This window comes from Marmota flaviventris, chromosome 9 (genome assembly GCF_047511675.1).
Source record: "Marmota flaviventris isolate mMarFla1 chromosome 9, mMarFla1.hap1, whole genome shotgun sequence".
Lineage (NCBI taxonomy): Eukaryota > Metazoa > Chordata > Mammalia > Rodentia > Sciuridae > Marmota > Marmota flaviventris.
Genome location: NC_092506.1, coordinates 99,204,430 through 99,276,518, shown reverse-complemented (window position 1 = coordinate 99,276,518; position 72,089 = coordinate 99,204,430). Strand labels below are relative to the sequence as shown.

Genomic DNA, 72,089 nt, shown 5'->3' with positions numbered 1-72,089 from the left:
GTGAAAAACTTTAAAGACAGAAGTATAGAAAGTTAAAAAGAAAAAAGATAAAGAAGATGTAGAAAGATAAAAAAGTGTAGGAAGACAAGAATTTTAAACCCACAAAATAGGAAAAAAATAAGCAACTAAGGGTAAATATACAAACCTTAGGGGGGAAAAAAACTAAAAGATAGAAATAAGAGAAAATGGTTGAAAAATGTCAAGTAAGGTATTACAGATAGAAAATGCAAAAAGCTAAGACAACTATTAGATACAGACATACTTATTAAAGCAAAAAGAGGGAATTGGAAAGGGGTATATATCCCCCAAAGATAAACTTAAAATAACGCTTTTTACTCTAAACTTTTTAAATTTGGATTCATCAGGACTTAGTGCTGCGGAAAGACATATGTATCCAAAAATGTACATAAGCCTAAAGTACTTTGGAAAGATATTCTAACAGGACAATGGAAAGGTCCTGACCCAGTGATTGTCTGGAGTCGGGGGTCTGTTTGTGTTTTTCCACAGGGAGAACAGCAGCCCATTTGGATTCCAGAGAGATTAACTAAAACAGTCTCTACAGATCGAAAAGAAGATGATTTGACTCAAATCCATAACAGCTGATATCCAGAACTCCAGCTTGGCCATTCTTACATCTGCGACAGTGATTAACCAGGATGCTTTTTTCAATAGCTATTTTATTATTGCATTTTTCCACATCATAAGGTTCTATTTTTATTTTTTGAGCTCATACAAACCTAGGTTAATGTTTTTCTGATCAGTTTTATTTTTTGACTGTGGAGTTTTTAAACATTGCAATGGAGATTTCACCTAGGTAAAGCTACAAGGCCTTTACTATTTTCTTATGTGTTGTACGTTTGTGTACACTCTTGTGTTTTGTGTTGTATGTCTGTATGTATGTATGTCCATATTTCTTATATGAGGAGCGCTCATGAAAAAATGGATCCGAATTATTATTATTTTTATTCACGTGATTTAAATGGTTTAATTTAAATTAGGTAAACAGCTGTTAAGGATTGTTTTTAAAGTAGGTTAACAGATCTGTTTGTTTACTTTCACCTTTCCTTTTCATTATATTTAATAATTCTTTTCAGGATAATGTCTCTTTAGCATCATTGCCAGAATTCCTATCTCCATCCCAGTGCCGGTGAAGAACTCAACAAGTAATGCTCAATCAAAGAGTCAACTTACTTTGGGAGGAAACGGATTTTGGGAGGAAATGGACATATTGATAGATTCCTCTGCTTTGAACTGCTTGCAGAACTTGCCTGGACTATGTAACTATCGTTTGGTGCAGCGAATTGTGGTAATGCTGGCATATCTTTGCTGATGGTGTCACCAGTGATGCAATTTTTTCCCAAGGAGCCGTCAATTGGCTTGGTGTCGTGGCATTTCTGTATCCTCCTCCCTTCTGCTAGTGATGGTCTAAAATTTGGGGGCCAATGGCTTATGCTGGACCGGTAGTCAGTGACGGGTATGATCCAATTGCAGTGGTATCAACCTAAGACAGGAGGCTGACGCCTAAAGGTCAGTTTTCCGATGACGGGTAAGAACCATATGTTGAATTGGACAACCTACCAGGCACGGTCCATAAGCCACATTAACCTCACTCCCCCACTGGCACCAAGGCCAAATTTGGGGGCCAACAGAGGTGAGGCAAAGAACCTCACCCCCCCACTGGTGCATAGACCTATCCACAAGTATGGCTGTATGCTGGACCGGTAGTCAGTGACAGGTATGATTCAATTGCAGTGGTATCTTATAAGACAGGAGGCTGACGCCTAAAGGTCAGTTTTCCGATGACGGGTAAGAACCATATGTTGAATTGGACAACCTACTAGGCACGGTCCTTAAGCCACATTGCTTGTTGTTTAATTAATCAGAAGGGGGGAGATGCTGGGAGCCATTAGCCAAGTAGGTATGACAATTTCCTTGCCAGCGTACCCCATGTTGCTGACATGTTGCAGCGAATTTGAATGTAGGTGACCTTGCTCAAGGACCAAGGCAGATTAGGGTGTTCCCGGTTTTAAGATAATCGTGTTTAGGGCATTCCCAGTTTAGGTTCCAGGTTTAAGGTTTAAGATTATTCCTGCTGGGAATAGGGCGTATCCTGCTGCCTGAGTTCCCCTTGAGTTCTCACGGGATTCAGACAGTATATTTTGGAGATAGAAGCCCAGTGGAGGTGGATTTGGGCAGAGAACGTGGATTTGGGCAGAGAACGTGGATTTCCCCAGAACGTGATTGTAGACGGCTGGTGTGAGTTCGGGAATAAAGAGTTGCTGTTTGAATCTACAAGCTGTGTGGTGGCTCGTGATTGTGTGCCCAGCCAGACTGCGGCATTTGTGCCCAGCCAGACTGTGGCAGTAATATTCAATACCTTGTGATGATGGATATTTTCCAGGATCTCAATATGGGTGTCATGCCTGGGATACCACAATTGCATATGGCACAGATGATGTCCATTCACTTCAATATGTATTCAAATGTCAAATTAATATATTTATAAACTATATTTACTAGATAGCACATATCTCTGAAATTTGTTTATTTAGGGAAATGATCTATTGAGTGTCTGGTAGCATACCAAGTATTGTGTTTGGCTCTAAGCTTCCAGTTAGCTGAGAAGATAATCTGCATTGGCCAATATGAATCCACCAGTTCAGCCAAGTAAATTATTTCTAATCCAAGTTTTCAATCACAAAGGAAACTAAAAATAGTCATGAAAATGTCCCCCCTTCTTTTTTAACATGTTCTTTTTCACATTTTTATTGGTGCATTATAAGTGTACACAATGATAAGATTTGTTGTTATATAGTCATACATGCCCACAATATAACCATATAAGTGAGCCAATATCACTACCCATCTTACCCCTCTTGATTAGAGTCAATAGGAAGTTATATGGGTAAAAGTTCTCCTTTGATGCATGAAAATTCAGAGCTATACAGTCACTGTAAAATAAATGTTTGGAGAATGAAGTCAAGTTTCCTTATTTCTGTTTCTTAAGACAGATGTAAGAAGATTTCCAAATGAAAACTCTTGTGAGGAAATTATTCTACAGTCCTAGGGGAGAAGAAGCATTCTAAGCAATGACCCCCAGATCTTGAAAAATTCTGACTCTTCTCTCCCTGTAGGAACTCTGACTGCTAGGCTCTAATCTGATTCTATAGCATTTGGCATTCACGCCTCTAGGGTAACACAGGTGAAAGCACACTGCACTGGAATTCAAGGAGGTGTATTTTTGTACCACTGCTGCCACTAAGTTCAAGACTTTGAATAAAATACTACAGTTTTTTGGGCCCCCATTTCAAAAAACTAAGAGGTTAGTCAAAGATTCATAATCTTAAAACCATGTTCTGTGTAGCTGCTCTGGGTGCCACAGGGCGTCCTTTGGACACAGCCTTGAAGGTCAGGAGTCAAGAGAGATACCTGGTGGACAGGATATAGATTTCAATCTCCACCACTTCAACTCAAGTATCAACCACTCTTACCTATGAGTACATTATACTTAGGGGGTGAGCTTCTGCTATGAAAAAAACTTCACTACTTAAAGCATGTTTGAAAGTCCTTCTGTACATAATCAGCAATGTTGGCTCCTATAATTTACACAGGAAGGTTAACATTTTAACCACTCTCATTAGCATTTTAATGGGTCTTCCCAAAAAGTGACCAAAAAGGAGTGACTGATATAAGAATATCAGTTGAAGAGGACAATCTAACTATCATAAAATAATATAGCACCTTATTCTTCCTTAATTTTATACCACAGAGTTCCAATTTACTCTTACTTTATCTGAGAAAAAGCAGATAAAATAAGACATCTTAAGCCTGTTTATCCACTTTCTTTTGGGAAGGGGATAATGCATTTTATATTCATTTGTCAATGAACCACAGTTTTCAGTTCAGTGCCCAGTGTACAGATCATCATAAATATTTATGGAAACCCTATCAGGTGTCAGATACTATTCTAGTTTGATATTATAGTGGTCAAGAAGTCACATCGAATATCTTCCATTAAAGACTTTACATTCTTTTAAGGGAAATATAATAAACAGAAAAACAAAGAAATATATAATCGTATAATAATTATTATGGAGTAATTCCAAAAACAATATGACAAAATAAAACATTTGGCAGTGTAATGTGATAGGATGCTATACAATGGTGATGGAGATGACAAGACAATTAGAGAAGTATTTGAAGTGTGATCAAAATTATGAACAGGCCAAGTGTGGTGGTACACACCTATAATCTCAGCCAAGTTCTTCTCTCAGGTAAGAGAAATAGAAGCAAGGGAGAAATTTTAGAAGAAAAGCATGGAAAAGAAAACATGAAGTGACAGCCTGTGTTCCTAACAAGCCTGGTTTTGAGTATGACATTGCTTGAAGATAAAGTGTTTTCCTGAGAACCAACCAGAAGTACCCAGAACTCCATGGGGAGCAAGCATGGAGAGTCACTCCTCTGCACTGCTGCTGCCTGGATGTCATCTGGAGATCTTCTCTCTGGGTGATGCTACCCCTGAAGCCACATCCGCCACCACTGCCACTGTCCCACTATAGCTGCTGCTAACCTGCTGTGGACTTCTGCTGATTCCCACCACTACCACTGCCACCACTGCCTAGAAGTAAACTGCCAAGAAGACTCCAGGTTTTGTTGCATGTGACTGCATCCATCTTAGAATACCAACCAGGGCCTGGGAATCTTGTTGCCAGCAAGTTTGCTGCCACCACCATCTTGGGGCACAGCTGCCTCTGTCTGGGGACTCTGTCCAGGATCTGGTGGTCCAATGTCATTGTGCCTATGGATTTGGCTGTACCTGGGGTCTTCTTGCTGGGAGTACTGGTGGCCTCCATCTTGCTGCTGCTTCTCAGAGTCTTTCATTTGTGTGAGCATATCCCTGGTGGTCTCTCTGCAAATTGAAGCAACATTGAGATCTTGGGATTGCAATGTGGCGGAGCCTGGGGTATCTGAAGCCCAGATCTATGGGTTAGTTACTGGATCTACAAGGGCCAATCCTATGAGAACTCAGAGAAAGGGATGAGAAACTTTCAAACACTGACAGACAGTTGTTCAATTTTCCAACAAGACTGATTTTATGTTTCTAGTATGTTTGAAACATGGTATTTTTTATGCATCAAGTTGTTGAGGATGGTGATATATGAATGGTGTTTTATAGTTTCATTGTATTCTTATATTTTTAATTTTTTTTCTTTGTATATATTCTTCCTCTCACTTATGGGTTTTCCTGGATTCTCTTTCTACCTTTTCTCCAACTATCAGCCAACCTGTCAGTTCGTCTTCCACTCTTCCTGTGGATTTTTGCTTCTGGCTCCTCTCTTCCTCCCTCATGAACATCATATCCTGCACTACTTCTGTTCTCTCATTGTCCATCATTTGAAATTGTAAACCCTTTTAGTGAATTTTCTCTTTATATTGTAGACAGTGATTGAACTCATCATTTCTGTTTATTGCAAGAAAGCAGTAGATGCCTTAGTGGGAGCTATTAGGTTTAAGACTTAATATTGTTTACATTTGGTGCTGTTGATATTGGTCTCCCCCTTAGAAGATAAGGTACTAGAAACCATCAGGAACAATAAGAGTCTACAGGGTAGAATCTGTACTGCCTCAGATCCATACCACTATGTAGGAAAATACACAAACAATATTAAAAAAACAAGGGAATGAAGCACCCCAAACAAACCAAGATGCTCCAATAACAGAATCCACTGACAACAAGTGGAAGAAATGTCTGGGAAACAGTTTAGAATGTACATACTTAAACTGATCTGGGAAGTAAAGGATGGTGTAAAGAATGAGATCAAAGAGAAATACAGGAAGTGGAAGATCACTTCAATAAAGAACTATAGATCCCAAAAATAAAAACAAGCAGAAATTCTCAAAATGAAGGAATCAATAAACCAAATTATAAATTCAATAAAAACATCACCAACAGACTTGGAAGACAGAACCTCAGCCAATGAAGACAAAATATATAATCCTGAAAACAAAGTTGACCAAGAAGAGATATGATAAGAAACCATGAAGAGAACTTCCAAGAATTATGGGATAACATGAAAAGACCAAAATTAAGAGTTATCAGGATAGATAAAGGAACGGTGATATGAACCAAAAGAATGTACAATCTCTTCCATGACATGATGTCAGAAAATTTCCAAAAACTAAAGAATGAAATGGAAAATCAAATACAAGAGGCGTTTAGGAACCCAAATGTATAAAATTACAGCAGACTCATAACAAGACATATTATAATGAGAATGACTAAAATACAGAATAAGTATAAAATAATATTAGATGTCATGAGAGAACAATAACCAAATTATGTGTAGGGGACCCAAATCAGATCTCAGCTGATTTCTCAACCCAGACCCTCAAAGCATGAGGTCCTGGAATAATGTATTTCAAGCTCTAAAAGAAAAAGGATGTCAACCAAGAATACTACACCCATCGAAATTAGTTTTCAGATTTGAAAATGAAATGAAAACCTTCTATGATAAACAAAAGAATTTACAACTAGAAAGCCTGCACTGCAGAACATTATCAACAAAATACTCCATGAGGATGAAGTGAAAAAAAAAGTGAAGACCAACAAAGGGAGGTACTATTAAAGGAATAGTCAATCAAAAGAAAAATTCAATCAAATTAAAAATTAGAAATATAAATGACAGGAAATACAAATCGCATCTCAATAATAACCTTAAATGTGAGTGACCTAAACTCATCAATCATACAAAATAAACTCCGGGATTGGATTAAAAAACCAGACCCAACAATATGCTGTCTCCAAGAGAATCACCTCATAGGCAAAGACATCCACAAACTGAAGGTGAAAGGATGGGAAAAACATATTACTCATATGGATTGCATAAACAAACAGGGGTTTTATCCTCATTTCAGATAAAGTGGACTTCAAGTCAAAGGTATTCAGAAGGGACAAAGAAGGACATTTTCATACTACTTAAGGGAATTATATATCACCAAGACATAACAATTGTAAATATGTATGCCCCATTCAATGTACATCAAACAAACCCTTCTCGATTTCAAGAATCGAATAGACCGTACCACAATAATACTGGGTGACTTTAACACACCTCTCTCACTACTAGACATATCTTCAAAACAAAAACTAAACAAAGAAACTATATAATTAAATAATACAATCAATAATTTAGATTTAATAGACATATATAGAATATTTCATCCATCAATGAGGGAATACACTGTATTCTCAGAAGGACATAGATAATTCTCTAAAATAGACTATATCTTATGCCACAAAGCAACTCTTAGTAAATACAAAAAATAATACCCTACATTCTATAAGATCATAATGAAATAAAATTAGAAATCAGTGATAAAGTAAAAATAGAAGCTGCTGTGATATATGGAGATAAAATAATACACTAATAAATGATGAATGGATAGTAGAAGAAATCAAGGATGAAATTTAAAAACAAGGAAATACCAATAAAACACATCAAAATCTCTGGGACACTATGAAGGTAGTAATAAGAGGAAAGTTTATTGCATTGATCTCATTTATTAAAAGAACAAAAAGACAATAAATAAATGACTTAGCATTACATTTCAAAGCCCTAGAAAAAGAAGAACAAATGAACACCAAAACAGTAGAAGACAGGAAATAATTAAAATCAGAGCTGAAAACAATGAAACTGAAACAAAAGAAACAAATCAAAAAATTGACAAAAATGTTGGATTTTTGAAAAAATAAATGAAATAGATAAACCCTAGCCACGGTAATGAAGAGAAAAAGAAAGAAAACTCAAATTATTAAAATACATGATGAAAAAGGAAATATCACAACAGACATGACTAAAATACAGAAGACAACTAAAAACTATTTTGAAATTTTTACTCCAAAAAAATAGAAAATATCAAAGACATCAACAAATTTATAAAGACATATTACCTACCCAAACTTAATCAGGAGGTCATACATGATTCAAATGGATCGATTTCAAGTGATGAAATAGAAAACACCATCAAAAGCCTACCAATTAAGAAAAGCCCAGGACCAGACAGAATTCGGCTGAATTCTACAAGATCTTCAAAGAATTGGAGAATTAAAACCAATACTTCTCAAAGTATTCCATGAAATAGAAAAGGAGGGAACCCTTCCAAACTCATTCTATGAGGCTAATATTACCCTGAGACCAAAAACAGACAAAGACACATCAAGGAAAGAAAACTTCAGACCAATATCCCTGACAAATATAGATGTAAAAATTATCAGTAAAATTCTGGCAAATCGAATACAAAAACATATTAAAATGAGTACACCACCATCAAGTAGGTTTTATCCCAGGGATGCAAGGTTGTCCAACATACAGAAACCAATAAATGTAATTTGTCACATCAATAGACTTAAGATAAGAATCATATCATCAGGACTGGGGTTGTGGCTCAGCAGTAGCATGCTTGCCTCACACATGTTAGGCACTGGGTTCTATCCTCAGCACCACATAAAAATAAATAAACAAAACAAAGGTATTGTGACCATCTACAAATAGAAAAATATTTTTAAAAAGAAATTATATTATCATTTCAATAGATGCAGAAAAAGCATTTGACAAAATACAGCACCTTTTCATGTTCAAACCCCTGGAAAAACTAGGAATAGTAGGAACATACCTCAACATTATGAAAGATACACATGCTAAATCCAAGGCCAGAATAATTCAAAATGGAGAAGAATTGAAAGAATTCCCTATAAAAACTAAAACAAGCCAAGGATGCCCTCTTTCAACACTTCCATTCAATGTAGACTTTGAAACTCTAGCCAAAGCAATCAGACAGATGAAAAAAATTAAAGGAATATAAATAGAAAAAGAAGAACTCAAAGTATCACTATTTGTGGATGAAATGATTCTATACCTAGAGGACCCAAAAAGTTCCACCAAAAAAAATATATAACTAATAAATGAATTCAGCAAAGTAGCAGATTATAAAATCAATACCCAGAAATAAAATGCATTCCTATACATCAGGAATGAATCCTCTGAAAGAGAAATTAGGAAAACAATCACAATAGCCTCAAAAAAATAAATAAAATTCTTGGAAACCAACTTAAAAAAGAGGTGAAAGACCTCTACAATGAAAACTATAGAACACTAAAGAAATAAATTAAAGAAGACTTAGAAGATGGAAAGATCTCCCGTGCTACTGGATAAGCAGAATTAATATTGTCAAAATGGCCAGACTACCAAAAGCACTATACAGATTTAACAAAATATTATTAAAATCCCAATGTCATTCTGCATAGAATTAGAAAAAGCAATCATGTAATTCATTAGAAATATAAAAGACCCAAAATAAACAAAGCAATCATTGCAAGAAAAGTGAAGCAGGAGGCTTCACAATACTAGAACTTAAACTGTACTAAAGAGCTATAGCAACAAAATCAGCATTGTATTGGCACCAATACAGACTTGTAGACCAATCGCCCAAAATAGAAGACAAATAGAAGACAAAACAGAGACAAAACCACACAAATAGAGTTATCTCATGCTAGACAAAGGTGCCAAAAACATACATTGGAGAAAAGATGGCCTATTCAACAAATGGTGCTGGCAAAGCTGGAAATCCATATTAGCAAAATGAAATTAAACCTCTATCTCTTACCCTGCACAAAAATCAACTCAAAGTGGATCAAAGACCTAGGCACTAGAATAGAGACTCTGTGCCTAATAGAAGAAAAAATAGGCCCAGATTTTTACCATGTCAGCCTAGGATCTGACTTCCTTACAAGACTCCTAAAGTGCAAGAACTATATTCAAGAATTAATAAATGGGATGGATTTAAATTAAAAGGCTTCTTCTCAGCAAAGGAAACAATAATGGGAGGAAAGAGCCTACAGATTGGGAGAAAATCTTTACCACATGCACCTTTGATAAAGCATTAATCTCTAGAATATATAAAGAACTCAAAAAACTTAACACCAAAAAAAACAAATAACCTAATTAATAAATTAGGAATTGAATAGACACTTCACAGAAGAAGAAATACAACCAATCAACATATGAAAAAGAGTTCAACATCTCTAGCAATTAGAGAAATGCAAATCAAAACTACTCTAAGATTTCATCTCACTCCAGTCAGAATGATAATCATCAAGAATACAGGCAATAATAAATATTGGTGAGGATGTGGGGGATAAGATACAATTATACATTGCTGGTGGCACTGCAAATTGGTGCAACCATTATTGAAAGCAGTATGGAGATTCCTCAGAAAACTGAGAATGGGACCACCATTTAAACTAGATATTCCACTCCTCAGTCTATACCCAAAGGACTTAAAATCAGCATACTACAGTGACACAGCCCTGTCAATGTTATAGCAGCACAATTCACAATAACCAAGCGAAGGAACCACCTAGGTGACCTTCAATAGGTGAATGGATAAAGAAAATATGAAATATATATTTGATAGAATATTACTCAGCTTTAAAGAAGAATGAAATATGGCATTTGCAGGTAAATGGATGGAGTTGGAGAATATCTTACTAAGCAAAATAAGCCAATCTCAAAAAAAATGCTGAATGTTTTCTCTGATATGAATATGATAATTCACAATAAGAGAGTAGGGCTAGGGAAGAAGAGAGTTACTTTACATTAGGTAGAGGGAAGTTAAGAGAGGGGAGAGGCTATAGGTATAGGAATGATAGTAGAATGAAACAGACATTATTACCTTATATACATATATGACTGCATGACCATTGTGATTCTATATGTACAATGAGAAAAATGATCAATTATACCCCATTTACGTATATCAAAGTGCATAAATGCATTCCACTGACATGCATAATAAGAACAAATAAAAAATTATTTTTAAAAAAAGAAAATAAAAAATAGAAATATTGAAACTGGGTGCAGTGGTTCACGTCTGTAGTCCCAGTAACTTGGGAGGCTGAGGCAGGAGGATCTCGAGTTCAAAGCCAGCCTCAGCAAAAGTTTTTATTTCAGTGAGTTCCTGTCTCTAATAAAATACAAAATAGGGCTGGGGGTATGGCTCAGTGGTCAAATATCCCTGCCCACCCCCACACCAAGAGGGGGAGAGAGGAGAAAATATGAAAGGAAACCAATTAGAACTGTGGAAATAAAAGATACAATTAAAAAAATTAAAAATTCATTTGAAAGCATCAACCACAGATTAGATTTCATAGAAAAGAGAACTTCAGGTCTTGAAGCCAAGATATGTGAATACACAGTTTACAATAAAGGGGAAAAAATAAAAGCCAATGATCAGAGCATACAAGAATGCTAGGATAGCATCCAGACAACAAAACTGAGAGTCAGTGGGCTAGAAGAGAACATGGAGATACAGTCTAAAGGCATTAAGAACATGTTCAATGAGATTGTAACAGCAAACATTTTCCCTATTATAAATAATGTAGACATCCTCATATAGGATGCACACAGGACGTCAAATAGACAAATTCAGAACAAAGCCTCTCTGAGACACATCATAATCAAAGGCCTAACATAGAAAATGAGGAAACATACTAAAATCTATGAGAGAAATACATCAGGTCACATTTAGAGGCAAACCAATAAAGCTGTTTTAGTCATCTTTTTTGCTGCTGTGACTAAAGGATATGACCAGCACCACTGTAGGGCAGGAAAGTTTATTTGAGGGTTTCAGAGGTCTTAGCCCAGAGAAGGCCAGCTCAATACCTTGGGGCTCAAGGTAAGGCAGAACATCATGGAGGAAGAGTGTGACAGAGAGAAGCAGCTCACATCACAGTGATCATAAAGCAGAGAGAGAAACTCCAGCTCTACATACAAAATGTATACCCCATAGCCACGCCCCCAATTAACAACTTCCTCCAGCCTCATCCATCTGCGTCTAGTTACCACTCAGTTAATCCCATCAGGAATTAATTCACTGATTGGGTTAAGACTCTCACAATCCAATCATTTCTCCTCTGAAACTTCTTGCATTGTCTCATACATGAAGTTTTGGGGGACATCTCATGTCCAAACCATACAATTCCACCTCTGGTCTCCAAAATCTCATTCTCATCTGACAATGCAAAATACATTTAGTCAATTCCCAAGAGTCCCCATAATCTCAACAGTTCTGAAATTGCTCAAAATTTAAAGTTCAAGTCCAAAGTCTTCTCAGAGACTCAAGGTAATCTCACATTGGGAGCTTCTGTAAAATTAAAAGCAATTTACAAATATCCAACATATAAAGGTATGGGGTAAACAAAAGCACACTTGGACTCCTAAACTTAAATCCTAAATTCAAAGAGAGCCAAGGATGAGATATCTCAAGCTCTAAAAGAAAACAACTACCAGTCGTTGCTGTATTCAGAAAAATATATATATATTTTTTTCAAAATCAATGGAGAAATAAGAAATTTCCATTCCAAGAAAAAAACTAAAAAAAATCATGACAACTAAGTCATCCCTACAAAGAAAGTTCATAGATAAGGTATAAAAGGAAGAACTCCAAAACTCCAAAATATGTGAAAATCACTTGAAAAGAAACCAATTAAATGAAAATCAAGACAGATATAAATATATCAAACAAGCCAAAACAGAAGAAAACAATAAACACATAGCCATAATAACACTGAATGCATATGGTCTCAACTCCCCAATTAAAAGACATAGATTAGCAGGAATTGATTAAAAAACAAGAACCAAATATATGTTGTTTGCAAGAAACTAATCACAAAGGAAAAGACATTGCCAGGCTGAAAGAAAAATGATGGAAAGAAAATATTCCATGCGAATAGAGTCTGAAAAGAAGGAGCATTTATTCTTATACTTGACAAAACAGACTTGAAGGAAAAAAATTAATCAGAAGAGACAACAAAGGCCATGACACACCAGGAAATGAAACAATCCAACAAGAAGGTATGAGGAGAGTAAATATATATGGCCCAAATGTTATTACACCTAACTACATAAAAAATAATACTTCTTGACATTAAATCACAATACATCACCATACAATAATACTGGGTGATTTCAACACACCCTTATCAACAATAGATCTTCAAAAAAACAACCAGAGATTCACCCTCACCAGCCTCTGTGGGGCCCAGGTGCACAGCAGGCCTGGCTCACTCCTACCCCATTGGGGCAGACACTCGCCAGAGCCTAGCCTCCAGTGTAGGACCACCCATTCTGACCAGTAGACTACCACAGAAACCAAGATCCAGACCAGACGGCCCACATCAGCCTACACAAGATCCAGGCTCTCAGTAGGCCAGGTTCCCCCCTGCCCCGCCAGAGCCTAGCCTTTGGTGCAGAACCGCCCCTTCTCACCAGCAGACTACCTCCACAGGAGGTCAAGCCCAGTGGCCCAGATTCACCCACACCCACCTGTGCTGGACCCAGGTGCACAGCAGGCAGGGAAGACACCTGACAGAGTGTCTTCCTGGGAAGACACCTGACAGAGCCTAACCTCTGGTGCAGGACCACCAAACTTTCAAACAGCAGACTACCATGGGAGGTTAAGCCCAGCTTCCCAGATTCACCCACTTCAACTTATGCAGGTCCCAGATCCAGTATGCAGTAGCATTCATTGAGGGACACTAGCAGGATCTGGAAGCCCAACATCAAGGTAAGGTACAGACAATCTATACAGCTACTAAAAGAATATATGGAAGAAACTTAATATCTCAGATTCACACTGCAAGAAAGGAAGACACATAGACAACATGAAAAAAACAAGGGAGGAAAGTGCCCCAACAAACCAGGACACTGTAATAACAGAACCCATGGACAGTGACATTGATGAAATGTCAGAGAAGGAATTCAGAAGGTTCATAATTAAAATAATCTGTGAATTAAAGAATGTCATAAATAAGCAAATACAAGCAAAAATTGATCACTCCAACAATGAGACAAGAGAGCAAATACAGGTAGCAAAAGATTACTTCAAGAGAGAGATATAAACTGTGAAAAATAACCAGTCAGAAATCCTTGAAATGAAAGATACAATAAATCAAATTTAAAACTCAATAGAAAGCATAACCAACAGACTAGGTCACTTGGAAGAAAGAATGTCAGATAATGAAGACAAAGTATACAATCTGGAAAATAAAGTTTATCACACAGTGAAGAAAGTTACAAACCACGAAGAGAACATACAAGAATTATGGGACAGCATCTAAAGACCAAATCTAAGAGTTATTGGGATAAAGGAAGGCACAGAGTTGCAAACCAAAGGAATGCACAATCTCTTCAATGAGATAATATCAGAAAATTCCCAAGCATGAAGAATGAATTGGAAAACCAAATACAACAGGCTTACAGGACACCAAATATACAAAATTACAACAGATTTACACCAACACATATCATGATGAAAATGCCTAGTGTACAGAATAAGTATAGAATCTTAAAATCCATAAGACAGAGGAATGAGATCATATATAGGGGGAGACCAATACATTTCTCAGCAGATTTTTCAACCCAGACACTCAAAGTCAGGAGATCCTGGAACAATATATTGAATCATGATGATATTCATAATTTAAACAGATGAGTTTCAAGTGATGAAATAGCAGATGCCATCAAAAGTCTATCAACCAAGAAAAGTCCAGGACCAGATAGATATGTAGCCGAGTTCTACAAGACCTTTAAAGAAAAATGAATACTAATATTCTGCAATTTATTTCGGAAATATAAAAAGAGGCAGCACTTCCAAATTCATTCTATGAGGCCAATATCACACTCATCCCAAAACCAGACAAAGACACATTAAAAAATACAACCTAAAACCAATATGTCAAATGAACATAGGTGCCAAAATTCTCAATAAACTTCTGGCAAATCAAATACAAAACATATCAGAAAGATCGTGGGATTCATCCCAGAAATACAAGTTTGGTTCAACATATGGAAATCGATAAATGTAATTCATCACATCAATAGACTCAAAGATAAGAATCATATGATCATCTCAATAGATGCAGAAAAAGCATTTGAAAAAAATACATCCCCTCTTTATGTTGTTCAAAACACTAGAAAAATTAGTGATAACAGGAACATATCTCAACATCATAAAAGTTATCTATGCTAAGCCAACATCATTCCAAATGGAGAGAAATGGAAGGCACTCCCTCTAAAACTGGAACAAGACAGGGAGGCCCTCTTTCACCACTTGCATTTAACATAGTCCTTGAAACACTGATCAGGGCAATTAGACAGACAAAAGAAATTAAAGGGATACACATTGGAAAAGAAGAACTCAAATTGGCACTATTTCTGATGATATGATTCTATACCTGGAAGACCCTAAGAGTTCCACCAGAAAACTTCTATAACTAGTAAATGAATTCATCAAAATAGCAGGATATGAAATCAACACCCATAAATTAAATGCATTTGTGTACATCAGTGACAAATCCTTAGAAGGGAAATGAGGAAAACTACCGCATTTTCTTTCTTTTATTTTTTTATTGATTTTTGTGAAAAATAAATGACAGCGGAATGCACTACAATTCTTATTACATATATACAGCACAATTTTTCATATCTCTGGTTGTATATAAAGTATGTTGACACCAATTTGTGTCTTCATACATGTACTTTGGATGATGATGTCTATCACATTCCACCATCCTTGCTAACCCAATGCCCCTCCCTTTCTCTCCTTCCCCTCATCCCTATCTAGAATTCATCTATTCCTTCCATATTCCCCCTCTCTACCCCACAATTAGTCAGCCTCCTTATATCAGAGAAAACATTTGGCATTTGTTTTTGGTGGATTGGCTAACTTCACTTAGCATTATCTTTTCCAGTACCATCCATTTACCTGCAATTGCCATGATTTTATTTTCTTTTATTGCTGAGTAAAATTCTACTGTGTATATATGCCACATTTTTTTATCCATTCATCCACTGAAGGGCATCTAGGTTGGTTCCACAGTTTAGCTTTGTGAGTTGTGCTGCTATAAACACTGATATGGCTGTGTCCCTGTAGTATGCTAATTTTAAGTCCTTTAGGTATAGTCCCAGGAGAGGATAGCTGGGTCAAATGGTGGTTCCATTCCAAGATTTCCAAGAAATCTCCATACTGCTTTCCATATTGGCTGCACCAATTTGCAGTTCCACCAGCAGTGTATGAATGTGCCTTTTCCTCACATCCTCACCAACACTTAGTGTTGTTTGTCTTCATAATAGCTGCCATTTTGACTGGAGTGAGATGATATCTTAGAGTAGTTTTGATTTACATTTCTGCTATTGCTAGAGATGATGAGCATTTTTTAATATATCTGTTCATTGATTTGTATATCCTCTTCTGAGAAGTGTCTGTTCAGGTCCTTGGTCCATTTGTTCATTGGGTTATTTGATTTTTCGGTGCTTAGTTTTTTGAGTTCTTTATAAAACCTAGAGAATAGTGCTTTATCTGATGTGTGAGGAATAAAGATTTGCTCCCAGGATGTAGGCTCTCTGTTCACCTCACAGATTGTTTCTTTTGCTGAGAAAAACTTTTTCTTTTGATTCCATCCCATTTATTGATTCTTGGTTTTAATTCTTGTGCTATAGGAGACTTATTAAGGAAGTTGGGGCCTAATCCCAGGAGATGAAGATTAGGGCCTACTTTTTCTTTTATTAGACACAGAGTCTCTGGATTAATTCCTAGGTCTTTTATCCATTTGAATTGAGTTTTGTGCATGATGAGAGATATGGGTTTAATTTCATTTTGTTGCATATGGATTTCCAGTTTTCCCAGCACCATTTTTTGAAGAGGCTATCTTTTCTCCAGCGCATGTTTTTGGCACCTTTGTCTAATATAAGATAATTATAATTTTGTGAGTTAGTCTCTGTGTCCTCTCTTCTGTACCATTGGTCTACCAGCCTGTTCTGGTGCCAATACCATGCTGTTTTTGTTACTATTGCTCTAGTTTTGTTTGTTACTAGTATAGTTTAAGGTCTGCTTCACTCTTCCTGCTAAGGATTGCTTTAGGTATTCTGGGTCTCTAATTTTTCCAGATGAATTTCATTATTGCTCTTTCTATTTCTATACATTGGTATTTTGTATTGGTATATACATTGTATTTTGTATTGGTATATACATTGGTATTTTGATCAGAATTGCATTAAATCTGTATAGTGCTTTTGGTAGTCTGGTTGTTTTGATAATATTAATTCTGCCTATCCAAGAGGAAGGTAGATCTTTCCATCTTCTAAGGTCTTCTTTGATTTCTCACTTTGGGGTTCTGTAATTTTCACTGTATACATCTTTCACCTCTTTCGTTAATTTCCAAGTATCTTTTTTTTTTCTGTGTGAATGGGGTAGTTTTCCTCATTTCCTTCTCAGAAGATTTGTCACTGCTATATACAAATGCCTTTGATTTAAGGCTGTTGGTTTTATATTCTGATCATTTGCTGAATTCATTTACTAGTTCTAGAAGTTTTCTGGTGGAGTTTTTTTTTTTTTTGGGGGGGGGGGGGAGTCTTCTAGGTATAGAATCATATCGTCAGCAAATAGAGCTAATTTAAGTTCTTCTTTTCCTATACATATCCCTTTAATTTCTTTCACCTGTCTAATTGCTCTGGCCAGTGTTTCAAGAACTATATTGAATAGAAGTGGTGGAAGAGGGCATCTTTGTCTATTTCCAGTTTTTAGAGGAAATGCCTTCATTTTTCTCCATTTAGAATGATGTTGGCCTGAGGCTTAGGGTAGATAGCCTTTGCAATGTTGAGATATGTTCCTGTTATTCCTAGATTTTCTAGTGTTTTGGACATAAAGGGTGCTGTATTTTGTTAAATGCTTTTTCTGTGTCTATTGAGATAATTATATGGTTCTTATCTTTAAGTCTATTGATGTGAGGAATTACATTTATTGATTTCCATATGTTGAACCAACCTTGCATACCTAGGATGAATCCCACTTTGTGGTGAGCCGCTTCTGCCGTTTCTGCAGACTATGGTCGCCATTACGAGATGGCGCTGGCTCCGCTGTGGTATGTGACAAACAACTCCTTATCTGAGAGAGTTGGCACATGATTTTTCACCACCCTGTGAGAAAGTTCCACGCGGCAGCTTTGCATTGGGGCTTGGGATGCTTTATTAAGGCTGGGAGGGCATCCGGGAAGGAGAGAAGAAGAAAGAATAATAAATATCAAGGGACCTGAATAAACTACTGAGAGAAGATTTCGGAGTTGCGTCTTCCTTGCGGGCAAGGGGTCGCGACACCACTTCATCATGGTGCAAGACTTTTTTGACATGTTTTTATATACAATATGCCAGAATTTTATTGAGAATTTTGTATCTATGTTCATTAGAGATATTGGTCTAAAGTTTTCTTTTTTAATGTATTTTTGCCTGGTTTTGGAATCAGTGATATTGGCCTTATAGAGTGAGTTTGGAAGTGCTGCCTCTTTTCCTATTTCCTAAAATAAATTGAAGAGTATTGGTATTAGTTCTTCTTTAAAGGTCTTGTAGAACTCATCTGTATATCCATCCAGTCTTGGGCTTTTATTGGTTGGTAGGCTTCTGATGGCTTCTTCTATTTCATCACTTGATTTTGGTCTGCTTAAATTGTGTATATCTTCCTGAGTCAATCTGGGCAAATCATATGATTTAAGAAATTTGTCAATGTCATGTTATCTATTTTATTGGAGTATAAGTTTTCAAAATGATTTCAAATTATCCTCTGTATTTCTGTAGAGTCTGTTGTGCTATTACCTTTTTCATCACATATGATGGTAATTTGAGTTCTCTCTCTCTCTTTCTCTTCATTAGCATGGCTAAGGGTCTGTCAATTTTATTTATTTTTTTCAATGAACCAACTTTGTGTTTTGTCAATTTTTTCAATTGTTTCTTTTGTTTCAATTTCATTGATTTCACCTCTAATTTTAATTATTTCTTGCTTTCCATTGCTTTTGCTGCTGATTTGTTCTTCTTTTTCTAGGGCTTTGAGATGTAGTGTGAGGTCATTTATTTGTTGACTTTTTCTTTTAAGGAAGGCACTCCATGCAATGAACTTTCCTCTTAGAACTGCTTTCAGAGTGTCTCAGAGATTTTGATTCATTGTATCTTATTCTCATTCACCTCTAAATTTTTTAAAATATCTTCCTTGATGTCTTTGGGACATCCAATAGCATATTATTTAGTCTCCAGGTGTTGTAGTGGATTTTGGTTCTTATTTTAGCTTTGATTTCTAATTTCATTCCGTTATGGTCTGATAGAATGCAGGGTAGTATCTCTACTTTTTTATATTTGCTAAGAGTTGCTTTGTGACCTAGTATATTGTCTATTTTAGAGAAGGATCCATGTGCTGCTGAGAAGAAAGTGTATCTGCATGATGCAGGTTGAAATATTCTATATATGTCAGTTACATCTAAGTTATTGATCATACTATTGAGTTCTATAGTTTCTTTATACAACTTTTGTTTGGAAGATCTATCCACTGGTGAGAGAGGTGTGTTAAAGTCACCCAAGATTATTGTGTTGTGGTCAATTTGACTTTTGAACTTTAGAGTTTGTTTAATGAACATAGCTGCACCATTGTTTGGGGCATATATATTTATGATTGTTATGTATTGTTGGTGCATGGTTCCCTTGAGTAGTATGCAATGTCCATCTTTATCCCTTTTGATTAACTTTGGCTTGAAGTCCACTGTATTTGATACAAGGATGTAAAACCCTTTGCTTCCACAGTCCTTGTGAGTCATATGATTTTCCCCAACCTTTCACTTTTAGTCTCTGTATGTCTTTTCCTATCAGATGAGTCTCCTGGAGGCAGCATATTGTTGGGTCTTTTTTTTTATTCCAATCTGCTAGCCTATGTATTTGATTGGTGAGTTTAAGCCATTAACATTCAGGGTTTTTATTGAGACATGCTTTGTATTTCCAATCATATTTGTTTATTTTTGTTATTTTACTTGAATTGGTTTTCTTCTTTGATTAGTTTTTAGTGTACTACCTCCCTCTGCTGATTTTAATTGCTGTTTTTTATTTCCTCTTCATTAACTATTTTCCCAATAATGTTTTATACTGCTGATTTTCTAGCCATAAATTCTTTTAACTTTTTTTTATCAAGGAAGATTTTTATTTCATCTTCAAATCAAAAGCTTAATTTTTCTGGATACAAGATTCTTGGTTGGCACCCATTATCTTTCAGAGCTTGATATATGTTGTTCCAGGATCTTCTAGATTTCAGGGTCTGTGTTGAAAAATCTGTTGTTATCCTAATTGGTCTTACCTTATATATAATCTGATTCATTTCTCTTGTGGCTTTTAAAATTCTCTCCTTATTCTGTTTGTTGTGCATTTTCATTATAATGTGCCTTGGTGTGGGTCTGTTGTGATTTTGCACATTTCGCTTCCTATAAGCTTCTTGAGTTTGGATTTCCAATTCATTCTTCATGTTTCAAAAGTTTTCTAATATTATTTCATTGAATAGATTGTTCATTCCTTTGGTTTGAACATCTATAGCTTCCTCTATCCAAATGACTCTTAAATTTGGCCTTTTTATGCTATCCTATATTTCTTGAATATTTTGCTCATGGTTTCTTAGCATTTTCACTGTGTGGTCTATGTTCTTTTCAAGATTATATATTGTATCTTCATTGTCTGATGTCCTATCTTCCAAGTGGTCTACTCTGTTGGTGATACTTTCATTTGAGCTTTTAATTTAGTTTGTTATTACTTTCATTTCAAGGATTTTTTGTTGTTGTTGTTGTTGTTTAGAACCTCTATCTCCCTGTTGAGGTGATCTTTTCTTCTTGGATTTTTTTATGTAGCTCCTTGTCAAAGTAATCTTTCACTGCTTGAATTTGTTCTCTATGTCTTCTTTGAGTTCACATAACATTTTAACCATATATATTCTGAAATCTTTCTTTGTAATTTTTCTGCTGTAGTTGCCAATGATCCTAATGATGTGATGTCTTGATTTGTTTGTGATACTTTCTTCCCTTGTCTTTTCATGTTGCTCGTGTCTTCCTTTCCAGCTCTATGGGTCTGGTATTTTATTGTTTTTACCCTATAGATTTATAGTGCTCTTGTAGGGCTCCAAAATCCCTCCTTTGTGGGGAAGGACAATGTTAACAGATCCCAATATCAACAATACATCACCTATGAACAATTTGTTTTTATTAAGATGTTTACAGTTTAGTCTCAATGTCCAAAAATGTTGGTTTCAATTATTAGTTAAAATATAATCAGTAGTTTCATAAAAAATGTTTACAGTTTCTGGCAGTGGACAATGAACTGGGGGTCAGGTGTAGAATGATATGCTGATGGGGAAAGATGTGAGGGTATAGAGTTAATATATCTTAGGAAATGTGAAAGAGAAATCTAATGAAGAGGGTTAGTATGAGGGGAATAGATAGGAAGTAACTTAGGGTAGACAAGTACACGAGAAGACAATAGAGTACATAAAACCAACACACATATGTATTTAGAAAACTACAGGATGTAAAAATAGTTAAATTTGGAAGGTGAAAGATGAGGAAGGAGAAGAGAAAGAAAGAAGAAAAGGACTTTTGCAACTCCTCTATATTATATTATTCAGATGACTCAGTCCTCAAAGTCCTATTTCATGCACAGTTCTTGGTTTCACATATGTTGGGGATGTGAGGGCCAGAGGATAGAAGGGTAGAAGAGAAAGAAGAAAAAAAATACTCGAAAGAAGAAATCAGGGTTTTTGCTAGTTTTAAAGATCCAATTCTTTCCTGCTTCTCTTCTCGTCCAGTAGGTGGGGTTGTCTGTTTTAAGCTGGTGTCTCTGCCCTCAGGATGGTGTAGGTAACCAGGGTGAGAAGGCTGGACCTGTGTAGAGCATCTGGGAGTGGGGAGTGCCATCTACCAGTCCCAGCAGAGAAATTGCACCTCACGGGTCTCTTTTTTTGGGACCGCTTGTCTGACTTGAGCCCTTGGTATCATCTCCCTCTCTTGCCTGAAGATTTCCCAGGTCCTGGTCTCTCTGTTATGCTCCAGACTTTAGCCCCTTCCCCTCTCTTACTTATCAGATCCCAAATGCAGGACCTATCACCCCCAGACTCACACCAGGTGGGCAGCACCCTTGTCGCACTGAACACCTGCCCAATTGGGAGCTGTTTTTGTGTTGGGTGGTCACTGTGCTGACTTATCACTGCCGGGGAGTGAGAGGCGCAGTTGGAAACCAGTACCTCAACCTATGGAGAGCTGATCTGAGAGCCACGCCCACCAAAACTGGCAAGAAAGGTTTTCCGAGATGGAGTCAGTCTGCTTCCAGCGCTGCGGTGTCTGGTGAGGTGTGGGACCTGGGCAATGGCTTTGCTCTGTGGATAGGTAGCAGCTGAGTGATCTGCGTGGGAGCTGAGCACAATCTGGAGTTGAGGTGCTGATAGATGATTCTGCTAAGCTATTTGAGAGCCGTGTGTGAGCTAGAACTGTGGGCTTTGGGTCCGTGGTCCAGAATTATACTCGGACCCTGAGGCTCTGAGTTCTGCACAGGGGGTCACAGCGCTGGTGATTTCTGTCTAAATCTGCTGTATAGGGGTCCTCTCACACTCTATGAGATGCTGTATTGTGACTTAGATGAGACCTGGGTCATAGAGCAACACAGGATGCTGCCTCTCTCTGGCCCATCTTGAAGGGGGAAGCCCAGGAGTATTTCTTTAAATAAGCTCTGTAGTGCCAGTTTAGTGTTAGACCAGGACGCAAGAAAAGACCACTGACTCCGATTAAAATCAAATTAAAGCAAGCTTATTATTTCGACCAGCTGGGCTGCCTCTCCCACCCCAAACCGCAGGAACAAGACAGCAGCCACAGCTTTCCTGCAGCCCAGCTTTATAGCACAGAAAGTTACACAAAGGGGGGGGGTGGTTTACAGATAACAGAACTCTGACGAGCATCACACAAATGGTAGTTTACATTTTTTTGCTGGCCCCAACATCAGAATTTATGAGGATCATTAGAGCCTCAGAGAGGGTCATTGTCTGGCCAGGGAAGGCCAATATTTATGAGGTGTCACTAAAGTTTCAGAGAGGGCTGCTATCTGGTCAGAGAGCCAGGCATGGGTGAGTTCAAGGCAGGGGCAGGCATTCCAAGCAGGTTCAGAATTTGCAGTAATTTATAGTAAAGCCGAAATTATCTTTTCATGGCTTTGTGGTGAGATGGCTCCCAATTTTAAGAAAAGATCAGGTTGGGTCTATCATTTAGTAGTCACAAATTCTTCTAGTTTCTGCTTATATTGGAAAGCTTTTTTTTTTCCTTCTTCTTCTTCTTTGATTTTTAAGGACTGCTTTGCTGGATACAGCCATTTGGGTTGACAGTTGCTTTCTTTAAAGACAGTGAACACATGATTCCAAGCCCTCCTGGCTTTTAGAGTTTATGCTCAGAAATCTGAAGTAATTCTTCTTGCCTTGCCTCTAAATGTGGCACTTTTTATGTAGGCTTTTTAAAGTGAACCTTATATTATTCTCTTGAGGATTTTAAAAGTCTATCCTTGCTCTGTATGTTAGGAATTTAATTATGACATGTAATGGAGAGGTTCTTTTTTAATCCTCCCTATTTGGTATTCTGAATGTGTCCTGTATCTGAATATCCATCTCATTCTCAAGGTTTGGAATTTTTTCTGTTATTATTTCCCTGAAGAGGTTATTCATTCCATCAGTTTACATCTCACAACCCTACTTTATTAAAATGATTCTTAAATTTCATCTCTTAATGTTGTCCCAGACTGCTTGAATATTCAGGTCATAGTTATTGGGAGTTTTTTGTTTTTGTTTTTGTTTTTAATACTGTCTAAAATGTTCAAGGTTGGCCATTTTGTCTTTCATCTCTGAAATTTTGATTTCAGCATGGCCTACTCAACTGAACATTTTGATTTATTGTTTTATTCATTTTCAGGATTTTTGTTTGGTTCTTCTTTATTACCTCTATCCCTTTATTGAATTTCTCATTCATTTCCTCTACTGATTTCCTTACTTCATTCAGTTGTTTTACTGTTATCTTGGAATTCATTGATCATATTTATAATCATTCTTTTAAATTCTTTATCAGATATTTCACACACTTCAATATCTTTAGAGTCAATTACTGGTGAATATTGTATTTTAGGAAGCATCATGTTACCTTGTTTTTTCATATTTCTTATATTCCTGTGTTGGGTTTTATGCATTTGTTGGGATTGATTTATTTTCCATTCTTATGTGTGAGTCTTTTTAGGGCACAGCCTTTACTTGCTAAAATGTCCTACACTAATCTATATTGAGATCCTCTTATAGGTGTGGTATGCACAAGCTTTTATCAACTCTTTATGTTTTTGTTGTAACCATGGATGTCTGTGAGTGGAACCTGAGGATGGATACCTGGGTGTTTCTACTTTTGGCTTCACCATTAATTTGGAGTTTTGGCTCATCTATTCTTTATGTTAAAGGATAGCTGAAGTTTGAATGTCATTAATTGGAGCAAGGTGCACTGTCTTTTGGATGAGTTTAGTTCAGCAGCCAAGCCTCTATCCCGTGAAACCGTAATGTCCCTAAAGTTTCCCAGAACCTCATAGAATAGAGGGGAAATAACAGTAACAACTGTTGCAAACAACATGCATCATTACTATAAATTTTCAGTTCTTAGTGTGAAATCTACAATATTAATTACCACAAGAAAACAGGAATGCTGAGGTCAGCAATTTCCCAAAGCAAAAACTCTAATAACTAAAAACTATATCTGGCATTAAAGAAAACAAGAGGTGTCAACTATGTCATCCACAACAGTAAGACCTGCAGTAGGATGAATGGTGGGGACAAGAGTTATATAAAGCAATTGGTTCTAAAAGATGGTTAAAATGCAGTTAATTAAGAGAAAAGAAAATGTGATAGGAAGGTAGACAGAGTTTACAATTCCAAAAAGTGAATATAGAGAAGGCAAAAGAGCTATAGCATGTGATAGTTATAAGGAAGGAGAAAAAATAGAAGAAAGAATGTAAAGTGTGAAAGAGAACAAGAGAATTTTGGCTGTGAGCAAGAGAAGAAAAGAGGGGGGGAAAGTGGAAAACAAGACCAAAATATACAAACCCCAAAACAACCTCAAACCTCAAAAGATAAGGCAAGGAAAAACAACTACATGTTTAAAATTATACATATGAGGAAAAAACAAACAACAACAAAATACACACACACATAAACACACACACACACACACACGTGTGTGTATTCAGAAAAGAATTAGCACAACAAAACACCAATAAGAAAATGAAAAATATTCTTAATGAAAAATGAAGGCATCATCTCCACTGAAATGAAATGATCAAAAGAGTCAACAAGAAGGGATGGTCACTGCCTATGCCCAACTATCTTTCTGTTTCTTCATAGGGGAGAGAGAGAACATGTAAAAGCTGGATGTTAACCCCATCCTCTTTTTGTGTTCCTCTCTGAGCTGCCAGTTAGAGTTGTCTAAGACTGAAGCTGAACAAAATAGGTCTCATCTTCTGTCCTCACCATTATAAGGTTGGATGGAATTGGAAGTATTGTCTGCTGGGAATTTTTTTCTGCAGAGACCATAACTATGTACTCCCAGGGTGATGCTGAGTTCTATGGGAAGGGGAGTTCTCAGCTAGGTCTTATTTCTAAAACAGGCCTAAGAGGCTTTGTTGGATGCTATCTGCTCTGGAGAGAATAGATCAACACACCCATAAGGATTAACAGTGGCCATTCTCTGTCAGTATCCTGGATCTCAGGGCATTCAAGAATTCTCCTTATAAGAGGCAATCTGCAAAATAATCTCTGCCCTTGAACAGAGTCTTGCCAAACTTAGTCCCTGAGTATATTCATACCTGCCTGTTCAGATTCTTAACCAACTTCAGGTAGTCACATGAGCACCAGACTCAAAGGAAAAGTAAGTTGGGCTCCCTTTTGTCTTACTGATATATACCCCTAGGCAATATCTTCTCTGTGTCTGTTTCACTCACATTCTGCTAGGTACACACCAGGCTGCATGGTAGGTGCTTGCCAAGACAGCATGGCATTTTTTGCTCTGAATGCCCACCTCAACAGGTGGAGCTACAGTGTAGCCAACTTAAGATGGCTCTGCCTCAGCTTTCCACAATCAGTTGAGAAACACAGGGCACTTTTCGGCACCATTTTAAAGTACAACCACCAAATCAGCTAAGTTCAGGCTACTTTTCTCATCTTAGATTTCTCTGTACCAAATATGTTCATCATATTACTTTCAGTTATCCCTTTCGTCTGTGGTGAACAAATGACTCTGCCATAACCAGGCTGACTCCAAAGTACTTTATTCTTTGTTCAATGAACCCAAATTTCTGATGCTCTAAGGCACTCTGATTGTCTGATATTGAATTTTAGGGAAACCCTCCCTTTCACCCAACTTGCTGAGAATACAGCACTTCTACTGCTTGAATTCTAAGCCATGGAGCAATTAGGAGTGCAGCCTTCCTCTTTTTATGTACTTCTTCTTTGGCTTCAGAATTTAGAACACTGCAAGGTGCAATGACACATAAAGACACTCCTCTGCCCCCAAAAAATAAACTAAAGAAATTGCAAACTATCATTCGTTAATGTCAGAGTTGGGTCTAGAACCAGGTGGGAAAATCCTAGTTCAGTTGGTTTATACTAAGCCAGGAGTACACCAGCGATAACTCAGAATCAACTAATAGATTGTGCCATCCTACCTAGGAAACCATTGTTACATGCCCCTCTATGTCCCTGGGTTCTGCTCCTATCAGAGAGGACTACAGTGTGGTAATATTATCCTGTCCTTGAAGACATAAGGCTTGGGATCTCCTAGTTAGCAAGAAAGTTGATCCTCTCAATACAAAAGGAAATGAGTAGGACCTGGGCTCCACTTTTCCAGGAGAATTCCCAACAGAGGGAGAGCTTTAAATCCTCACATCTATTAAAAGATTCAATTCCTTAGGACCTAAATTTCCTCAATTACAAAATCAAGGGTCTAATGATGACTTTCACCATCACATTCTACAATGGTGTGTCTCTTAGTTGTACTAAGTATAGCATTACTGAGATAACTACCTTCTTCAGCTCATCTTGGAGGCTGTATCAGGAAAAGACCTCTTGTATGTTTTGTAAAAAGTTTAATTCTCTGGCCAGTGTGTGCATTGGAAGAGAAAACTGAAGTAAGATGGAAGCAGAGTGAAGAAAATAGTTTTAACATTTTCTTTCAAATAACACTCCAGCATGTCTTTGACTAGGTTAAGACTTCAAGTTTAGCCCTTTACCTCTAAGATAGTACATTACAAAATACTGGTAACCATTTAGTACACATTTCCTACTGATATTCTTGCTATGAATCAGTTGACCTTGATACTCAGAGAAAAGTGTAATTATCATGATAAAAAATGGAAGAACTTCTTCTTATTCTATTCTGGTTGTGATTATTTCCAGAAGTGTCAAGATCAGGTAGGTTAGTTTCACAAGAAGAAGTGGAAACTTTAAGTTTAAGGGCTGATTCTGGCAGAAACAATGTAATCTTGGGCAACTAAATTCCTATCTTATTTTTCTTCTCTATGTCAAGGCAATTAAATGCATAAATGAGGGCCTTTGACATAAGTGGCTGCCTCAGTCCAAATGAATGTTTTATATACTGTAAAAAATTTCACAAATAAGCAGTAATACTGTTGTTATTAGAGATGATGTACTCAGTACCTTTGCATGCATGTGGATTAAAACATAGTAGTATAGAATATAACCTCAGATCTTAGGGAACTCACAAAGTAGTTGAGGAAATAGGTTTACTTGGGTTTCTTAATGTAAATAACATGAGTTATATTGCTCTATCCTCAAATGAGTTTAGAGTTAACAAGTTATATAAAAATAATACAAACAACACTGATCACAGAGTCCTTTATTGAAGTTTTTCCAGAGACTTACCCTCACCAGTTCATTTCAACCTGCATGATTCTGCAAAAGGACATATATAATCTAGTATAACATTTTTAATTGTTCAACTAAGTTTCAAAAGTGTCTCCCTAATTAAACCTACAATAAATCAGACATTATTATTTGTGTCTAAGCACCAAAACTTTCCTATTTTATGTCTAGTCAATTTTTTTTATAAATGTACTATAGTTATACAGTATTATATTGGGGATTCTTTAGACATAATTCTACAAACATGGAATGTAATTTGCTACATTTCAGTACCCAGTATTTCTCTTTCCCTTCCTCCTAACACCCCAATGTCTTTCCTCTACACTTATTTTATTTTCTATTTCTATAGCTTTTTAAAATTAGTTAACTATGAATATATATAAAGATTAAATTCACTGTGGTATATTCATATATGTACATAAGAAAGTTTCATTCCACCATTCAGATTCATTCCACCATTTCTTCCTTTTCCCTTTTCTCATCTCCCCACCTCAATCCACATCCTTTACTCCACTGATCTCTCTTCTATTTTGATGGGATTTCTCACCTATTTCCCCTGATTTTGATCTAGCTTCTGCACATAAAAGAAAACATTCAACCCTTGACTTTCTGAGTCTGGAATATTTCACTTAGCATGATGTTCTCCAGTTCCATTCATTTAGCATGATTTACCAAACTTTGTAATTTTATTCTCCTTTCATGTTGGGCTTGCCTATTTGTCTTCAGCACTGATCTGTGGATCTGAATGAGTCTGAAAATTTTTCAATAACAACTTGCTGTGAAATTGAACAGATGTATCAACATCCAGTGGCAAAAATACGGTTATCCCATGGTTGGATCATCTTTCTATCAATTCAGAGATTTAGTTTATCACCCAAGTCATTAACAGGACTGGAGGAGAAAAAAATACTGTCATTGTTATTTCTCTGGGTTAGCATTTCAGACCCCTTTCCATGGACATTTTCTTCCAAAGGGCCCTCAATACTTACAAAGCTGTTCAGCCACTCCTTTTGCGAAGCCCAGACACCACAGTCATTATCAAGTCAGAAAATATCAGGAACATGCAAAATGAATTGGAAAGATTAAATGACATTTATGGTTATTCTCAATATCTTGCCATTACAGACATTTTCCAGGATCTCAATGTGAGCATCATTGATGCCCAGGATATAACAATTACATATGGCACAAATAATATCCACCCACTTATTATGTAGTTTGCAATCCAACTAATATATTCTTAAGCAATATTTGCTAGATAAAATGTATCTCTAAAATTCATTGATTTAGGTAAAAAGATCTACTAAGTGCCTGTTAGCCTGCCAGATGTCATGTTTGACTCTTAATTAGCCTCAGAAGATAACCTTAACTATTAGTTATATGGTTCCACCAGTTCAGCCAAGTAAGCTATTGCTACTCTGGACTTTGACTTACAAATGAAACTAAGAATAGTCATGAAAAGGTCATACCCTCCTTGATCACAGTCATGCCACTTTTCAAAAATGGGAAGTTGAGACATATATTGGTGAAATTTCTCTCTGTTGCATGTAAATTGAGAGCTATTAAGTAATTCTAAAATAAACACTTGGAGAAAGAAGTCTCATTTCTTACTTCTACCACCATAGACAGATGTGAGCTGATTTCCAAATGAGAAGTCTTATAAAGCAATTGTCCCATAGCCTGAGGGGAGAAGCAGAATTCAAAGCAAGCCTCCTGACTCCAAGAAATGTCTGACTTGCCTCTTCTTATAGGAACTCCCACCCACGGCAAGGCTCTAATCTAACTATAGAGTTTAGCATCCAGGAATACTAGGATATCACAGGTGAAGGCATAGTGTATGAGAACTCAAGGACCTGGCTTGTAGTGCCATTGCTGCCAAGTCATTTTAAGACTCTGGATAATTCACTTCAGCTCTGAGCATCAATTTCCCAATTGAAAGGGTGAGTCTAACATTTATGATCTTAATACCAATGTGATTATGAAACATAGTAAGGAGAGGGGACTGGTGGGTGGAAACAGGTTCTACCCCCACTGTTTCAGTCCCAGTATCAGCCACTCTTACCTATGTGTATATTGCACTTCACAGTGAGCTTCTGCTTTGAGAAAAAGCTCCACTACTTAAAACATATTTGAAAATCCATTCTGTACATAATCAACAGCAAAAGTTAACATTTTAATTATGCATTTTTATTTTAATAGGTCATCCCAAAATGTGACCAAAAGGAGTGACTGATATGAGAATGTCAGTTTAATAGGACAACAATGTAACTATCATAAAATAATTTGGCAACAAATTCTTCCTTATTGTTTTAATCAAAGGGCTCCGATCTACTCTTGCTATATCTGAGAAAAAAGAGATATAATGAGACATCTTAAACCTGTCCATCCAATTTCCTTTTGGATGGGGATAATACATTTTCTATACACTTGTCAGTGAACCAGAGTTTTCAATTCAGTACCCAGTGTACATTCGACCATCAGAAATACTTAGGGGGTCCCTATCAGTGCCAGATACCATTTTAGCTTCAGGCTTGCAGTGGTCAAGAAGTCAATTGAAATATCAGCCATAAAAGACTATATTTCTTTTAAAGGTAAAATATAATGACCAATAAGAAAAGATATACAATAATACTATAATAATTATTATAGTATAGTTATAAAAATTATAGTAAAACAGAGTGACAAGAAAAGCATATGACAGGATAACATGGAGAGTGATGTGTGGTGGTGATAAAAGTGAATGGCTAGTTAGAGAAGCATCTGAGAGAAGCAATACATGGGAAAAATCTGACAGACAGGTCAGTTGTGGTGGTGCACGCCTGTAATCTCAGCTGCTCCAGAAGATTAGGCAGAATGATCAAAAGTAAGGCCAGTCTCATCAACTTATGAGACCCTGTCTCTAAATACAAAATAAAAAGGATTGGAGATACAGCCCAGTGATAGAGTGCCCCTTGATACAGTCACTGGTGGTGAAGAAGGAGGAGGAGGAGGAGGAGGAAAAGGAGGAGGAGGAGGAGGAGGAGGAGGAGGAGGAGGAGGAGGAGGAGAATTAAGAAAAAAAGAAAGATATAAAGAGAGATGAAGGAAGGAAAGAAGGAATCAAGCAATCAGAGAAGGTAGGTAGGGAGGGATGGAGGGAAGAAAAGAAGGAAAAGGTGGGGAAGAAAAGAAAGAAAATAAAAGAAAGGAAGGAAAAGCAAAGATGGAAAGGAGGGAAGAAATGAAAAGAAGTTGGAGCTGAAGTTAGAGTTGCCTGACCAAATGGAAGGTACTAGAAAGAAGAACATAAACCATAAATCACTAAATCAGGATTAATTGGCATATCTATCACTATAATATTTATCATCTCCCTCTGGGGAAAACATTAAATATCTTTTGATTCTTTTGGCTATTTTGAAATATACATTATTATTGACTAAGGTCGCAGTGCCATGGCTATAGAACACCAGCACATTATACTCAGATCCAATCGTCAAGCTGAAACATTGTACCTATAATTATATGATTTGTATTGATTACTCAAATCCATGCCCTAAGAAAATAACAAGCCAGATAACATTGAATACAGGCTGATAGAAACCAAAGTGTTTTTAAGCAAGGCATAAAACAAGTTTTAAATAGTTATAAGAATGAGTGTAGAATTCACAAGATTTTTTGAATTACCCTAGTGGGGAGATCACCACAACAGTTGAGTAGGAAAACTATTGAGTCTCTGCCTTTCTCTATCTATAGTCCTGCCAGGCATCAGAGCATAGAGTAATGAAAAGAAATTAGAAAGACCACGTCTCTCTAAGTTCTTCTGTCAAGTAAGAGAAAGAAAATAAAGGGGGACATTAAGATGAAAAGCATGGAAAAAAACATGAAGCAATAAGCTGTCCTCTAACAAGGACAGGATGGTTTTAAGTATGATACGGCTTGAAGATAAAGTATTTTCCTAAAAACAAACCAGCAGTAGTACCCAGAGCTCCATGGGGAGAGAGCATTGAAGAGTCACTCAGCTAACATCTAGTTGGGGAAAGAGAAAATAGATTTTTAAAAAATATCTGTTTACTCCTGATAATATTTCTTTGCCTTGGATCATGTGTGACACAGGTGGAAAATGTACAAATGTGCCACAGGATTTCAGAATATGGGAGGCATCAGAGTGATCTAGGATTGTTCTGGAAAGCTTTCTAGAGAGATGGATTCTAAACCTGGGACAGATCATTGAGTTTGGATTGGTGCAGGGGCCACCCAGCCCAGGTGGGCAACAGGATCTCATAAAGTCTGAAAAGCAAGATCTCTATTTGTGTTGCATATGGATTTCCAGTTTTCCCAGCAAGATTTGTTGAAGAAGTTATCCTTTCTCCATTGCATGCTTTTAGCACCTTTGTTTAATATAAGGTAGTTGTAATTTTGTGGATTGGTCTCTGTGTCCTCTATTCAGTACCATTGGTCTACCCACCTATTTTGGTACCAGTACCATGTTGTTTTTGTCACTATTGCTCTGTAGTATAGTTTAAAATCTGGTATTGCTATACCGCCAGTTTTACTCTTCCTGCTTAGAATTGCTTTTGCTATTCTAGGTCTTTTATTTTTCCAGATGAATTTCATGATTGCTTTTTATATTTCTGCGAGGAATGCCGTTGGGATTTTGATTGGCATTGCATTAAACCTATAGAGAACTTTTGGTAATATGGCCATTTTAATGATGTTAGTTCTGCCTATCCATGAACAGGGTATATCTTTCCATCTTCTAAGGTCTTCTTCTATTTCTCTCTTTAGTGTTTTTTAGTTTTCTTTATATAGTTCTTTCACCTCTTTTGTTAGGTTAATTCCCAAGTATTTTATTTTTTTTGAGGATATTGTGAATGAGGTGGTTGTTCTCATTTCCATTTCAGAGAATTTGTCACTGATATACAGGAACACCTTTGATTTATGCGTGTTGATTTTATATCCTGCCACTTTGCTAAATTCATTTACTAGCTCTAGAAGTTTCTTGGTAGAACCTTTTGGGTTTTCTAGGTATAGGATCATGTCATTCGCAAATAGTGCTAATTTAAGTTCTTCTTTTCCTGTCTTTATGCCTTTAATTTCTTTCATCTGTCTAATTACTCTGGCCAGTGTTTTGAGAACTATGTTGAATAGAAGTGGTGAGAGAGGGCATCCCTGTCTTGTCCCAGATTTTAGAGGGAATGCCTTCAACTTTTCTCCATTTAGAATGATGCTAGCCTGAGGCTTATCATAGATAGCTTTTACAATATTGAGGTATGTTCCTGTTATCCCTAGTTTTTCTAGTGTTTTGAACATAAAGTGATGCTGTACTTTGTCGAATGCTTTTTCAGCATCTATTGAGATGATCATATGGTTCTTATCTTTAAGTCTATTGATTTGGTGAATAACGTTTATTGATTTCCATATATTGAACCAACCTTGCATCCCAGGGATGAATCCTACTTGATCATGATGCACGATCTTTTTGATATGTTTCTGTATCCGATTTGCCAGAATTTTATTGAGGATTTTTGCATCTATGTTCATTAGAGATATTGGTCTGTAGTTTTCTTTCTTTGAAGTGTCTTTGTCTGGTTTAGGAATCAGGGTGATGTTGGCCTCGTAGAATGAAATTGGAAGTTCTCCCTCTTTTTCTATTTCCTGAAATAGCTTGAAAAGTATTGGTATTAGTTCTTCTTTAAAGGTTTTGTAAAACTCTGCTGTATACCCATCCGGTCCTGGGCTTTTCTTAGTTGGTAGTCTTTTGATGGCTTCTTCTATTTCCTCAATTGATATTGGTCTGTTTAGGTTGTGTATATCCCCCTGACTCAATCTGGGCAGATCATATGACTTAAGAAATTTATTGATGCCTTCAATGTCTTCTATTTTTTTGGAGTATAAGGATTCAAATTAATTTCTAATTATCTTCTGTATTTCTGCAGTATCTGTTGTGATATTGCCTTTTTCATCCTGTATGCTAGTAACTTGAATTCTCTCTCTTCTTCTCTTCATTAGCATGGCTAAGGGTCTGTTGATCTTATTTATTTTTTCAAAGAACCAACTTTTAGTTTTGTCAATTTTTTCAATTGTTTCAATTTCATTTATTTCAGCTCTGATTTTAATTATTTCTTGCCTTCTACTACTTTTGCTGTTGTTTTACTCTTCTTTTTCTAGGGTTTTGAGATGAAGTGTGAGATCATTTATTTGTTGTTGTTTTTTTTTTTCTTTTTTTAAGGAATGAACTTCAAGCAATGAATTTTCCTCTTAGAACTGCTTTCATTGTGTCCCATAGATTCCTATATGTTGTGTCTGTGTTTTCATTTATCTCTAAGAATTTTTTAATTTCCTCCTTGATGTCTTCTGTAACCCATTGATCATTCAGTACATATTGTTCATTCTCCAAGTGATGCAGGATTTTTCCTTCCTTCTTTTATCGTTGATTTCCAGTTTCATTCCATTATGATCAGATAGGATGCATGGTATTATCTCTACTCCTTTATAATTTCTAATAGTTGCCCTGTGACATAATATATGGTCTATTTTTGAGAAGGGTGTATGTGCTGCTGAGAAAAAAATGTAACTGCTTGATGTTGGGTGGTATATTCTATATATGTCAATTAAGTCTAGGTTATTAATTGTGTTATTGAGTTCTATAGTTTCTTTATTCAACTTTTGTTTGGAAGATCTGTCTAGTGGTGAGAGAGGTGTGTTGAAGTCTCCCATAATTATTGTATTGTGGTCTATTTGACTCTTGAACTTGAGAAGAGTTTGTTTGATGAACATAGCTGCACCATTGTTTGGGGCATATATATTTATTATTGTTATGTCTTGTTGGTGTATGGTTCCCTTGAGCAGTATGTAGTGTCCTCCTTTATCCCTTTTGATTAACTTTGGCTTCAATTCTATTTTATTTGATATGAATATGGACACTCCTTCTTGTTTCCGGGGTCCATATGAGTGATGTGATTTTTCCCAACCTTTCACCTTCAGTCTATGTATGTCTTTTCCTATCAAATGCACCTCCTGTAGGCAGCATATTGTTGGATCTGTTTTTTTTTTTGTTTTTTTTTTTTTTGATCCATTCTACTAGCCTATGTCTCTTGATTGGTGAGTTTAAGCCATTAACATTTAGGGTTACTATTGAGATATGGTTTGTACTTCCAGCCACATTTGTTTATTTATGTTACTTAACATGATTTGTTTTTCCTCTTTGATTATTTTTTCCCTTTACTGTACTACCTTCCGCTGTTGGTTTTCATTGTTATTTTCCATTTCCTCTTCCTGTAATGTTTTGCCAAGGATGTTTTGAAGAGCTGGTTTTCTAGCTGCAAATTCTTTTAAGTTTTGTTTATTGTGGAAGGTTTTAATTTCATCTTCCATCCTGAAGCTTAATTTCGCTGGATACACAATTCTTGGTTGGAACCCATTTTCTTTCAGTGTTTGAAATATGTTGTTCCAGGATCTTCTAGCTTTCAGAGTCTGTGTTGAAAGATCAGCTTTTATCCTGATTGGTTTACCCCAAATGTAATCTGCTTCCTTTTTTCTTGTAGCTTTTAAAAATTTCTCCTTATTCTGTATGTTGGGCATCTTCATTATAATGTGTCTTGGTGTGGATCTCTCATGATTTTGCACATTCGGCGTCCTGTAGGCTTCTAGGATTTGGAATTCTGTTTCATTCTTCAAGTCTGAGAAGTTTTCTCATATTATTTCATTGAACAGATTGCTCATTCCTTTGGTTTGGACCTCTATACCTTCCTGTATCCCAATGACTCTTAATTTTGGTCTCTTTATGTTATCCCATATTTCTTGGATGTTCTGCTCATGGTTTCTTAACAGTCTCTCTGAGCTGTCTATGTTCTTTTCAAGTTGAAATACTTTGTCTTCATTGTCTGATGTTCTATCTTCTAAGTATTCTACTCTGCTGGTAGTACTCTCATTTGAGTTTTTAATCTGGTTTATTGCTTCCTGCATTTCTAGGATTTCTGTTTGTTTGTTTTTTATAACCTCTATCTCCCTATATAATTGATCTATTGCTTCTTGTATTTGTTTATATAATTCATTGTCAAAGTGATCTTTAATTGTCTGATTTTGCTGTCTAATGTCTTCCTTGAGATTCCAGATCATCTGAAGCATGTATATCCTGAATTCTTTATCTGACATTCCATCTGCTGCAGCTGTTACCTCTTCTAAAGTTGAGTTGACCTGCATTGCTTGTGGTCCTTTCTTTCCTTGTCTTTTCTTACTGCTCACGTTTGTTTCTGCTTGTGAAACTGTTGTGTTATTGATTTTTCCCCTATATATTTATCTTGCTCTTGTATAGTTGCAACGTCTCCCTTTTGTGGAGAAACACAATATTAACAGTTCCCAATATCAATAGTACATCATCTAAGCACACATGTTCCATATTACCACATTTATAGCTAGACTCTATGTCTACAAATGTTGGTTTCGATTATCATTTACAAATATAGTCATTAGTTTCATGAAAGGCATACCATTTCTGGTAGCTTGAAGAAAACTGAATTTCAGGTGTAGGATGTTATGTTTAGGGGGAAAGGAGTGAGGGTATGGGGTTAATCTAACTTAGAAACTTTGGAAAGCTCTAACCAATAGATGGGTAATTTATGGAAGAATGTATAGATTCAAATTCCTATCTGTATTTATAAGATTACCCTACTTATAAATAATAAAATTTAGGGGGCTGCAAGTGGTATAGAGGGAGTAAGAAGGAGAAAAACAAATAACAAGGAAAGAAAGAGAAAAAAGAGACTGGGAAAAGAAAATAAGAGAAAAAAGAAAAGAAATAAAAGGAAGGGAGGGAGATGGGGCATATGCAATTCCTCTACAGTATATTATTCTGGTGATTCAGTTGTTAAAGCCCTTTTTCATGCACAATTCTTGGTTTCACATATGTTGAGGTTGCGAGATCCAGAGGGGGAAGGGTAGAGGGGACTGGATGAATGGATGAAAAAGAGAGAGAGAAGAAAAAAAAAGAAAGAAAAAAATGTCTCTCAGAACTGTTTTCTTTTCTTCCAGTTGGTGGTGTTGTCTATTCCTAGCTTGAGTCTCTGGGTTCAGGGTGGTGGTGGTAGTCAGTGTGAGAGGACTTGAGCTTCCACCTGTGGCCTCTCTACTCTTATTCTCTGAGATGTAAACCAGGTGCCTGATCTGCTGCAGAACCGAGCTGGTAGCCACCACCGGTTGGTGGGTTTTAAGGGTTGGTGGGATTTTCCAAGATGAGTTCCATCAGTTTTTCTCAAAAGGTGCTTGATGAGGTGGAGGGTGTTGGGGAGACCTTATGTTTGTCCAGAGCTCAGTCAGGTGACCACACGGGCGGGTGGCAGGGCCCCTCCTCTAGTTGGGGTGGTCTGTCTACCGCGCCGGCGGGCGGCTGTTCCCCCTCTCCGGGCCGTGTGGTCTGTCTACTGTGCAGGCGGGAGGCTGGGCTCCTCCTCCAGTTGGGATGGTCTCTATTTTATTAATTTTAGCAATGACATTAATTATTTACTTTCTTCTACCATTTTTTTGGTAAATAGCTTGTTTTTGTTTTTTTAGGGCCTTGAAATGAATCATTGGGCTATTTACTTGGGATCTTTCTCATATTTTTGTAGATGTTCACAACTACAAATTTTTCTTAGATAAACACACATAAATAGAGTTATCTCATACTAGATAAAAGCACCAATAACATACATTAGAAAAAAATATAGCCTCTTCAATAAATGGTTCTGGGAAAACTGGAAATCCATTTGTAACAAAATGAAATCAAACACCTACCTCTTACCCTGCACAAAACACAACTCTAAGTAGACCAGACTTAGGCATTAGACCAGAGACCCTGTGCCTAATAGAAGAAAAAGTAGACCTGAAGCTACATGATGTCAGCTTAGGAACCAACTTCCTCAACAAGTCCCCTAAAGTGCAAGAAATAAAATCAAGAGTCAATAAATGGGATGGTATCAAACTAAGAAGCCTCTTCACAACAAAGGAAATGATCAAGAGTGTGAAGAGCCTACAGAATGGGAGAAAATCTTTGCCACCTGCACCTCAGATAGAGCATTAATCCTCAGAATATATAAAGAACCCAAATATTTAACACCCAAAAAAGCAAATAATCCAATCAGTAAATGGGCAAAGGAAATGAACAGGTACTTCATAGAAGGAGAAATATGATGATTCAACAAATATATGAAAAAAATATTCAACATCTCTAGCAATTAGAGAAATGCAAATTAAAACTACACTGAGATTCTCTCTCACTCCAAAGGCCAAATGTTCTCTCTGATACGTGGATACTAACACACAATAAGGTGAGGGAGGAATAGAAGTTCATTGGATTAGACAAAGGGTAATGAAGGGAAGAGAGGGAGGATGGAAATAGGAAAGACAGTAGAATGAATCAGACATTACTTTCCTATATTCATATATGAATGCACAACCAATATAACTCCACATCATATACAACCACAAGAATGGAAAGTTATACTCCATGTATGTATGCTATGTCAAAATATACTCTATTGTCTTGTATATCTAAAAAGAAAAAAAAGAAGAAAAATTTTTAGAACAACCTTCAGGGGCTGGGGCTGTGTCTAAGTGGTAGAGCACTCATCTCACATGTGTAAAGTCCTGGGTTGGATCCTAGGCACCACATAAATAAAATAAAAAGGTACTATGTCCACCTACAACTAAAAAAAGTATTTAAAAAAAGCACCACCTTCATATTTTTCAAGGGATTCTGATGCATTGTGTCTCTCTTCTCATTTAATTCTAAGGATCTTTAAATTTCTCCCTTGATTTCTTTTATCACTAATTCATCATTTAAAAGTGTATTGTTCAAAATATGTGAAAAATGTTCAAAATCTCTGGCAATTAGAGAAAAGAAAATTAAAACTACAGTGAGATTTCATCTTGCTCCAGTCAAAATGGCAACAATCACAAAAAAAAAGTAATATTAAATGTTGGTCAGAAGAGGGGAAAAAGGTACATTCATACATTTGTTGGTGGGACAGGAAATTGGTGCAACCACACTGAAAAGCACTATGGAGATTTCTAAAACAAAAACAAAAAAACAACTTGGAATGGAACCACTATTTAACCCAGGTATCCTATTCTTCACTATATATCCAAAGGACTTAAAATTAGCATACTACAGTGATGCACCCAGATCAATGTTTATAGCAGCTCACTTCAAAATAGCTAAGCTATGGTACCAACCTAGGTGCCCTTTGACAGAGTAATGGGTTTTTAAAATGTGACATATATACACAATGGAATATTACTCAGCCATATAAAAAGAATGATCTTATGACATTTGCCAGTAAATGGATACCTAAAGACTATCATGCTAAATAAAATAAGCCAATCCTCCAAAAATCAAAAGTCAAATGTTCTTTCTGATATATCCTACCACATAAGGCATGGGTGGGGATAGAAGTTCATTGTATTAGCCAAAAGGAAATGAAAGTAAAAGAGAGGGGACAGGAATAGGAAAAACAGTGGAATGAATCGACATAAATTTTCTCTGTTTATACATGAATACACTACAATGAATCTCCACAACATGTATAACTAAAAGACTGGGACCCTAATTAGATTAATATATATTCCATGTATGTATAAATATGTCAAAATATACTCTAATATCATGTATAACTAAAAAGAAAACTTTAAAATATTTTAAAGTGTATTGTCCGTGCCTTGTGTGTTTATATAGATTCTGTAGTTTTTCTAATATTTTACTTCATTCCATTATGATTCTTAAAATGCAATGAATTATATCAAGTTTTTATATTTGCTAAAACTTCTCTTGTGGCATAAACTATGATCTATTTTGGAGATGTTTTCATGAGCAGCTGAGAAGAAAGTGAATTTGGCTGTCACTGGATGAAATATCCTGTAGATGTCCACTTGGTCCATTTGATTTATAATATTTTTTAGGTTTGAGAGTCTTTATTGCATTTATATCTGGATTACGTACCTAGTAGTGAAAGAGATGTTGACATCACTTAGTATTATTCTATTGGGGTCTATCTGCATCTTTGAGTATATGTCTCTCTACTGAAGAGACTTTCAACTGAATTTTTATTTGATTTATTGTATCTTTCATTTGCAAGATTTCTGTTTGGTTCTTTTTCAGTATCTCTATCACTTTATTAAATTTCTCACTCATGTTCTGTCCTGACTTCCTGAATCAGCTGTCAGCTGGAGTGGACTGGAGCAAAAGCTGGTTGAAATAGCTCTCAGCTTCCCTTTTCACCAGAAAAAGGGGAAATACTATCAACTGAAGTTTTATCTAGACAAACTATATTCATGCACTCCCAGGGTGGGGCTGATGCATGTTTCTAAATGGGAAGTTCCAGCAGCTCGGGTTTACCTCTGATTAGAACTCTGGGAAGTTTGTCAGATGGTATCTGCCCTGGAGAGATTAGATCAATACAATGCTAGAGACAGGAAGATGCTGATCTCAGGGTCTCCAGAGAGTTCTACTTCCGGTCAGGATGACCAACCCTCCACAGGTCTCACACTCTCCATCATCCATTGGAATGGTGTGCCCGGGCTCAGCCACAGTGTAATCATGTCTGCCTCATCAGTTTCCTGACCCCTTTCAACTGATTACATGAGCCACCAGATTCAAAGGGGAAAGCAAGTTGCACTCCCTTCTATATTTCTGACCTTTATCCCTCCAGGTGCAATCTTCATGTTTCAATCATGTTCTGCTAAGTACAGCCTAGTCTTTGTGATAGGCACCAGCCCAGACAGGGTTCAATATACAGTGGTCTCCTGGGTTCTTAGAGTAGCCAGCTTCAGCATGACTGCCTCAAGATGGCTTTCCCCTCAGTTCTCAACTTTCCAGTTGACAAGCAAGGATCACTCTCAAATCCCAACTACTATGCAGCCTCTGATTCAGCGAAGTTTAGGATGTTTTATGGTTCTACAGGTTTTTCTATGTTAAATTTCTCTGTTGTGTTTCTTTCTCTTTCTGTTACCCTTTTTTCCCTCTACGGTTATCTAGCAATCAGCTTGGCTACAACATACCTTTTCTTGTCCTTGGCTCAGAGCACCTGAGTTTCTGGGTCTGAGTGTCCAATATTGAATTTTAGTGAATTCCCTCTCTCACCTCACTGAGAAGCAGTATTTCTAATGGAATCCCAATCCATGGAACAAATGGAAAGTGTAGCCTCCTTATAATCTGCCATTTTGATCTTCCAGATGACAAAATATTTTAATGGTACAGACTTTCAGAGTTCTTAGAGTGACAGTGAGCTGACAAATCTAATCTCCCAGCTTAAAAACAAAAAAACATCTGCTGCAGCCTTTGCCAATTTTCATGATGAAATGTAGCCATAATGGAAGAGACTGAGAAAAGATGCACAAAAGAGACTCTCAATGGCTAACATAATTAAGACCTGGCATTACTTCTGCCAGTAATAATTTCCAAGTGGAAAATTATTAAAGTCAGTTGAAAATGCAGAGCTCAATATAGGGTCTAGAATCTGAGTAAGACCTTGACTTTGGAATAAATGAGATTATATGCCCATTAGGCACCAAGCAATACTGTGAACAGTGATTCTTTGGTTTAGTCAAAAGTGAACTGCATTAAGGTTTCAAAATAGAAAACAGATGCAAAATGATTTAGTATCATGTTAGAAAACTTTCTGTTGCTGTGACAAAATAGCAGGGAAAAATAGTCACTCATGATGGTAAATGCCTTAATCCTAGATACTTGGGAGGATAAGGCAGGGAGATTGTGAATCCAGCCTAATTTTAGCAAGTTAGTAGGACCCTCAAAAATAAAAAAATAAAAAATACTAAAACACTGCAGATTCAGTTCATTAGTACACTACTGTTGGGTTCAATCCCCAGTACCCTAAACATCATCATCATCATAATAACAATAATAAAAACAACAATGGAAAATAACTTAAAGGAGAAAAGATTTATTTTGGCACACAGTTTCAGAGGTTTTAATCCAGAGTAATTGAGTGCCATCCCTTTGGACTTGTGGTGAAACAACCCCACAGTGGGGAACACATGGTAAAGAAAAAACTGCTCACTTCATGGTGGCTGAAAGGGTCTAGGGACAAACTCTACCCTTCAAATTAGGTGGTCCACCCCTTCAAATTAGGCTCTATCTCCAAAAGTTCCTACCACCTCTCAATAGCACTACTAGCTGGGGAATCAAGTTCTCAACACATAAGCCTTTGGGAAACATACCAGATTGGTTTTAGTCAGCTTTTTTGCTGCGGTGAAAAAGACCCAACCAGCACAACTGTAGAGAAGGAAAAATTTATATGGAGGCTTATGGTTTTAGAGGTCTTAGTCCATAGACAACTCCATTCCTTGTGTCTCAAGGCAAGGCACAACATCCTTGAGGATGGCAGAGGAAGCAGCTCATGTCACATTCCAGAAGCAGAGTGAGATTCCACTTTCCAGATACAAAATATATACCCCCAAACCACACGCCCAATGCCCACCCCCTCCAGCCACACCCCAACTGCCTCCAGTTTCCACTTGATTAATCCCTATAAGTTGATTAATTCACTGATTGGTTTAAGACTCTCACAACTTGATCATTTCTCCCCTGAATCTTCTTGCAGTGTCTCACATCCAATCCATAACAAGACCCAAAATATAACAGATATGGAGGATATCATTAATAAAACTCTAAACCATGACAGTACAAAAACCTTGTTGTTTGGGGGTTTTTGTTTGTTTTGTTTTATTTTTGGTACCAGGGATTGAACCCCGGGGCACTTAACCACTGAGCCACATCCCAAGCACTTTTTTTTTTCTATTTTACTTAGAGACAGAGTCTCCTTAGTTGCTCGGGGCCTTGTTAAGTTGCTGAAGCTGGATTTGAACTCGTGATTCTGCTGCATCAGCTTCCTGAGATGCTGGGATTACAGGCATGAGCTGCCAAGCCCAGCAGTAAAATACCTTTAAAATAAAAAAAAGCACTTGGCCACTATCAAAGGAGACTGCTCTGGCCAGCAAATACTTCACCAGGGCAAATGTGAGCTCAGAAATACATGCAACAGAATGGGATGGTTGTCATGACCAGTACCTTATGATAAACATACCAGCAATCAAAGGTGGATAGATTCAGTTAGGTGATTCTCTTCTTGGATAAGGATCTCCTCTAGAATGTCTAGCAGCCTCATGAAGTAAATGACACATAAGAACATAAAATAAACTGGTGCAGCATGTATTATAACACAGGCATGCACAATAGACTAGCATAAAGGAATAGGTTATTATCTAAAACTACTGAGTAAAGAACAGTCTTCACTCAAGCACAAACTCAAATGATGAATAGAAATTCTCCAGCTTTACTGAAGAAGGAATTGGAAGGGATGGGTGCAGGGAGGGGAGAAGGATGAGAATTTAGGCAGGAGGTGCAGCACTGACTCAGGAACATGGAGAAATAAGGCTTATTCACAGACCAACAAGAAACTAGTGTTTCCACTAATGTATTCCAATTCTCATGAATGTTCATATAATTCATGAGTTGTTTTTTTTTTTGGTTCACTTTATCTTCAGTATATTACATAGTACCTGACACATATTGGGTAAGTACTTAGTGATTACTAAATAAGTGAATGAACAAAATAAATTTTAAAACCTGAGAAAAGGAAGTAGAGAGTCTAGGTTGCACCAAAATGCTTTTTTTTTCCAATCCTGCTGAAACTTACCCGTATGAACTACTTTCTAAGTACATAAATATGAATCAGACCACTCATTGAAACTCACATATAATGGAATTCACTTAGAAGTTAGAAAAAGTGGACTAGACTCAGAATGGGAGGTGAAGAGTACTCAGAATAGTCCTTTGACCCTGATATTTTGCCCCATTGAAAATGCTATATGAACATTCTGAGAATATATAAAATTTTAGTGGATGGAATTAAAAATTTGATCTGAAAAGCAGGATTATGTTTTTAAATTACCCATTCAATAATTATTATGTTTGTCCATCACTGCCCTAGACACTGTACACATAATACTGAGATAGAAACTATTCTAGTTCACTAGTAATTAGCAGTCTTTGATGATCAGAAAGTAAACAAGATATTGCAATACAGTGAGTGACACAGACTGGAAGTTGTCCCATTCTGTTCCTGTCTCCTGTATTCATTCATTTCATCCCAACACTTACCGGAACCCAGAACTCACCTTTACAATTGCTCCCACATCAGGTGTCAGTAAGTGGGAGTCCCAATTTAATCAAAAAGCAATCACTTGTTATGAATCATGACTGTGTGCTGCATCTTGCTTAAACAATCTCTCCTTGGATTCTCCAAAAGTTAACCAGCTCTGAACTCACCATTTGTTCTCTCGCATCCATTTTGTGTGGGATGTATCTGTTTCCCTCTGCATCAGTCAGACTCAAAAGAACCTTTTAGGATTTTAGTAAATGAATCCACTCTCACACAGGTTTTTTCATTAAAAAGAAAAAGAACACCGCTGGGGATGTGGTAAGGAAAAGAGAGGGGGACTTTATATCTCAGACCTCAAAATATGATTTAAAACATAAAATCTAACTTCTGGTTCCATGACCACTTTACCATGGACATGATGAAGAGGATCCTCTCTCTCTTTCTCCCTGTCTTCCTGTTTCCCACATTCTCCCCCTCATTACCTCTTCTTGTCTCCTTCTCCCTTCTTTTCCTCATGTACTACATAACCTTGTTGAATCACCTCTTTTACACAGAATAATTTGGTCTACAAGGAGTTTCTACTTCCAAATTTTATACTCAGTGCTCAGCAAAAGTCAGCTGCCCTACTTACCTGACCAGTTAAAAGGACCAACTTTCTTTAAGGGTATTTATAGATCGTGTTTTATAGCATAACATGTTCTTGTGACCCCTTCAGCTATCCCAAGTCTTCCCCCAATGACAGACTGATGAATTAAATTTTCTGCTTCTGTTGTAATGGTGGTAAGAGGAACTGTGGTTAAGTGCTCCAACGGAGAAACTAGAGCATGTAAGAGGGACATCTGCCTCCTATTTCAGGGTCATGGAGGGAGAAAGTAACAATCCTAAATAAAATATGGATAAGAAACAGCCAACAGGTGGGCAAAGGAGTTGGAGGTGTGAGCTGGTTAAGAGAGAGAAAGAAAGTGGTTTAGCAAGGGGGAAAAAACGTCTCAGGGGCAAATTGCTGTTGAAAAATTAAACAATGTGTACAGATGAACTCACTTTTTATATGATTCTGTCTCATGTGTTGTCTTTCCTAGGACTCTCATCATGTCCTCAAATATAATGCTTCAGAAAGTGCTGTTGGTATTGGCATCTCTTTTAGTCATCGCCTGGATAACTTCTACAATTTCTCAAAACTTCACAAAGGTATGAACAATTTTCTCTAGTTTGGTTTGAAACCTTCACCTGTGACCTCCATCAATTGAGCACTTACCACAGTCAATCCTTCCCTTACCCTCCCACTCTAACTCAGCTTTCTTCTCTCCTTCTCTACCTCATTTCAGAGGGACATTGTCTCGATTTTCTCATTTATCATTCATCCTCAATGCAATCTAATCAGATTCTACCTCTTATATGCCCCAAAATGGCCCTTGTGAAGGTCACAACCTTCCCTATCACTCAGTGAGTACTTGTCACCAAATCAGGTGAATATATTTCTTGACTACTTAGTTCCAATTTGCCATTTTTAAAAAATTTGTCTATGATTTATGCTTTATGCAAACGTTATTTTTTTAGTAAAACAGTGTACCCTGTTGTTTCTAGTAATTTATAATCAGAAGATTTTCCACTAAAAGATTATATAGGAAATTACCCATTTTTCTCATATTTTTGTTTTGTAAAATTTAGATATTTGATTCACTTGAAATTTGCTGTAAAGTTGTATGTGATATTGACCTAATTTTGCTTTTAGCTATGCCTATCTAGTTATTCTATTCCTCTTAGAAAAATTTCATGTATGCCCTCACTGATATTGAATGCAGCCTCTACAGCATACAAAATTTCTGTATATAATAAACTCTATTTTGATTCTTTATTCTGTTCCACTGCTTTTTTACACATTGAACTTATAGAGATTTTAGAAGCAAAATTTAATATCTAATAGTGCTCACCCTCCCCCCCACACACACACCAACCCTGATATCTTATTCCCCAATTTTCCTGGCTCTTCTTTCTTATTTATTTTTATTTTCGGGTGAACTTTCTAATTGTCTGGTCCAGAAAATACTCAGGATATTTTTATTTCATTTAATATATAAATTAACTTTACAAGAAAAAATAGCTTCATGATGTTTTCTGTCTAATAACATACTTCCCCTTTCAGTCGCTCAATTTTATTTCCTGAGTTTTCTTCATGTAAATAATTAGACACATGCAAAATGTGTAACTAAATATCTTGCTGTCATTTTGCAACCATACCAGATCATTTGTTTCACATTTGACACTCTTTCTGATTTTGTGTAAATATGTAAAAGCTACTGATTCTTATACATTAAATGTACTTAGCCTAACTTTTTGCTAAGTCCTTCTATCATCTGCAGTCATTCTTCCACCTGTACTTTGAGGTTTTTCCATAATATATCCATATCATCTGAAAAAGAAAAGACAATTTTACCTCTTCTTTTCCAATTCCAATGACTTATTTGATTTTCCTTGTACAGTCACATTAGCAAATACCTCCAGCCCAATGTTAAATAGTAGTAGAACATAGGCAGTTTGTTTTATGCCTTATTTGGTGGCAAAGCCTCTACTGTTACCCTTTAAGTAAAATATTAGCTTTTGTGCTACAGAACAGCTTATGGGTGGAATATGTAAATTTCTTTTTGTTGAGTGTTTTATAACAAATTTGTGCTAAGTGATTTGAAGTAATATCCTTTTACTTCAGTTACTACTATATGGTAATTAATAAACAAATACTACTTTTCACCTCTTTCTCTACTGTCCAACCATTTTTATAGTGATATTGCATCTATACTCTCAGAGTATAGCCATCCATCATGTACATATTCCATTCCTTATAAGCATCAATTAGAATTATTCCTGTAAGCTAATACATATTTAGTTCTTACCACAAACACATCAAACTTTCTGCTCATTCTCATTGTTTAAAGTTCAGTCTGATTTAATAGATTCTTTTGAAGGATTCAGAAAAAAATACTCTCCTAGTACTAACATGTTCAAAAGAATTTGTCTATGATATTTATCACAAAGGTCAATTTGTCTTATTTTAAAATTCCTGCCTCATATTTCTCTTTTTGCATTCCTTAAATATTTTACTCCAGTGAATTTTAGCTTAAAATATTAATAAGTAAATAAAATAGAAATTTAAGAAAAAAACACAACAATAAAATGCTATGCTACACAAGGAAAAATCTACAAAAGAAAATAAAATCATTATACATTTGCATGAACCTAGCAAAATACCTACATACATAAATGAAAACAATCAGAGTTACAAGTTAAATTTGATATGTCACAGCCATAGTAAATAATTTATTATACCTATTTCAGAAACTTATAAATCAAACAGACTCCAAAATTAGTAAATATCTGTAAGGTCAGAAAACAATAGTAAAGAAACATAAAATTGCTCTAACACAAAAACATTAAGAGAAGGTTGATGGTTTAAAACTAAAAGGTATATTTTATTTAGATATTGATTTTATTTAGATATTGTTTGGTTCTGTTGTAAAATTCATTTGTTTCTTTTAAAATAGTTCTCTTTCTGCTGGGTGTGCTGGCACATGCCTGTAATCCCAGTGGCTCAGGAGGCTGAGACAGGAGGATCCTGAGTTCAAAGCCAGTCTCAGCAATAGTGAGGTACTAAGCAACTCAGTGAGACCCTGTCTCTAAATAAAATACAAAATGGGGTTTGAGATGTGGCTCAGTGGTCAAGTGCCCCTGAGTTCAATCCCTGGTACCAAAAAATAAAATAAAATAAAATAGTTCTACAATATTGCTAATACATCTTATCTTTGGCTTCATTAACTCATTTAGCATAGTTATAATGGCTGTTTCCGACACCTTGTCTGATCATTCTAACATCTTTTCTCAGTGTTTGTTTCCATCAATTTTCACCTCCTGTGAGAAATATTGCATGTTTCTGGTTCCTTCTATGCTGAGTAATTTTTAATTGTATACTGGAATTGTAACTGTTATATTGTGGAACTGTGGATCCTGCTTTACTCCTCAGGATTGTTGTATTAATATTTTTGAAATGACTAATGATTAACTTGATTCAACTTGAACTGCAAATTATCTCATCTATGATTAAAAACAAAGCAAATCCTAGTTGAATTAATGAGTTGTTTATATGATCAAAGTTGACATGAGAGTTGTTTATTGTATTCGATGTCAAGATGAAGAAAAATCTGATTGAATCTTGGTTTTCTCTTCATTGGATATTAAGTAGATGCCCATCAGTCTTTGGCTGTGGCTCTCTCCTGAGCTGCAGGGGCACAGGAGCCAATTCCCTAGTTGCTACAAAACTCCCACCAGCAGCTTCTGGTTTGTCAGCTCAGGGGACTGCAGCTGAGTGCTAAGAGGGCACAGTGTTGAGTTGGATGTGTCTATTGTGTGAAGCAGTTCAGAATGCAGGCTATGAAGGCCCTCTGTGTTTGCTGTAGGGGTCATCTTGTACCTGTTCTCCTTTACACTCCTTTTCACAGTACTGAAAATCCTGGTGACTGTGAGTGCAGGAACTCTGGTTGTGGATTTTCCACAAGTGGTCTGTGGTGCAGAAATATTCCCCTTGCTGACACCATTCTCTGAGGTGCTGTAGTGAAGTGGTTTAGTAAAGGATGTAAGTGCATGGCACACAAATGATGGAGGCAGGAGATGGGAACAAACCTTAGATCAGCAAGCTTTTCTTTATTCTGCAGTGAAATCAATTGATGAGGCACAGAGGGCTCATTTTCTGGGTATAGAGATGGTTCCCGTGTTACAGAAGGAGTCTGGGTTTTATAGTTTACAATGAGGATTAATCATTGGAGACTGAGGATGTGCTGTTCAGACAGGCAGGGACCCAGTTGTGCAGGTTAAAATTTTAATTCAAGAAGGCAGTTGTAAAACGTTTGAAACTCACTGTCACTCAGAAAAGCTGACAACTCAGTGTTCACTGCTTGTCTTCCTTCCTCAAGGTCCCATTGTTACCTAGAGCTTCACTACTTGCTTTTCTCCTTCCAACACTTACCAGCAATGGAAAAGAGTAAAAATCCAGGTCCAGTATTTGTGTCCCTCTTTCAGGACCCACTGTGGTTGGGAAGGGGTAAATGTTTGCTTTTGGTGGAGATACTGGGGATGAACCTAGGAAGGGATGAATGTTTGCTTTTTCCCTCAGGGCCCATTGTTACTGGGAAAGGATGTACTGGGAGAGGATTAATGTTTGGCTAATTTCTCTCCCTTCTCCTGAGTCACACTATTCCTCCATTTTTCTTGGGAAGCTGTCTTGTAGGAATATTATTTTCTATAACCCTTCAAAGTGTCTCTAGTGGTTCACCTGGACTCTAGTTTCCATTATCTCAGGCTATGAATGGTGGGCACTGATTCTGTTTACTAAGTCTGACACAAGGTCCTGCAAGTATCCAAACAATGCCCTGTCATTTGCCAGTTGTGATCACTGTTCAGGATGTACACCTGTTAAAGCTGGTATCGGCCCCTTTCTGCCAGATACCCTCTGGCAATTCCCCAGTGGGTCTCTATGTCACTGGCTGTTCAGGTGGCTTCCCTCTTCTATGGCCTTGTGACCCTGAGGACTGCCCCTAGTCTTCCCATGGTGCATACCCCCAGTGAAAGTAGTCAGGGCATGGTGAATCTGCTTTCCTTTGGGGCCAAACCTGCTTTACTGTTGTCTCTGAGTTGAGTGAGCAAGTGGACAGGGTGAAGAGATTTTATCCTTGTCTTGTCACAGAGGATCAGCAGGGCTTGGCGCTTCCTCAGCATAGATCCTTACCAGCCTGCCCATTCACCTTGTTCATGGGGAGAGGGTGGCGGTGTGGGTTTCAGCGTTTTACCACTAGTAGTAGTCCTTCTACAAGTTTTTTCTGGTAAGATTCTTCAGAGGTCCCACTTTAGGGGACTTTCTTCTGGCTTAATGCAGCTGTCTTGGTGTGGGAGACTCCATGCTGATTTAAGAGGGTGACTGTTTGGCTGAGGACTCCACAAGATCGTTGCAGATCCCCCCACCCAGCTTTCTTTTCATGATTTGGTTTTAAGCTGTTTGTGCTGTTTTAAGGAGCCTTCTGAAACCATTGCATTTTAAATTTTATCTGTCTTTCCAACAGTTTTTAAGTGGATGAGCCAAAGAGAATGTCTGTTCCCCTCCCCTTCTCACTCTAAGTTCAGGTGGGTTAACCACTCAGACTTTGTTATCTACTCAGAGAACCTATCTTCCAGTATCTCCAGTGCTCATTTTATGTAATACTGAGTCTTACAACATTTATTTTGTCACCCACCTATCAGCTCTGCTTTTCCTTCACTGCTTCCTTTCTGTGTTGAGGAGATTGGGACTCACTGTCTAGCTGTTTCTGCCATCTTCCCCAGCTCTTCAAAACAGGTTCTGATTTCCTCTGGATTCCAGAAGGTCTATGGTGATATATCCTTTTTCACCTCTAATTTTATTGATTTGGGTCTTTTCTCTCATTCTTTTCATCACTTTGGGGAAGGGCTTATCAACCTTACTTATCTTTTCAAAGAACCAACTCTAAATTGCATTGATCCTATGTATTTTCTTAATTCCCAATGTCATTAATTTCAGTTCTGATCTTAATTCTTTTCTGTCTTCTGCTGATTTTGAACTTAGTTCTTCTAAGTTCTTGAGGTGGTGCATAAGCTTATTTATTTGGGATGTATTTTTTAATGTAGGTGTTCTGCTATAAATTTTTCTCTTAGAAATGCTTTTATACTGAGTAAAATTCTATTGTGTATATATACCACATTTATTTTTATCCATTCATCCACTGAAGGGCATCTAGGTTGGCTCCATAGTTTAGCTATTGTGAATTGTGCTGCTATAAACATTGATGTGGCTGTGTCTCTGTAGTATGCTGTTTTTAAGTCCTTTGGGTATAGTCTGAGGGGAGAAACAGCTAGGTCAAATGGTGGTTCCATACCCAGTTTTTCAAGGAATCTCCATACTGCTTTCCAAATTGGCTGCAACAATTTGCAGTCCCACCAGCAATGTATGAGTATACCTTTTCCCCACATCTTCACCAACACTATTGTTGTTTGTCTTCATAATAGCTGCCATGCTGACTGGAGTGAAATGATATCTTAGACTAGTTTTGATTTCCATTTCTCTTATTGCTAGCGATGATGAGTATTTTTTCATATATTTATTGATTGACTGTAGGGAGGTTGACTTATAGTGGGATTGGGAGGGAGAGTATGGGAAGAGGAGATGAATTCTAGATATGGAAGAGGGGTGGGAGGGAAAGGGACAGGGCAGGGGATTAATAAGGATGGTAGAATGTGATGGACATCATTATACAAAGTACATGTATGAAGACCTGAATTGGGGGTCAACATACTTTATATACAAACAGAAATACAAAAGGTATGGTATTTATGTGTATTAAGAATTGTAATGCAAAAAAAAAATAATAATAACCTTACTTTAGATTAGGTAGAGGGAAGTGAAAGGAGGGGAAGGCAGGGGATGTGGAGATAAGAAAAATAGTAGAATTAAACAGACATTATTACTGTATGTATGTATGTGACTGTATGACCAATGTGATTCTATAATATGTATACTAAGAAAAATGAGAAATTATATCCCATCTATGTATGATACATCAAAGTATATAAGTGCATTCTACTGTCATGTTAACTAATTAAAACAAATTTAAAAAAGAGATTTTGATATGTTGTTTTCTGTCTCATTCATTTCTAAAAGTTTATTGAATTCTTCTCTTATCTCTCCTTTGATCCATTCTTCATTTAAGAGCATATGACCAGGCTATCCCACTCCTTGGTATGTTTCCAAAAGATTTAAAATCAGTATACTATAAGATGGCACATCAATGTTTATATAAGCACAATTCAAATTCACAAAATCCAAATTATGGAACCAACCTAACTGCTTTTCAATGGATGAATGGATAAAGCAAATGTGGTATTTATAAACAATGGAGTACTTTTATTTAGTCATAAAAAAGAAATTATGTTATTAGCTTGAATGAAACTGGAGACTATAATGCTAAGTGAAATGACTCAGACCCAGAAAGTAAAAGGTAGAATGTTTCCTTTTATATGCAGAAACTGGTCTAAAAAAGGCAGGCAGAAGAAAGACCAAAAATAAACCATGGAAATATGCTGTCAAAATAAAAGATCAGGGGAGTAGAAGTAGAGGATTGGAGGGCAGGGGAGGAATGGGATAAGAGAAACTAACTTTCCAATGTACATATATGAATATACTACAGTGAAACTCACCACTATGGATATCCATAAGACACTGTTTTTAAAAATGGAAATAAGCTTATCAATAGAATAGAGAAAAAGAAACAAGGGGAGGGAGGAGAGGTAGGGTAAGTGTCAGTACTGGCAACTGAATTGGATCAAATTATATTCCTTTCATTTATAATTATGTCAAAATGAAACCTAATGTTATGTATAACAACTATTAGCCAATAAAAATCATGAAAAAAGACTATTTTTCATTCTCCATGTGCTTATATTGGTTTTTTTTGGCTGTTGATTTGTAGTTTTATTCCACTATGATCTGATAGGATACATGGGATCATATTGACTGTTTTTTATATTTGTTAACATTAACATTGTGACCTAGAATATGGTCTAATTTGGAAAATGTTCTAGGAATTTATGAAAAGTTGAATTTAGCTGTTTGGGGATAAAATATCCCATAGATGTCTTTTAGGTTCACTTAATTTATTGCATCGTTTCGGTTGGAAATATCTTTATTGATTTTATGTTGTTATGACCTATTGGTGATAATGATGTGTTGAAATCACCCAATATTATTGTGTTGGGATCTCTCTGAGATTTAATGTCATGGATTAACTTTTTTATGAAAATAAGTGTGCTGACATTTGGAGCATAAACATTTAGTATCATTATATCTTCTTTTTGGATTGTTCCCTTTACAAATGTAGCAAATTTCTTTGCCTTCTCTGATCAGTATTTGCTTGAAACATGCTTTGGGAATATCTACTTCTTCTTGTTTTCAGGGTCTGTTTGCATGGAATATTTTTTTCCACTCTTTACCTTCAGCCTGTGGGTCTTTGCCTACAAAGATGAATCTTTTTTTGTTTTTTATGTAGCATAGAGTTGGATTTTGATTTTGATCCATTCTCGTAACCTGTGTCTTTTCATTGGTGAGTAAAGACCATTAACATTCAGTGTTAATGTGGATATGTGTGTGGGGCTTTCTGCCATTTTTATTTTTGCTATACTTAATACTGTCTTGATTCTTGTATAGTAGATTGGCCTTTTATTAATCTGCCTCTATTTGGGAGCTTTGGGATTTGTTTTTTAGTTCCTCTGGGTGCAGTTTATCTTTGAGTATTCTTTGGAGTGCTGGTTTGGTGGTGATAAGTTCTTTTTCTCTATTCTTATTATCAAAAGGTTTTTATTTCCCCTTCAATTTTGAAACTAAGCTTTGTTGGGTATAATAAATGTGGAAAGCGGTTGTTTTCTTTTACAGCTTGGAATATCTCATTCTAGCCCCTCCTTGGTTTTAGGGTCTGGATTGAGAAATCAGAAGTGAACTTTATTGGTTTGTCTCTAAATTGACCTGATGTTTTTCTCTTACCATTTTTAACATTCTTTCCTTATTTTCTGTTAGGCATTTTGATTACAATATGTCTTGGAGAACTTCTCTTCTGGTTAGGTCTATAGGAAATTCTGTTTTCCTCCTGTATGTGAATATCTATCTCATTTCTGATGGGAAAACTTTTCTATAACTATATCATTGAAAATGTTCTTAAGGCCTTTAGCTTATATCTCCAGGTTCTCTTCTATCCCAGTGGTTGTCAGGTTTGGTCTCTTAATGTTGTCCCAGAATTCCTGTATATGATCGTGTTCTACTACTTTTTTCCCCCTTTTTTGTATTCCATGTACTCAAATCCATGTATCCTGTCTTCAAAGCCTGGGGTTCTATCTTAAAGTTCTATTTTCTTTTTTTAATATTTTTTTTAGTTTTAGGTAGACACAATATCTTTATTTTACATTTATGTGGTGGTGAGGATTGAACCCAGTTTCTCACGCATGCTAGGCGAACACTCTGCCACTGAGCCACAACCCCAGCCCTGAAGTTCTATTTTCTGTACAATGTAATCTGCTGGTGATGTTTTAAAATGAATTTTTCATTTTATTCATTGTGTCTTTTATTGCTAGGAGTCCTGGCTGGATTCTTTTCAATATTTCCATTTCTTTATTTCAATAGTCTTTCATCTCCTGCATTTGATCTGTTAATTCATTCCTTAGATCTTCTTTAAGTTAATCTAATATTTTAATAATCAGTTTTTTACAACCTTTCTCTGGAATTTCATCCACTCTTGTCTAAGTGGGATCCTTTGTTGGAGGGTTCTGAGTTTTAAGGGGAGATTTGTTTGCCTGTTTCCTCATCCTTTCGAAGGTCTTGGACTTACACATCAATTAAGATGGATTCTCCTTCCTGTTTTATACAGAGGTTCTTATAAGAATTTTTTTTTTAACTCTAAGATTTCTGTTTTTGAAACATGTGTAGACGTTGGTGTGGGGGTGGGGGGCCTGCAGTTTCACTCTGGTTATTACTCTTTGGAGCCTGGTAATTGTCTCCCCATTTCAATAATTTCAAGCTATGTTTAGGCTCATATGGGGCAAGACCTTGTGTTGGGAGAGATTATCTGTTGTTTGGCTAGTTTATAATAATTCCTCAGCAGCAGTGCCTCTGCAGTGGAATCTTGAAGTGTCATGGTCACTGTCCAGCTCCTGTTAGAGGGAGGGGTAGCTAGCAGTAGCCCTAATATCAATTAACTTGTGTATAAAATGGTATGTCTGGAGTTTACTTTGACATCTCTAACATTAATTGCCACCTCACTGAGAAGTTATCTTCTCCTTTTGTGAGTCTTGATGCTGAGCGACTCCTGTGAGGTACTTAGCTAGAAATTTGAATAAAGTTCTTATGGTCTAGGATTTCCCCTTTCTTCCAGTAACTATGGTTGATTAAGGGGGTGTGCTGGTTCTACTGATTTTAAGTATTCCATCTTTGTCTTTCAACTGCTGTCAAATTAACATCATTAAAATAGGAGATTTTTCCTGATGGCTCATTCTTCCAGGCTTCAGCTTCCCCTCAAAAGCTACACTCTCTTAGCCTGGAGGGAGTTGTTTCAGTATTTTGCTCAGAGTTGATCATTGTTATTGAAGCTACTCAGCCATATATGAAGAAATATTTTATGATTTATGGCTTTTTTCTATTTATTCCCCACTCATACTCTCATTCCCCTTTTCCCACAAGCACATATTCACATTATTTATTCCTCAGAGTATTCCAGTTCTTACTCAATGCATATATATAGGTATATGTGTGTCTTGGAGAGATACATAGTGATGGGATACTGTGTGGTGTGTGTTAATTTATGTAAAGTTTTTATTCAAAATTTCCTCTGAAATCTAATCATGTTGCTATGGAAATCTAGTTCATGAGGGTTTATATATTCCATTATATAAATATATAAAATGTAACTTTTTAATTCCCATAAATGAACTGTGTCCATTGCTTTCCTAATATACCTAATAATGTGATCAACATTGTCATAAATATTTTCAATATATACTTTGTTGATTTTTATATTTGGACCATATATATTATGTAAATGTAGTACATATAATTATATTTTTATATTATATTATTATGACATTAGATTATTGTTATTATTTTATATTATTATATAATTATCATATAATTATGTTATATTATTATATTTTTATTATATTACATATATACATTATTCTTTTTAGTAATAACTTTTATAGTCTATGGAATAATTTCTGGGTTTAGATGATGCATATAATTTATCTCATTTTGTCTGTTAGATTTGTCCATGATGTCCTTTATAAGAGTTGTCATTTTGAAGTAATTTAATAGTTAAACACTTTTTTCTTATATTTTGAAACTTGCAGTCTTATTTATGACATACTTTCTAATTTCAAATCAGAGAGAAATTCTAAATTTCTTTATGATGCATTTGTGAGTTATGATATTCCTATTTAGGTCTTTCATTCATTTAGACCTTTAGTACGCAGCCTGGGACAGAAATCATCAGGAGTTGTTTTTAATATAGTAAACAATTTTCTGGTACAAATTACTAAATGTAATTTTATGATTCATGATTTCATCACTAACATAATGCACTATACAAGGAGATCAATTTCTAGGGGACTCTATTCTCTTTGTTTTTTTTATATTATTTGGACATGGTAAAATTTGTTACTACGAATTTGTTTATGCTACAGTTAGTATGTTCTAAATAGTTCCTAGCTACTTATAGACTACTATCTTCCACAAAATTTTGGAATCAAGTAAACAGCTTTGGTCTCTCTCAAGATAATCCTCCTGAGAATAAAATTTGAAAGAGAATTTTCAAATTATATTTAAGGAGAAATATCAAGTTTACATTATGCCCTGTTACATTCAAAGCTGAAAAGCTTTGTATTCATTCAGGTGTTGTAAAATAGTATTAAAAGAGTTTTCAAAATGACTCCTTCAAATCCAAACTTATCTCCTTTTTCATTTAATACTAATTACTACTGGCATAGATAAGTGCTTAATGATACTATAATTTTATTTTGCTTTCAGCTCCTACCTGATATCTTATTGCCAGTAATTTTCTAACTCAAGTTTTCGTTGAGACAATCACATCTATATAGAACAAAACAAAGACATGATTCTAAAATATCATCAGTAAGACTCTTACAATTCTCAAAACCTCAAGGTCTTTTTGTAATTGGTTGGTTGGTTGGTTGGTTGGTTGGTTGGATTTTATTGTTCTGGACCTCTACCATGTTGAACATTAATTCAGTTGATGCTAGCCAATGTTCTTGTCTTCTTTTGACTTTGAATTTTATTTATTTGTACTTATTAAGAATTGGGGCTAAATAAATTTTAAAATATAGCGAATGCTTCTTTATCATTGCAATTTCCATCAAGTAAGTTTGAAAACAAGGAAAAAATCACAAGATTTGTCTTTAATCCATTAAGATATAAACTACACTAAAGATTTTTCTCTCAAGGCCCATCTGAATCAATCCGTAAGCAATCATGACAAATACACACACACACACACACACACACACACACACACACCTCTAAACTACGTATTTATATATATTTATATAAATATATACATCTGTGAAGGGAGAGAGAATTTTAAAACCATGCTATGAGTGAAAACTTTTCCTTTTTTTATACTGCACTTATCAAGATTTAGTGGGCATGCGTGCAGCCCAGGTTTGATCCTCAGCACCACATACAAACAAAGATGTTGTGTCCGCCGAAAACTAAAAAATAAATATTAAAAAATTCTCTCTCTCTAAAAAAAAAAGATTTAGTATAAATTGTTTCCACATTATGCAACTTAATAATATTTGTACTCACAAATAAAAATTATTCAATTATTTAGGATGAAGGCAAAATGGAAAAAAAGTTTTCATCATGGTTATATTGTTATTAGTATTTTATATACTATCATTATTTTCTATCCCATTTATCTCATAGTGTGTGTACTAAGGTCTTTTTTATGTTTTCATAATATACAAACATACATGAAAGTATTCTCTTTTAGATTTTATATATTTGTCTCTATTTCTTTCTTGGCTTAGATTTCTCAATTCTCTAAGATTTCTCAAAGATTGAACTTAGGTGCCTTTCATCTTTATTTGGTTATATCTCATTTCTTGGTTTCCAGTCTATTTTGGTTTACATTTTGTTACCAACCATCAGAGATTTACTGATTGAGGATGTGCCACAGAAGAGTCAGACAAGTTTTTTTTTTTTTTGTACTGTTTTAAGATCTACAGATGTTCTTACATGTGAGGCGGTTGAAAATCACTGTTCTATAACCAGTGTTCTCAACCTTATCTGAACACAGGATGTCTGTGAAGTATTTGAAAACCACATCCTCCAGGATTGCACATTTAGTGACTATGGTTCAGTTGACCTGGACTGCAGCCTGAGAATCCATGTTTTGAGAAAAGCTTGGCATTTGCTTCTGATTATCAACAAGATTCAGAAACCACTGAATTTGAGCACCTTTAGAACACTGTCCAGTGACAACTAAGGTTGTGGGGATTCTTAAATGAGAAGTTAATAGATATTTAGGTGGTTTGGGGAAAAGAAAGAGGTAGCCACCAATGCAGAAAGAGGAAAAAGTATTAGTAAAGCACAAGACATACAAGAAAGGAAGATCAGCTCCTAAAATAAAACCAGTTAGTCTTGTCAAAATGGAGAACATAGGAGGAAGTGGGACAACTAGGTAGGAAAAGTCAGGCCAAATCATAAAGCCCTGTTGAAACTGGCTGTTACTCCAAGAATCATGAGAAGACATTAAAGGGGCTAAATGGGAGTAGAGTTTTGCTTTACAACGACTGACTTAGATACAATGGAGAAAATTAAATGGAGAAAAAGAAGTGCTGTCCTCATGAAAACTGAGAACATCTTCACCCCAACAAGAAAGTAAAAAATCCAGGAGATAAATGATGGCAGCTTGAACCATGATAAGGTGGGGAGGAAAACATAGTTAAATATGGGTAAGATTATACTGAGGAGGAACTAAACAGAAATGAGCTATGAGAGTAAGGAATATTTAAAAAGGAATAACAAGTAAACCAGCATCATTCTTTTTACTCATTACTTAAGCTATAAATCTAAGATTTAATATTTTTCTTTATAATTGCTCGACATTAAAACATTAAGGTAAAGATATAAACAGTTTTATTTTATGCAGAATTGTCAAAAAGTTTAAATAACATGATGGAAATAGGTGAGCACATATTCATTATAAGTAAAAATTATTGGAAACAGGTTTGTTGAATAGTATGTCCTGTTTGTTATCATTTCAGCCTTGGTCTGCTATAAATGTACCCATCAGTTTATATCACTGGAACATCTCCACAAACTCTTCATGTTCTGAAATAAAAATGAGCCCTGTAAACACACCAACAGAGACTGAGCTGAAAATAAGGAAGATCCTGGAAACACTAAACGAGATGATCCCGCCCAGACCCTTCACCCACATGAACAGCACCACCAGTACCACACACAGCACAGTCACCATCCTCAACCCTAGAGATACATACTGCAGGGGGGACCAGCTGGACATCCTGCTGGAGGCCAGGGACCACCTGGGACACAGGAAGGAGTATGGAGGGGACTTCCTCAGGGCCAGGATGTCCTCCCCAGCCCTGAAGGCAGGTGCCTCAGGAAAGGTGATAGATTTCAACAATGGCACCTACCTTGTCAGCTTCACTCTGTTTTGGGAGGGTCAGGTCTCTCTGTCTCTCCTGCTCATCCACCCCAGTGAAGGGGTGTCGGCTCTCTGGAGGGCAAGGAACCAAGGCTATGATAAAATTATTTTCAAAGGTAAATTTGTTAATGGCACCTCCCAAGTCTTCACTGAATGTGGCCTGACCCTAAACTCTAGCTCTGAACTGTGCACCTACCTGTATGGGATAGACCAGGAAGCCTTCTACTGCAAGAAGCCTCAACACATGCCCTGTGAGGCCCTGACCCATGTGACCACCAAGAACCGAGAAATTTCTTATCTTTCTGTCAAGGAAAAAAGCCTTTTCCATAAGTGAGTATACTTTTCAATACAATGAGAGATGCTGGTGAGCAGAGCTACATTGCTGATCTTAATGTCTCAGATGTTCATGACTCTACACCACAGTTTGCATCTTGATATAGTCAAACAAAGATGGTTACACAGGAAGAATTCAATAATATACATGCCTATACATCTCTGTATCAATTGGGATTGTTACTGTACACATACGTTTCACAAAATACACTCCCCAAAAAACTATTTTGCTATGTGTTCATAAATATTCCACTCAAGAAAAAAATTCCTTATACATATATGATAATGTCATGCAACTTCACAGCCCATATTGTGTTCCACAGATTATGCCTCTTAAATGTCTTTATTGTTCTTTCCTCTCCATGCCCTGTGCTGCTGTCCTAGTTGAGACCACCATTACCTCATCTACATGACTGTAATGCTTCATACCTGGTCTCTCTCCCTTCATCAATCACACCCTCCTTGAACCCACTCTACACTGCAGCCTGAACAATATTTCTAAAAGGCCAACTCCTATGGGTCATCTCTAGTGGACCTCAAAATCAGAAATGCATCATTGCACACTACTCAGCGTGGAGGAGTCCCTCTACCTCTGCCCACTGTTACCTATCAGTGCCTGGAAGCCCTCGTTGAACATCCTCCTCTAACCTTGGTGCACACGTTTCTCCTATCAGTCTTGGCTGCAGACACACCATGCCTATCTCCCCCACAAACAGATGCTCACTCACTGGTCTTCTTGTTCTCCACTGAGATGGAAACAAAACAATTCATTACTTAGAATGAAATATCAGGGTTCTTTCATGGGCTTCTTTGGGTATTTGTAAAAGAAAATTGTCATCACAAAAACCAGAACTATGAGCCAAGTCCTGAGACCTTATCAGTCCCAGAATCTTTTGTTCATGTGATAATTTTCTGTAAGCCTCAGTCCACTTCCTTTTCACTTTCCACTATGCCAAAATCTATTCTACCCCATGGATACTTACTTTCTCTCCATCTTTTACAGTGAAATGCTAGATTCTGAGCAATTCATTTCGTAGCAGTTTTCAAACTCAAGCTTAGAATTTTTTCCATGTACTTTCAAAAATATTTGGTTAGAAGAAGAGTAAACATAGAACATGGAAACACAAGACACATTCCATATGCTAATGCAGTTATCCAGATGCTTATGCAGATATCCTGATCTATAGTGCATGGCTTACTTCTGAACAAATAAAAGCACAGTTAGTTTTCTTTTCCTTCCTTTTTGTTTCCAATGATGCAACTCACCAAATATCTTCCTCCCCATTAACCATCCTTATCCCTAAATGCCACTAAGGATCACCTACCCTTTCATGGGATTAGATCTAAAGGGACATCCATAGCATAAAACAGGGTACCATTTATATCTATTGTATATCTGTTATACTAGGCACCTGGGCCTTTATCCTTCCCTGAGCCCTTCCTGCCTGCCTCCATTTACACACACATATGCACAGGAGATAAGCAGTGAGGATTAAATAGGAAGATTCAGAGGTCTTTTATCAAGAAGAAGAAAGAAATTCAGTGTACAAATAGAATGTTCATTTATTTATTCATGCATCAGGTTAACCATTACTTTCTGCTAGTCACATTGATGGATGTTTAGGGCACAATAGTGCATACATACAAATACATTACCTTTCTTCACATGATCCTCAACACATATGCAGGAAAAATTAAAGGTAAACAATAGGAAACATGCCTAAAGGGGGAAGCAGGGATTGTGTGATAAGGGGTCTAGGTGCCATGACAAGAATCCAGGACTCCTTAGATAAGTGACATGGACACAATTAAGGGCTTTAAACAATAATGCAATTGTATTTCTAATTGGAAAGCATGCTCTGGAGGGTGGGTTGAAGAAATTAGGTGGGATTAAACTTAAGTTGGCGAACTCGAGGCTCATAATAACTCATGAAAAATATTATATGAATGTGAATAACTGATATAAAAGAGGATAGAGAATTTTCATATTTGATAAATGTGAATCTAAGATTCTAGCACACACTATTGCATTTGGCAGATAAGAAGAGCTACCCTGGACTTCAGGTACTCTTCATAGGATAGAAAGCCTTCCAAAATCCTAATTCATGTATAATACCCAGTATATCTAAAACATATAATAAAAATAATAGTTTTCAATTATTAAAAATAAAATTATCCTTCACTTACAATGAGGTAAACTTGTGTGCTGTGCTATGTGGATAGACCACAGGGTAATCTATGGTCTTATTTTTTGAAGGTCCAAAGTGGGAACTGAAATGATGAAAGACCTTAAGAATATTGATGTCACCCATTGTAACAGTAAGTCTGCTTTCTTCTGGGGTAGGTGTATATGTCATGAATTTTATGAAGAGAAAAATTAATCAGTGTTAATGCCGATCTCAGTCTATCTGGACTTTGTAGAAGAAATCAATTCAAGGAAATTAGTTCAAACTTTGTTTATAGTAGATTTTCATTTGATTTAACGTAAAGGAGAAAGTATTAGTATCCTACATTCATCTCCTAGAGTTTGAGGTGCTGTGCAAATGTCTGTGATGGGTACCCATGGCTTCAGAGCAGGAGCACTCTGGCTTTGGTTTCCTCATCTCTGTTGGTATAACCTCCAGCTTTTAGTTGGTGCACTTAGCAATTTCATATGAAGTTTCCATCTTATTAATTGTTTCAATGGCAAATACAAAGCAATGTTACATGTGAACGAATAATATTTATGCTTATTTATACATTAACTTTAAATAATTATATATAAAGCCTGTTATGGTAAACTTGACAACTCATGATTTATTTTTATTATTAATTCATTTCTTCATCAATTTTTTACTGAGGGTCTAACAGATATGAGGTATTTTGAATCAATTGAGAAAAATTAATATGTTAAGTTTGTGATCAAAATAAATTTAATCTACCAACTCTGTGAAGAAAGCAAAATGCAGAAAAAGTTATGTTAAAGTCAATATATGAGTAAGCCCTGAAGAATATCTGTAGTCAGAGAATGAGCTGAAAGAGAAACCACATAAAGATCATGGTAGGGTTGTCAGATTTAAGTAAATAATTTGAGTAACTTCTAATTGCCTATGTATGTATACATTGAGATAAAGAAAAGATTGAATGACACATACATTAGAAAAGCCTTCCATACTAGAAGTGATTTAATTCTCTCTCCTGGATTCTTTAATGTGGTAACCTTTTTTATCTGATAACTCCTTTCATGCGCAAAATTCTCTGGACCCTGTTCAGTAGGCCAGTGTGGTAAGCATATGGGCGGATGGAAGTTTTCAAGTAGCATGCTGAAGATTTCATGTTTATTTGGTAGCCTTTTGAAAACTCCAGAGGTCAACTGAAGAAGAGAGTGGACAAGTGAGCAAAATGAGTATGAACTACACAAAGAGAATTTAAAATGGTGCTAAGGAACATAAAATTTATATGTGGAAGAAAGTATGCTATTTATGAATGGGGTGAATTCATATTGGAAGAATGTCAATTTTCTCTGCATTAGTTTCTTCTTGCTGCTAAAACAAAGTGGCTTCCAATAAGAAGAACTTTTCTCTTAGTGTTATTCTTCCAAAGCCCAATGTCAGTTTCACAAAACTAGTTAAGGTAGAGCAAACCTGTATTTTTTTCTGGAGGTCTGCCTTTTTGGCTTCTAAAGGCTGCCCTCTTTCTTTGTAACCCCATCTTCTTATCAAAGCCACAATAGTGGATCAATTACTCAAGATACAAGTTTCTGGGCTACCTCCTGCCTCCCTCTTTCAATTTGGAGAGCCAGTTAATTAGACTGGACCCCTTCCCCCGGATAATTGAGAATTGTCCCCTCTCAGAGTCTATACACTTAGTGAATATGGAAAATCCTTTCTGCCATGGAAGGCAACATATTCACAGGTTTGAGGAATTAGGACCTGAATGTATTGAGGGACCACAGCCTGCCTATTACAATCTCTAATCAAAAAGGTGAGCAAAATTAACCACATATTGCTCAAAATATCGAGCCTATTCTAAAATAAAATTACATAATAATATTCATAAGGAAATAAATTCTCTGACATGTAAATATTACACAAGATATGCTTTTCAATAATAAGCTCAAAAGGCTATCATCTCGAATATGCCAGTACATTACTGGGATGGGGAATACTTGGTAATAGTGGGTGTTGAGTTTCTAGGCTTATGATATGCAAGCATCCATGATGCATTGTTATTAAGCCTCCTACAAGACCAACCATATCACAGTAAAATTCCAACATGATAATTGGATTAGGAAAACTCCCTTGGTCAAGAAAAATCACCAGGTTTTAAGAGCTATTCCAGGAGCATTTTCTAATTCTGCCACCAGAACCATGTTGCTACTTTGTCCTTGAATTACAAATACAATTTTCCCTTAATATTCAAGGGAGTTTGTCTGTAGGACCCACCAAGAACACCAAATTTGATGCCAAGAAGCTTATCCCTTATATATAATGGCATGGTATTTGAAATGAATTACAACAGCCTCCCATACACTTTAGATCATTTCCAAAATACTTATATTACCTAATACAATATAAATATCATGTAAATAGATGCTATGCTATATTGTTTAGAGAAATGGAAAGAAAAATCTGCATGTGTTTAATAAGATTAAAAACAAATTTCCTGGATATTTTCCATTCATGGTAGGTTGAATCCATAGATACAGATCCTATGGATACAGAGGGCCAACTTTACAGTACTGACATGTAGGAAAAGTACTATTTTCTAGGCACAGGCAACCAGAGACTACAAAATCTATCAGGAGCTAAGAAAAGAAGGTTAAGCAGAGGCTGTTGATAATCCCCTGCTACCCATTCCCTTCTCTCTCTTTAGAAGTGAAACCAGTAGTTTAACTGAAGCCCTGGCCACCTTTCCTGTGGCTACTTATGGCCACATTAACTTTTTTTCTAGGAATATGAATAGAAATGATATGGGAAATTTGTAGGTAATGACTTCAAAGGCAAACCAACTTGCCCTCCTAACAATATGTGTCCTTCCTACTAGATGAATTGTCAATAAAATGAAGCTAAGTGGTAGAGTGCTGACCTAGCATGCAAAGGCTCAAAAAGTCATTCTTCAAAAAATAAAAAAAAAGCCCAACAACAAATAAAACTAAGATATGAGGCAATGGCTCAGCAGTGGTGCAGCAGCATAGAGAATGGTAAGGAAACATGATGTCAGACATCTGAGGACCTTTGTTATAGCATGGCAGAGTTGGTGCTCTGCCACATGGGATACCTTAGAAGGCACACCATGAGAGAGGCTGCAGTTCTATAAAAACAGGTTGCAATATCTCAGAATATTGGTTTCTGTGGAATGCTGCAAATCACCCTTACCATGGATGCTTGCATATCCTATTTTTTAAAAAATTAAGTTGAGGTAAGTATTTCATAATGTTTCAGTTTTCAACATGTGCACATGTTATATTTTAAGCCATTTTTTTATATTTATTTTTTAGTTTTCGGTGGACACAACATCTTTATTTTATTTTTTATGTGGTGCTGAGGATGGAACCCAGCGCCCCATGCATTCCAGGCGAGCGTGCTACCGCTTGAGCCACATCCCCAGCCCCTTATGCCATTTTTTAAACACTGCAAACTTCACAGTTCCTTCATTGATGGAACAAATAAAAATGATTCAATAATGAAGATAGGAACTGGGAGTTCAGTAACAGCATTCAGATTAGAAAACAGAATTAAATCACCACAAAATCAGAGGAATGGCAAAGAAAGGAAAGGACATGGAGACTTAGATAATGACCACAGGTGGGAGAAAATGAACAGGGAGGAGTCAGCATGACTCAAATATCTCTCAGAGGAATGAGAGCAATTATTAAAACAAAGCTGGTGATCAAGAAATACCCCTAGTAAGTGACAAAAGACACAGGAGTAAGAGATCAGGAAAGGGAAGGCCCAAGAAAGGAGGCTGGTGTTTAACACATGCCACTAACAACACTCACCACCAGATCTCTGATACCAGAGAGTGAAAAGAGCACAGAGAAATGCCAAATTGGAATGAAGATTCCGGTCCCTGGTGGATACACTTTACAAGGAAGGTGGATGACAACATTTTGCGACCAGATTCAGCTAGATACAAATAAGATCAATGGCTGCTTGAAAGGAAAACTCATTTACCTATTGGGAGACTCCACGCTGCGTCAGTGGATCTACTACTTACCCAAAGCTGTAAAAAGTATGTACTTACTTTATATTCTTTTGGAAATTCAGGCTGATCATAAAGTACTTTCAATGAGGTCTCCATCTCTTCTCGTTTGAGCTAGTTTTCTTATGATTTCATTTAGCTTTCTAGAGTTGAGTCTTGATTTGAAATCTATTTTATTCAATGTTTCATAAGAAAAGTTATTCCTCCTGATAAATTCCAACAAAAACTTTATATTTTAACTGACATTTCACACATGTGAATTGGTAATTTACTCTAGAAGTTAGAATGCTTCTGATAAAAATATTTCCAGTAGGTATTATAAATGATACTGTGAACATTCTTTTAACATGCACTAATATTACTTTTTAATTAAAATCTGTTTGTTTATTTGTTTTTTCAATCAGCACTGAAATTTTTTGATCTACATGAGACTGGACTTTTCAAGAAACATTTGCTTCTGGATGCTGAAAGACATACTCAAATTCAATGGAAAAAACATGGCTACCCTTTTGTCACTTATAGTATCTATTCCGTGACAGATGAAGGTTATATCCCTCGGGAAATTGACCGGATATCAGGGGATAAAAACACAGCCATTGTCATAACCTTTGGCCAACACTTCAGACCTTTCCCCATTGACGTTTTCATTCGCAGGGCCATCAGTATTCGAAAAGCTATTGAACGACTATTCCTAAGAAGCCCAGACACTAAGGTGATCATTAAGACAGAAAATATCAGGGAGATGCACTTAGAAACAGAAAGGTTTGGAGACTTCCATGGTTACATTCAATATCTTACCCTGAATGACATTTTCAAAGACCTCAATGTGGGTGTCATTGATGCCTGGGACATGACCATTGCATATGGCACCAATAATGTCCACCCACCTGATCATGTGATTGGAAGTCAGATTAACATGTTCTTAAACTACATTTGTTAAAGCATAAATATACAAAATATGTAATAACAAATTTTTACATCCTTTGTGTCAACAAAGTTTTATTAATTTTAGGTATTAAGAAAATCAAAAATAAAAGGTTGTCCATGGGATTATTTCTGGGGCAATTAAAGACAAAGAGAATGAAGATGAGATGCAAAGCCAAGAGAGTGAGATGTGAAGAATGATCATACAATGCCTGGAGCTAGTCTATGTGTAATAATAAATATTTTTATATTTTAGACATGGTTGGGTTATGCTTTCTGTTAATCATGGCTGAACAGAAGAGAAATAAACATATAATTATCATAATGTTCTAAAACAGTCACCTAACTTTCTCTGTAAAGGTATAGACTGTAAATATTTTGTAATCTGCAGGCTATCCTGCCTCTGTCAGAACTGCTCCACTCTACACTGTAGTGCAAAAGCAGCCACAGACAACGTGTAAAATAATTGTGTTATATTTTAATAAAACTTTACAAATGAACAAGGAAATTGTATTTCATATAATTGACACACATCAGAAATAGTATTCTTCTTTTGATCCCCCCGCAAATATTTTTAAACATTCAAAAACAATTTTTAGATCACAAAACCCCCAAAATGTGGTGGACATATTTGGCCCTGGGCCTACTTTAATGAGGCCTGATTTAAAACAAAACAAAAAATGGTAGAATTCATCAAAAATACCTCTAAGGTTCAGAGGAAAACTAGTACAAACTAGAAATAGAAGAAAATTTCCATAATGAGAAAATTGATCTAACAGAAAACTATAAGCTTCATCACTTCCTGAGTGAAGCACAACAAACATGCCTTACCAAGTCAGATAACAGAGCTGAGAACCTCTCACTCGCTCTATCTACTGATGCACTGTAGTACATGTCGGAAGGGAATAGAATAATTCCTCCTATTTCATCATTCCCTTAGGAAAACACCAAGATCCTAAGTAGAAGAATTTAGAAAGGGGCACCACAAGCTCAATATACAAAACCTAACAGCCTATGTAACTATAGAAATAGATATTAGATAACATAGTTAAAATTGCATGGTATCTCTGTGTACATATTGTGCATATCTTTCATTGTATTAAATCCTAGGTTTTGTATCTTTTATAGCTCTACTATTATATTTTTCTAGAACATTTTATTTTTTAAAAATATGCACAAAACTCAAAAGTGCAGTTCAGTAAAATATCAAAAATAAATGTCTGTGTAACCAAATGATTAGTATTAAATGAAACAGAAGATGTATCACAACACCACATAAAACTAAATGACTATATAGTTCTATAAATTAAATAGAATTTTATCAGTCTTAAAGATCATATGTGCACATGAGATTGTATTCAATTTGATAATATGATTCTAAAATTTCTAAAAAAAATGTACATGGCTGAAAATAATAAAGATACTTCTGAAAAAGAATAAAAGAACTTACTTTTCCAAAAAGAATTTCCTTAAAGCTAGAATCATAACAGTGTGGCACTGGTGCAATGAAAAACCAAAGACCAATGAAACAGAATCGAGGGAGCGGAAGAGGCCCTGCAAACACAGTTGCTCTATGACACAGGGAGCAATGAGGAAAAGATAGTAAATTGCATAAATGTTATTGGAAAATAGGATAACCATGTGTGAAAAACAAAACAAAATTGAACCCTCACATTACACTATCCACAAAGAATAAATTAGTATCCAGGGAGATCACGAACTAATGTAAAAAGGAAAAAGTAAAGCTTATTAAAGTGTGCATCTAACATTATCTATGCTAAATTCATTTTTTTAAATACCTGAACATTCTAGTATCCATGCCTGGTCCTAGTGCACATGATTGGTACACAGCTGGGTCACCTTCGACTCTCCACTGGAGTCTGACAGCACCTCACCAACCAGGGAGCCTAGTTCACCCCTCACTGTCTTGCATGCCATGGTAAGGCCACACTCCCGTAAACATTCTAATCATTGATTAAATTTCTAACTTGTATCTCATGCACCAGCAGAAAACACTTCACAAACTCACCCAGTTCCTCACATCTCAGTGTGAGTAACACAGTGAGAAATTATTCTTAGACTGTTGACAATAACAGAAAAATATCATCATTACTTCAAAATAGAGTATGCTTTCTTAGACTGAGTTCAAAAAGCACTAATCAAAAGGGAAAACACTGGTCAGTCTTAATGTATTAAAATGAAGAACTATCTATCAAAAGATACTGTTAAAAGAGTAAGAAAAACACTCAAAGCTATGAAAAATATTTGTAATACATAGAATAAAGGATTCTCTTTTCTGTTTTCAGACTGACAATGTGAAATTCAGATTAACAAATTGGACTAAATATATGTAAAATTTTAACATCAATCCCTAAGATATTATAAAGCAAAAGATAAATGAAATTAGATAGAGATACTTGCAATCTATGTCTTAGGCAAAAAACTAATATGCTTATTATATAGAAAAGTCTTAACTACAAAGATCCAGAGAAAGTACTGAGGAATCCTATAGACCAAATTATATTGTCATAGAGTGTGCATGTACGAGTATGTAACAACAAATCCCCTTATTATGTACAACTTTCTTCAATGTTCTATACTTTATGTCTTAGAGGTCTTTTACCTCCTTGGTTAGATTCATTCCTAGTTATTTTATGGGTTTTGGAGGCTATTTTGAATGAAATTATTTTCCTGATTACTTTCTCAGCAGATTCATTGTTGGTATATAAAAAGATTACTAATGTTTGTACATTGATTTTGTTACCTGCCACTTTGCCAAATTTGTATATTAGCTCTAGCAGTCTTTTGACGGAGTTGTTTTATGGATCTTCTATGTATAGGATCATTTGCAAATAGTGATAATTTGAGTTCTGCTTCTTCTACTACTTTTAGCCATTTTAGTTCCTTTCTCTTACCTAATTTATCTGGCTAGAATTTCTAGCACTATAATAAACAGGAACAGTGAGAGTGGACATCTTGTCTTGTTTCAGATTTCAAACAAAATGCTTTCTGTTTTCCCCTGTTTACTATGATACTGGCTTTGGGATTGTCACATACCCTTTATGGTGGTGAGGTAGGTTCCTTCTATCCTTAGTTTCTTTAGTATTTTTATCATGAATGAGTGGTGAATTTTGTCTACAGCCTTGTCTGCATCTATTGAGATGACTAAGTGATTTTTGTCCTTAATTCTATTTATATGATAAATTATATTTATTGATATGTATATGCTGAACCATCCTTACATCTCTGGGATAAAACCAACTTGCTTGTGATATATAATCTTCTTAATATTTGTTGATCATGATTTCTTAATATTGTATTAAAAATTTTTGCATGTAAATTCATTAGGAATACTGGTCTATACGTTCATTTCCTTGATGTGTGCTCATCTGGTTTTGGTATAATTGTGATACTGACTTCATAAAATCAATTTTGAAATGTTCCATTAATTTCTATTTCATGAACTAATTTGAGGAGTATTATCAATAGTTCTTTAAAAATCTGATAGAATTCAGCTGAGAATCTATTGGATCCTAAACTTTTCCTTGCTGAAAGGCTTTTTATTTCTGCTTCTATCTTATTATATGTTATTGATCTGTCATCTTCTTTTTTATATATTGGTCCTTTTCAGTTATACATAAAAATAGGATCCATTTTGACATATAAAAGTATGAGATATATTTTCAGATTCTATTTTTGGCAGATAATATGTGTCTAGAAATTTATTTATTTTAGGTTTTCCAATTTTTTGGAATATGTTTTCAAAACAGTCCCTAAAGATCTGCTTTTTCTATGATGCCTGTGGTGATTTCTCCTTTTTCATATTGAATGTTGTTAATCTGGGGTTTCTCTCTTTTCTTTTTATTAGTCTGGCTAAGGGCTTATCAATCTTGTTGACCTTTTCAAAGAACCAACTCTTTTGTTTTTTATTCTCAATTTCATTGATTTCAGCACTGATATTAATTATCTCCTTCCTTCTACTGGTAGGGTCAGCAATTTCCCAAAGCACAAACTATAAATAACCATAAACTAGATCTGGCATTAAAGCAAACAAGAGGGGTCAGTTATGTTATCGACAATAGTAAGAATTTCCAGGAGGATAAATGGTGGGGACAGGAGTTATATAAAGAAATTAGTTCTAAAAGATGGTAAAAATACAGTTAATTAAGAGAAAAAAAAATGTGATAGGAAGATAGAACAGCATTTACAGTTCTCAAGAGTGAATAGAGAGAAGGCAGAAGAGATGCAGCATGTCATGATTATTTTAGGAAGGAGGAGGAAAAAAAGTAAAGAAAAATAGAGAACATGAGGATTTGGCCGTTAGCAGAAGAAAAAAAGAGAGGAAAAAAAATGAATGAAACAAAACGAAAATATACAAACCCAAACCCCGACCATCAAAAGACAAGACAAGGAAAAATAACTACATGTTTAAAAATATAAAAATGAGGAGAAAATAATCAAATATGTATATGTGTCCATAAAGAAGGCAGCACAACAAAAACACCAATAAGAAAATGTAAAAAATTCTCAATGAAAAATGAAGGCATCATCTCTACTGAAATAATCAAAATATTCAATGAAAATGGATGGTCACTGCCTATATACAACTGTCTTTCTGTTTTTTCTTGGGAGGGAGGGAGGAAGAGAGAGACAGAGAAGGAATGACAGAACATGTAAGGGCTGTATATTAACATTTTCTTCTTTTTGTGTTGCTCTCTGAGCTGCCAGTTGGAGTTATCTAAGACTGAAGAGTTGCCTAAGAGCTGACTGAAATAGCTCTCAGTTTCTGTCCTCACCAGTATAAGGTTGGAGGTAGTGGGAAGTACTGTCTGTTGGGAGTTTTTTCTGCAAAGACCATATCTGTGTACTCCCAGGGTGATGCAGCGTTCTAGGGAAAGGGGCATTCTGGAAGCCAAGGATTAGGCCTAATCAGGCCTAAGGGGCTTCATTGGATGGTATCTGCTCTGGAGAGATTAGATCAGCATACCCTTACCGATTGACAGTTGCCGACCTCTGTCAGTATCCTGGATCTCAGGATACTCAAGAATCATAATTGTCACCCTGATCCAGAACCACCTCTGCCAACTGGCAGACCCACACTGGAGCCCAGGCTTGGGCCTAGGACTACCCCTCCCTCTGCCATCCACCTGTACACACCCAAGGCCAAGTATAGGCCCAGGATGGCCCTGCCAAGCAGCAGACCTATGCTGGATCCCCAGGCACCAGCCAGGACTGCCCCCAGCAACCAGCAGACCCACGTTTGAGCCCAGACCCAGGCCTAGGACCACCCTGCCAACCCAGCAGGAGCCTACGCCAAACTTAGGCCCAGGACCACCCTGCTAACCTACAGACCCATGCCAGAGCCCAGGCCTAGCCCATCTTGGGACAC

At 36.3% G+C, this 72,089-nt stretch overlaps 1 protein-coding gene and 1 pseudogene across 1 annotated transcript; both read left to right on the top strand.

Annotated features, from left to right (window-relative positions):
* The first annotated feature begins 28,618 nt into the window (after positions 1 to 28,618).
* LOC114089005 (NXPE family member 4-like) lies at positions 28,619 to 29,107 on the top strand (annotated as a pseudogene).
* A 544-nt stretch (positions 29,108 to 29,651) lies between these two features.
* Positions 29,652 to 67,142, top strand: LOC114088930 (NXPE family member 1-like). The gene is made up of 6 exons (XM_027930685.2): positions 29,652 to 29,789; positions 45,062 to 45,170; positions 58,857 to 59,590; positions 61,851 to 61,912; positions 65,594 to 65,806; positions 66,181 to 67,142. Exons 2-6 carry the CDS (start codon positions 45,072 to 45,074, stop codon positions 66,714 to 66,716), a joined length of 1,644 nt encoding a protein of 547 aa, XP_027786486.2. The 5' UTR covers positions 29,652 to 29,789; positions 45,062 to 45,071; the 3' UTR covers positions 66,717 to 67,142.
* Positions 67,143 to 72,089: the final 4,947 nt, after the last annotated feature.

Excerpts from the sequence above, each read along its gene's own strand:
- LOC114088930 (XM_027930685.2), top strand. The coding sequence starts at position 45,072 with ATGTCCTCAAATATAATGCTTCAGAAAGTGCTGTTGGTATTGGCATCT. Across the intron at positions 59,591-61,850 it reads GAAAAAAGCCTTTTCCATAA|GTCCAAAGTGGGAACTGAAA; the intron begins GTGAGTATACTT and ends TATTTTTTGAAG. Across the intron at positions 65,807-66,180 it reads CTTACCCAAAGCTGTAAAAA|CACTGAAATTTTTTGATCTA; the intron begins GTATGTACTTAC and ends TTTTTCAATCAG.